Genomic DNA, 60,948 nt, shown 5'->3' on the forward strand with positions numbered 1-60,948 from the left:
AAACCTGTGTTGGGGTTTCTGGAGAGTCTTGAGTAATGACCAGTGTAGGTTTCTCATGGAAGACTCATTTATCTGGGTGCCACTGGGTGAGCCTGGCTTCCCAAGCTTGAAAATTTAGATTTATTGGGTGCCAGAAATTCGACTGGACACCATTTAATAGGCCCATGCACCATAAAGGTGAGGGTCGGGGGAGAAGAGTCAAAAGGGCAGAATGGATGGGGAAGGGACATGGTGTGGAGAAAAACAGCAAAATCTGATTAGGGCCATAAAATTCTAGCCACGGCAGATGCGAAGTACAAAACTCTGGAGAAGCTGGGGGCTTAGGAGCACAGCCGAGGTCAGAGAAATCTGCGGGAAGGGAGAGAGGGAGGGTAGTAAACAATTAGAGTCTCTGAACTTAAGGAAGGGCCTTGCCAGAGAGAGGGTCCAAGAGGTGGGGCGAGAGACAGAGAGACAGAGAGACAGGGAGAGAGGTACCACAGAGTCCTGAAGTCTGTACAAAGACAAACCTGCTGTTAGAAGAAGAGGCAAATCGATAAAAAAGCCATTTGTTGGTTACAAAAAAAAAAAAAAAAAAAAAAAAACATATATCTTGTTCGGCCTCTTGCTCTGAAACAGAAGACAAGCTTTGGGATTTATGGAATGTGGATTTACATAGAGAGACCCCGTAATATATATACTCGGCCAACTTCTAATGTGAAGAGAAAGGCCGAGGGAGGCACATTTGCAGGAGGGAAAGAGCAGAGGAAAGTGAAATCCAAGCCGTGGGGTTCTGGGCTTCATTCCCCCAGTGAACGCGGGGAATTCGTACTCCTCCTGGCGCTGCAAGTTCTTCATTATTTTTATCTATTTTCTCCCTTGGGCTAGAGGAGCAGGGTAAAAATGACCCTGCAGGCTTTGAGATGCTTAAACAAAAATCTGTGTAATGCAACACAACTGATGTGAATCTCTCTGCCCAGGAACAGAGACGCTCATTCAATATTTGTCTCCTCTCCGCAAGGCACTGCATTGGATGTACAAGTGGAGAAGTGCACGGTAGGCACTTCATTCATTCATTCATTCATTCATTCAACAAATGTCTGGGAGTAAAAAAGATGAATAAGATTCATCACTTTCCTCAAAGTGCTCCCATTCCTGTGGGGAGAGATAGACAAGTGAACTCACATGTAGGGCACTCTGGAAACATGAAGCAGAGAGCTGAATTACACAGAAGAATCACAGCCTCTTCTCAGAAGGGGGGACTTAAACACAGGTTGTGGGTCCCTGGAACTCAGTGGTCTGCAGAAAATCACATTTCTCAGTCCACAACCCAGATGTTTGGGCTGCACGTCAACACACATGTGGCCGTTTTGGAAATGCCTGGATTTCTGGTGATTATATCCAAATGCCCAGCAGCATTTGGAGAAAGGAGAGGATGCATGTACCTTGTAAATAATGTAAGCATGTATCATGTAATAATTATTTTGATGAGCGTTTCTTCCACAAGGACAGAATTCATCAAAATTCTTTGCTATTTATTATACATTAGTTTATTACTTTCCCTCAATTACATGGTAAAATTTATACCTTTGCATGTGGCCAAGGTGGTAGGCCCTGTGGCCCAAGGCAATTAGATAAAGAAATCGGACTGAACAAGGCCGAAGTTTAATAAAATTTGAAACCCACAGCTGTCAGGCTACATGAAGCCTCATGCTCACAAACATCGGGCATACATCACAACAGAGTTGTTTAATTTAAGAAGGGCTGGCAGAAACTTTGCATGCCATTTTGGTGACAGGTTTAAACACGATGCTGGTGCATGTGTGTGTGCATACATAGACTTACACACACACACATATATATGCATGTATATATATATATATATATATGGTGCGTTTATGTTGATGTAGGGATGTGCTAGTGGGAGGAAGGCAAAATTGCAAAGGCAGTGCTTCCTTTAAATAATCCTTGATCTCTTCTTATTTCCCTCTCCCTCATCGCCTTCTTGTCCCACACAAACCCCTAGATGGCTCAGAGTCCTCAAGCTCCCACCTCTGTATTCCCTGTCACTTGCATGTAAGCTTACTCTCTTATCCCTTATTCACAGAACAGTCTTTCCCATGGAATCATTTAATCAAAACAGTAATATAGCCTAAAGCTGAAAGATAAAGTCCTGAAGATGATAGAATGAGTCAAGGGTAGATGTGCGGATGAGAAAAACAGGAGAGAAACTTCCCTGATCAGGGGAGAGGGAAAACAAAGGAAGGATAGGTCTGAACACCGGGATGGTAGTTTTATTGCTACTTCTTCCTACATTGGGCAGGACCCTTTGGCCAGTCTCTCTCATTTCTGTCTTCCAGAGCCTTCTGTGATCACCTCAAATAGAATACGTATCAGACCATATAATCACTTCCGGCCACCTCGCTCTCTGGATGGTGAGCTCCTCAAGCAAGGGGACTGTGTCTTCCCAGGGTCTAGCACGGTTGCCTGGCATGTAATAAGTGCCCCATGTTGAATGCTTCACCAATAACTTAACTATTCTGAATGAGCTTCTCACCTGCAAAATGCAAGTCTGTCCACTCATCCACCCATTTCTTCACTTGCCATTTACTGGGCAACCTGCTAGGTTAAGTGCTGTGGGAAACATACAGATGCATAATCTAGTAGTTTACCTAAAATCACATTCCCTGCCTACCTCCCAGAACCACAAGGATGAACAAAGAGAGCGTGCGTATGAATGAGCTTTGGAACCTGTACCTGCTACCTGAGGTAAGGGATGCTTTTTATTCTGACTCATTACCTGCGCCATCCTGATGCTGGGTGCTTGCCCGGCTCGGCAAGGGTTATTTTCACAGATTCTCCCAGTCTCCCTTCTCTGTAGCTCCCAGCAGATGTATTAAGTGTAATCTTGGAACTGTTCCAGGTTCCCTCTTTAAGACTCAGAATGTTCAATATTTCCTGCACGCAGCAGGCCGCCCTAGCCTGGTATGACGTCAAGGACTCGGAAGAGTTCACTCCCCAAGCATCCCTGGTGTCTGGGCCCCAGTCCCAACTTGTCCAGGCTCCATGGAGCTCACTTGGAAAGAAAGCAGGGGAAAAGCCCCAGCACAGGCTGTACTGCAGCCCCGACAGCTTGTATCCAAGATTACCGGCTCTCGGACTCCCTCCAAAGCACCCGCTAAAGGAGGGAAATCCCATTGCCAACGGGCCCCTGCTTCTTGGAGCATCTGAACCCATAGGAGGCAGGTGGAGCATCTGGGCTGACCTCACGGCTCAGGCATGGTTGATGGTGGAATTAGTACCTTTGAGGGGTGTCCACGGGAAAGTGAGCCAACAGTGGCCAATGGAGTCTCCTGAATGCTTGCTGAGCTAATATCATGGGAGATGGGAGCTGACCCCCCCCCACCACCACCACTGCACTGTAGGGGTGATAAGACCCCGCCTGGTTCTGCAGTGAGAACTGCCTCCCTGTGATTACACAGAGCTAATGCCTCCTTTTTCCTGCAGCAACAGCACAAACAGGATCCATACCCTCCTCCCCACACCGAGGTGGGGAAGGAAGCCGCTCTAAGGGATCTTTGGGAGCATTGCAATGTGGACTCATCTCCCTGTCCCCTCTTCTTTCCTTCCTCTTTTCAATTAATTTGCATAACCACTTGCGCAGGATGAAGGCATGTGACACACCCTGGATTCATGTCTGCATTTAAACAGGAACCAGTTTTGTGCTTTTAAATGTGATCTTTTCCTGACTTTTCCCCATCCTTTGTCTTTCTTTTCCTTTACTCTCCCATCCCCTCCTTACATTTCTTTTCTCTCCAACCCCCTCCTACTTGGTGGATTACAAAGTCACTGACAACCTCCCTCCATCACATATCCACCCTCTTCCCCAACCGTATCAGTTCAATTGAACGAGTATATTCCACAGTAGAAAGGAAGGTAACTAAGATACATTGAGTTCTGATGAGGCATCAGGCATAGTGCAAAAACACAGAATATAGACAGATAAGCTCCCTGTACTCATAATGCTCACCTGTAGCCTGGGGACCTGAGCTGGTGCTAAAGCCCCTACCTAAGGCACAGCCTACTAAGGCAGTGAAGGTGAAGGTCTAGCAGAAAAGTAGAGGGTAGCAGGTAGAGGGGCCCTTAAAGAGCATGAGATCCAAAGACCAGCCCATGAGGAGATTCTCCCACAGATGGTCACTGAGAGGTTATCACCTTCCCTGTGGGAAGAATTGCAGTCCCAGGTATGAGTTCAATGCTGTAACTCGAGTTCGAAGCTGTAACCTCTTCTGACCTCAACTTTCTTGTTTATAAAAGGGGACAATTCAACCAAATAACCATGTATGTTTTCCAGCTCAGAAATACTTTGTGAATCCTTCCCTGAGCTTTGTTTTGTGACCCACGTTGTAGTAAAAATGTATTAAATGGACTGTGGATATAGGTAAATGTCCGCTGTGGTCTCCTGTGGTTTCAGGAGACCAGATCCCTGAATTCTTGTCATAATGGTCTGCATTTGGGGCCATAATAGTTTATAATTATTCTTGGTGTATATTCCATGTCCAACTACTAAAATGTGGTCTGCTCTAAGCATTTGAGTCCATGGTATTTGGAAAGACAGACCGTTATTCAGTCTGTAGCCATTCTTACTGGAATCCTGTTCAGACAGAGCTTGAGCTGCATGAGCTAATGAGAGACCTTTTATCAAACCCTGGAGGTCAGCAGATGTGGGCTTTATGGGAAAAGTGAAAGAATGGGAGAAATTCTATCACCGTCATGAAAAGGCACTTACAGTAAACTCTGTTATCCATCAAGGGAGAGTAATAGGTTGTTCTGGTAGGTGGTGAATAGAGAGTCTTTATAGATGCTGCATGGATTATCAATTTTCAAAGATTTAAAGAGACATGGAAATACACCAAAAAGCTGTAAATAAATTAGTCCTCTTTGAGGAATCCAAAACCCTTTGCACAAACAAGCAAGTGAGAACAATCAGATCTGAAGTATCATTTTTGCTATTGTCACAAAAACAGGGCTTTTGTTTCCCAATCCTGTTACTTTTGAAAAAAATATTATTACTAACCATGATTTGGGTTGTCCTCCATCCCAAATGCCAGCTACTCCCCTGTTTCTGCTCCATGCTTTAGTCACGTCTGGCCATCACCATTTCTAGAAAAAGTCCCAGAGTCTCCCATTGCACACCTGTCCTCAAGTCCCTCTTTCCTCTGTGTGGAGGCGCTCCTGGCTTTCATTGCCCCGCTTCCCTACCTGCCAAGCTCAGCAGTGCTCGTTCTCATGAAGCCGTCCATAATATCCCCCAAGAGATGTGACTGTTCCCTTTTCAGATCACCCACAACACTTTGTTTTCATCTCCCTTGCGGCGTTTATCGATGCTGTGCTCTTTGGACCACATGAATCTATCTGGTCCTGGCATTTCCCTTTAGAGGAAGTTTGACATGTAATCTGCCTGCGGACATTAATGTTCTCATTGGACTTCAACCTCCTGATGGGAACAGAAACCTGGTACTATATTTTAAGGTTTTGTGTTTTTTTTTAAAGATTGTATTTATTTGTTTGAGAGAGAGAGAGAGAACATGAGCAGGGGGAAGGGCAGAGGGACAAGCAGACTCCCTGCTGAGCAGGGAGCCAACAGAAATATGAGATCATGACCTGAGCTGAAGTCAGATGCTTCACCGAATGGGCCACCCAGGTGCCCCCCAAAACCTGGTACTATTTATCAAAATTTTTAAATTTTGAAAAAGTGAATGGTAGTCTGTATTCTGTGTCCCTAGACAGCTGTGAGCATCTTGAGGGCAGGATCCTACCTAAGCAATCTGTATTTCTGTCTCCCACAGAGCCTGGGATGTGGTGGGGAACAATCAATGTTTGTTGAATTAAACTGAACATAATCAAAGGACACCTTGGCCCATTAACCCGTTCGCAGAATGCTAGAGACCGAAATGTTCACCAAACTTAAAACTCTCATTTTCAACTAAAAAAAAAAAAAAAAAATTACATTTTACACTGGAAAGAAACAGTGGCATGTGCAATCTCATTTTGAAGGTCAAATAAAAAAGCATCAATAACCTAAAATCTTCCAGGAAATTATTGACAAAGCCTGCTTTATCATGTTGGCTCTTGGTAGTTGCAGGCATAGATTCATTCCTTCTCTCCACAAATATTACTGAGCACCAACTGTGGGCTAGAAGTTGTTATAGGGTTAGGGTTGTAGCAGTGGGACAAGGCTTCTTAAACTCAGGGAGTTTACATTCTCGAGGAGGAACAGGATAAGAAAGTAAACAGATAGCAAACATGATTCAGTGATATAGAGGAAATAAATGAGCATGGTGAGGGGGATAGTATTTTAGATAGGATGGGTGGTTAGGGAAGGCCGTTTGGAGGAAATGACTGTTTGGCTTGATGAAGGTAGGTGAGCCGTGCAAATATCTAAGGGGAAAGTATTCCAGACAAAAGGAACAGCATGTGCAAAGGCTTTGAAGCAGGAGAATCCTGGTGTTTGAATAAGAGAATAACAAGGAACACAGTGTAGCAGGATAGGATGAAACAGGGATAAGGTTGGGACAAGTGGCAAGAGGTGAGCTCAGAGCAACAGCAGTGGGTCAGATGAAGGAACTTAGGCAGCAGTAAGATTTGGATGTTACTCTAAGATGGATGCTTTTGGAGAATGGGCAGCTGAACCGCCATGTGAGTTAGCAGCTATGCTAAAAACAGACGGGAGAAGGCAGGAGTGGTGGACAAGTCTGTAGGCACTAGAGCCCATTCGGAGGCACTACACTAATCCAGGATGCTGGTGGCTTGAACTAAGGCAGCGAGTGGTGAGGGTAGGAAGATGTCATTGGGTCTAGGATGTATATCTGAAGGCAGAGCTAGAGGTTTTGCTGAAGGATTGGATATGAAGTCTGAGAGAAAGAACTCCAAGTTTCTTAGCCCAATCGACCAGAAAAATAGAGTTGTCATTCACTGAGGTGGAGTAGATTGTAGTAGTAGGTTTTGGAGTGAGGGAGTTCCTTTTGAGGTATGCTAATTTGGGATACTGATTAGTCATCCAAGCAGAGATGTTGAGTGGGCAATTAGGCAGCTGAGACTGGCATTCTGGAAAGATATGCAGGCTCGATACAGAAATCCATGAGTTGCCAGCAATTAGTATTTTTATTAGTCTGTTTGGGCTGCCATGATAAAATACCATAGACTGGTGGCTTAAACAACAGGAATTTATTTCCTACAGTTCTGGAGGCTGGGAAGTCCAAGATCAAGGTGCCAGCCAACTCAGTTCCATGGTGAGGGCTCTCTTCTCAGCTTGGAGACAGTCGCCTTATTTCTCTGTCCTCACGTGGCAGAGGGAGAGAGAAGAAACCAGCTCTCTGGTGTCTGTTCTTAGAAAGGCACTAATTCCATCAAGAGAATCTCACCCTCATGACCTCATCGTAACCTAATCACCTCCCAAATGCCTCATCTCCAAATACGTTCTCATTGGGGGTTAGAGTTCAATATATGAAGTTTGGGGGTACTCAAGTCAATCTATAGCCATATTTAATGCCACTAGACTAGTGTATAAAAGAGAGAAGAGGAGGCAGGACCAGCAATAATCACTAGAAGGAACTGCCTTGGGAGGGGGTGAGGAGGGAGCCAGGGGAGTATGGTGTCCTCGGAGCCAAGAGAAGAAAGCAGTTCAAAGAAGACAGATGGTCACCTGGGTCAAATGTTGCTGATAGATCAAGTGGGGTGGGGATGCAAATTGACCATGCATTTAGTAACTGGCAGGTCATGGTGACCTTGACAAGAACAATTTTCTGTCAAGTGATGGGGGTAAAATCCTGAGTGTGGTGTGCTCAAGAGAAAGTGAGACAGATGGAATTGGAACACCTCATTTCAGTCACTATTTCAAGGCATTTCACTGTGAGGGAGAGCAGAGCAGACACATTCTGCTGTAGCTAAAGAACCACCTGGAGAAAGGTCACTGCCTTCCAAGGGGAAGAGCTCCAAAGGCCGCTTTGCACTCCCAGAGGATGCGCCCATGGTCTAGAACCTCTGGAAACTGTTCTGCTGTCTACCCACTAATTGCAGAAGAGGGGCGCCTGGACGGCTCAGTCCTTAGGCGTCTGCCTTTGACTCAGGTCATGATCCCAGCGTCCTGGGGTCAAGCCTCGCATCAGGCTCCTTGCTCGGCAGGAAGCCTGCTTCTCCCTCTCCCACTCCCCCTGCTTGTGTTCCCTCTCTCGCTGTCTCTCTCTCTGTCAAAAAATAAATAAAATCTTTAAAAATAAAATAAAATCACGGAAGATACAGGCCCCCTGGAACACCCCAAGTCAGCAGCCCCCTACTGGCTAGAACCAGTGACTGAAACCACCTAACACCTCCCTAGCTCTTCCTCCCTGTGTCTGCAAGCACAATTTGGTCTGGTCACCAGCACATTGACAATTCCCTCTAGGTTTGTCAGAGACCCTGCAAAAAACCTGCAATATGAAAAGGTCGAGAACCCAAAACCGACTAGAGAATTATATTGTGAGCACATCTCTAGCTAAAGAGGACGGAGGAAAGGGGGGAGGGTGGGTAATAACAATGAACAGACAGGTATAAATAAATCCCCAGCTCCCTAAATTTCAGAGTGCTTGGGTACCCTATGGCAATCTAAGATAGTTTCAATTACTTCTAAATCCATATCAAGTGATGCTGTGAACATACATTCATTGCTGATAAGTGTTTCCCCATTGACCTTGGACTGCTTAACACCATAACATGCTTCATCTGCTTTTCAGTGTGGCCTCTTTAACTGAGGCTGAAAAATTGGCAGGAGGTGGCTCTCATCCCCAAGTGAAACTTTGCTACTTCTTTCAGTTTGAAATTTGGTCGACTACTTTTTATTGAGCACTTACTAGGGCTGGATACTATGTCACTTGGTGCAAGGATAAAACTTATAAAAATATAATAAAGAATAGGGGCTCCTGGGTGGCTCAGTCAGTTAAGTGTCTGACTCTTGATTTTGGCTCAGGTCATGATCTCAGGATCATGGGATTGAGCCTCACATCAGGCTCCGTGCTCATCACAGAGTCTGCTTGACACTCTCCCTCTGCTCCCCTCTCCCAATCTCTTTCTCTCTCTCTCTCTCAAATAAATAAATAAAATCTTTTAAAAAAAATCATAAAACTCGTTGCCATGGATCTCACAGTCTAACTCAGTGGTTCTCAGCCCAGAGTGATTTTTGCCCCCCAGGGTACATTTGGCAATGTCTGGAGACATTTCTGATTGTCCCACTAGGGATAGATGCTGCTGGGTCCTAGTGGGTAGAGGCCAGGGATGTGCTAAACATCCTACAGTGCATGGGACAGTCTCTAACTACAAAGAATTATCTGATCTAAAGTGTCAACAGTGCCAAGATCGAGAAACTCTCTAAGGGACAGGACGGCACGTGTGTGAAGAAGTCTAATGCAAGAGAGGCTGTGAAGAGCACTAATTCATGTTTCCAGGGATCCTTCAGGTTTTGTAGAGTGACATCTTGGGTTCAGTAGCTAGACACACTAGCGGTCTTGGGTATTACACTCCAGGAGAAACAGAGCCCCAGCGGGTTCCTGCATAAGGATTTGTACACATTCATATGACTCTCAGAGGTAAGAAGTCTCTTTTGTATACACTATCATATTCAGTCCTTGCAACAATCCTAGTTAGGGGTCTTCTATCTGTCCCCATAACTGTGACCCAAGAACAGTCCTCTTCTGTTTGGAAAAGCCATTCTCTCCAACGGAGCCAGAAAGGGGTAGAGACCTCCAGACCTCCGTCTAGCCAACCAAACAGCCAAATCAACCCTTGGTGGTCATTGATGACTGATGCCCCAGGCAGATGTCCATCCCTCCTCAACAACTGTCTTGAGCAAACAGAATCGGTATATCTCCACTTAAATTTGGAAACTAAGATCTCTCTGCTCCTATCTTGCACCGATTTGGCTCCAGCCTAGGCCTTCTGACTCTAGATGCAGAAATCTTTCTGCTACGAGACGCTGCCTGTCTCCATAGTAACAGCAGACATGAGCACCCTTATGGATGGAGCCTGGCAACTGGCTAAGTGATTTTCATGTACATTCTTTTTCTCTTCAGGGGTTTCTTTGAACAAAGTCATGGAAAAGAGCGGGAAATACCTTTTGGGTTTAGGTTGAAGGAGAGAGTCATTGCCTGTATTTTTCTCAGTCATATTGCATCTTTTTATGTTCACACATAAATCATGGAGGAAGGACAGCTACAGAACCACCTTGCATCAAAATGGAATCAGACTAACGGCTTCCTCCAGCAGCACCATACACATTTATGTGCCCTTAAAAAAAAAACAAAACAAAACACTTGGAGGAATTCATCCAAGTATGGTATGGCTTAAAATGACCAAGTTAAAACTGAGCCACATGCTTTTGTTTAAATACAGATGGTTAGGTTCTGTTTATACATACAGAGCCAACTGCTGATACAAAGTGGTGGCCCATACATATAAACCAGCAAAGCCATTTTAGAACCCAGAGTTTGAAAGAGTCTATATAAATGTAAATTCCTGACCAAAGGGAGCATAAAATCTATGGATGTGAAAATGAGACTACTATCATTCTTCATCCAGCTCCAATTGGCCAGTGTGGGCTCACATGGCTTTTTCTCATCTGGGGAGTCTCTGGAGCATGGATGTAGCCTAGCTTCCGTGTGCCCACATTTCAGCGGGCAGTGACTGGGTGACCTGTGTTTCTTCTGTGGTTGTTTGTCAAAGCTGGGGGCAGGGTTCAGATCTTGCGGAGACCCTGAGTCTTCATGCATCTGACTTGTCACGGCTAGCACTATTTTGATCCCTTGGATTCTCCAGCAGAAGTCTTCCAAGCAAATGCTGGGAGGGGCTTGGCCCCATAATTCAGCCTCGTGGCCAGTAGGCCAGCTTTCTCCGGGGCCAAAACCGAGCTCTGGTTGGCAATGAAATGCTCTGCAAGCTGCATTAACTCGTTTACATCACTGATGTTGTGCTGCCTCAGGGGGGCCCTGCAGTAGCCATTCCTTAAATGGGACTCTGGAGCATGAAAAAACTTAAAGTGAGCTTCTCCAAGGCCACATCCTTCCCAGCAAGGGAGGATGTGGCTCACAGGGGTAGAGGATTTACGGAATAAAAAAGAATGTCTGCAAACTGCTTGGAGTTCCATGCAGGAAGAACCCAGGGAAGAACGATCTAGCTAAATGAAATTGTTTCCTTCCTTTCCAACCACCGTATATTAATTGGGTACAAATCAGTCCACTTAATGCCAATTGACATTAAGCAATTTACCATTTGATGGCAATTGAAAACCCATGCTTACTGCTCTAAACCCTCTTGATTGTTCCAAACAAATTTCCTATCCTAAAGTGGAAGTGGATTTAATTTGATCTCTTCAGTCTGTTCACCATTATGTGTAAAACAGTGACATTGGTACCAGGAAATCAGCAACTACCTGAGCAGTGTTCAAAATGAAGGCACTCCACCAAATGCGAAAAATCCGAAAGGAATCATCGTTGTACAGGTGTGGTTATGGCCACAGACCTGGGGCAGCGTTGTTGTTCTTTGTGTTGTTGCTGACTGATTGTGTTGATCTTTTTTTTTCCTTTTCTTTTCCTTAACACCAGAGAAGCTTAGAGTCAAGAAAAGTCCTGCAAATGGGGCGCCTGGGTGGCTCAGTCGTTAAGCGTCTGCCTTCGGCTCAAGTCATGGTCCCAGGGTCCTGGGGTCGAGCCCCGCATCGGGCTCCCGGCTCCGTGGGAAGCCTGCTTCTCCCTCTCCCACTCCCCCTGCTTGTGTTCCCTCTCTCACTGTGTCTCTCTCTGTCAAATAAATAAATAAAACCTTTAAAAAAAAAAAAAAGTCCTGCAAAGAATCAAGTTCTGTTACTTCTCCAATGAGAAAGCCAAGGCCTAAGGAAGTTACATGACTTGCCCAGATAATTAAGCACACTAATCTGTTCTCTGCTCATTCCTGTGTCTTCCTTTTTTCTCTTAGATTCCCATTCCCACTCCCCCAGAATCCCAGCTCAGAGCTTTGTGGGCAGAAAGATAATAGGAAGAACGTGCGGTCTTATAACCCAACAGTTCACGTTATGCATCTCTGTCACTTAACTTCTCGGGGTTTCAGTCTTTTTATCAGTGAAAGGGGAAGAAAGATCCACATCTCCCAGTGTTTTGACAAGGACTGGATGAAATAATTTACACAAAAGCACGTTAAAAACTGCAAAGGGTCATGACATTTAAGACATTGTCTGACTGCAGCCCAGCCTAGACAGGAGATGGGCTGAACGGGTCACAGGTTGAAAGCCAGGCAAGGAACAAACTTTGAGCAATTGACGATATTGACAATAAAAGCTGTAACACCCGGTACTCTCTGCTCATACTTGAAACCGAAAAAAGATTACGGGATTCGAAGGCTAAAAATACTTGCAGATGTTTGGCATGGCTGTGATTAGCTTTTTGACTTTTGGAGCAAGTAACATCTAATGATGTTTGTTCCACTTGTTTTTCTTTTAACTAAGTTTTAACTAAGCATGTTATTTGAAAACTTTTTTAAATTCTGAAGATCCATTTTGCAGAAATAGGTCTAATCATGTATCTGAACAAATTTGTAAACATGGCCTTATGGGCCTGCCCTATCATTACACTTTCCAGGGAAATGCACAGAGCCCTACCCTATATCCTGCTGGCAGCGTACCCAAGACCTTTATGAAAGCGTTTACAGAAATCCATACCGACCGCACTCTCGCAAGTACAGGCATAAATGGAACAACACACTGTCAGGTTATAGAAAAAGCCCTGGACTAGGAGACCCCAAGGGGTCCTTTCTATTAGCTTTGTGACTTGGAGCAAGTCACTTTACCTCTCTGAGCTTCTAAGAGGCCAAATGGGGATAAGTCATAATATCAAGCCCAGGATTAAATGGGATCGCATCATCCAGTCCCAGCTTAAATGTCACAGGCACAGAGGGGCAATAGTGGGTGCTATGATGTGTCACTCCATCCCCCCCTTTCGGGACTAAGGCATCGTTCCCGTTCCTGTAGCTGCTGGGAGCGTTGGCAGCCGACAACTCACAGCTGGGGCCTCTCACAGATTGCCCTCATCCGCGACCCCCCCACCCAAGGCAGCCATGTACAATTCTGGCCACTAAGAGGGTCTAAAGGCCAGCCCTCTAGCTCCAGCTCAGGGTACTCAGCAGAGCTACCCCCGCTCCAAAGTTCCCCGTGGCTTTGGAGGCTGAGGCTTTGCTGCGACTATGTAACAGCAAACTTCTCCCTCTTCCAAATCCTGTTGCCTATACTCCCCCATGGGTGCTGATCCAAAAAGAGCTCCACGATAAACTCCCTATATGGTAATCCCCATCTCAGAGTTGTCTTCCCAAGGAACCAGCCTGTGCCAGGCACCCTACCCAGCCACTGCAGACGATGTAAAACCGCTCCTCCTCCGGTCACTCTCTATCCCTTTGCTCTTGTCACTGTCTGAAAAAAACACCATTTACCTGCACATGTATTGTCTACCTCCCTGCTGTTGTAAGATATGCTCCCTGAGGGCAGGGACCTCGTGTGTCTTGCCCACTGCTATATCCCTGGGACCAAGCATGCAGCTGGCACTCCCTAAATATTGTCAAATAAAAGAATATCAGATGTTAAGAGCTTCTATTCTAGTAAATACAATGAGGTGTACACATGTTAGCTTATGTTTTTAAGAACTCAATTTGTGCTTCAGGAAGGATGAATTAAGGATTGTTAATAAATAGGCCAGAGGACTCATCCAGTGAATCACTTATCAACAAATTAATGGATCCTGCCTCGGTTAACATTTCTGTTTGCAAACTAATGGCATAGTTATTTAACTGTCTCCATTATGGGCCCTCTATATATCCAAAGAATACATTTAGACATAAAACAAAAAAAAATTGAATGCAATACAGTGTGTTTGTAGGCAAATCCCATTTGGATAAACTAACAGCTCATAACTTAGGAAACAGCTATCAATAAAACGAACGGATTATTAGTTCAAACACAGAGTGCTGTCACAGGCAAGAGCGATTCTGTGTTGATCTTTGTAAGGTTCTGGGTCATGAAGGCTACAAGTCAGGAGATCTGGGCTCTTGTCCAAGCTTTGCCTCTAACTCCCCAAGTGACCCAGGTCAAGTCACTGCACCTCTCTGGTCCTGAGTGTTCTCATCTGTGAAATGAGAAAAATGCTTCCTATCATCCCTTGTAACATTGAAACTCTACATGCCTGTCTTTGCTGATGTACATCAATGATACATTGATGTCAAAGAACTATAGACTATACCACCAACTATATCGAGGACAAGGCTAAAAGATCTCATAACCTATAGGATACTTGTGGCAAAAAAGTAAATAAACTATGTTCTGAATTCAAGGTCGTACTTAAACTGATTTTTCATGAAATTGGATTAATAACTGAAAAGGTAAATAAGCTGGAAGCCAGTAGATGATGGAATATATATGACTATCTTTGATCTATGGGATGGGATCTGTTTTTCTAGGCCATGAGGGGCAGGATTTTTAAGAATGGTTCCTCCAGGGGCACCTGGGTGGCTCAGTCAGTTAAGCGCCTGCCTTCAGCTCAGGTCATGATCCCGGGGTCCTGGGATCGAGCCCCAAGTTGGGATCCCTGCTCAGCGTGGAGTCTGCTTCTCCCTCTCCCTCTGCCCTACGCCCTGCTCATGCTCCCCCCGCCTCTCTCTCAAATAAATAAATAAATAAAATCTTTAAAAAAATGGTTCCTCCAAAAATCTTTTGAGAAATGCAATGGTCTCCTTTTCTCAGTTGTGTGAACTAAATGAGGAGGTATCAGACCCCATCTGCTCTCATGTTTTATTTTGACCCCAGCTCAGAAAATTATGACCTTTGCTTCCTTCTTTGCTCTTTCCTCCACAGCTTCTCTCTCTCCCTCCCCCCCCCCCACCATCCTCTCATTGTGGGCACCCTTCAAGGTTCCATCCTCTGCTCCCTTCCCTGTGTACTCATCCCAGATGATGATCTCATCCACCTACACAGTTCAGATATTGCAAATGACTCCCATGGCTGTATGTCTAGCCATGACATTGCAATTTCTATATCAAATTCCTAATTGCGTACTGGACAGTTTCACTGGCTATCTCAACATCTCAAACTCATATCTTTACACAAACTTAACTTTTTTATCATTCATACTTACTTTACACAGTTCCCAATCCTCACTTTCTTCACTTAGTTTGTGGTGGGACTCTTGTTCAGGTTCTTGCTTCCTGACTCTAAATCCTTGCCTTTTTCCTTTTCACTGTCTTCTGCTTATGCCCCATTTCCACTGCTCCCACCCTAACAGAGGTCTTGAAGAGGATGACCCATCCAATAATCAACTCTCATGTTATTATTCTAAAAGTTGAAATAAGCAACAGTCTGAAAAAAAGTATAGGCCTAATTCACTTACAAACATAGATAAGGCAACATGAAAGAAATTATTAGCCAACCAAATCAAACAATGAATAAAAAGGATATTATGATCAAATTGGGGGTATGCCAGGAATTCATATATGGCTTAACATTAGAAGTTTGATTAATATAAGTCATTACATTAACAGATTAAAGGAGAAAAAACATATGCTAATACCCATAGGTCCATAGACACAAAAAAATGATTAAAAATTGATGAAATTCAATACCTATTTGTAATTTAAAAAGAAAAAAAGTTAGCAAACAAAGAATACAAGGGATTTTTTTACATCCACCAAAAACTTCTCTCAGACATCATTTTTAATGACCAAATGTTAACAGTTTTATAGGAAAGTTGCAGAAATTCCCGCCATCAACACATCTGTCTTTATAATAGAAGTCCTAAGCACGGGAGTAAGAAAAGTCAAAGAAATAGCAGGTACAAGGATTGAAAAGAAAAACAAAATTGTTAGTACTTGCAGTTGACATGATTTCCTACATGAAACAATAAAACAAAAGAATCTATAGGAAGAAAAACCGGTAGATTTGATATTGTTGTATATAGCATAAATATACAAAAATTAATTGCCTTCCCTTATAAATTAAACAAAAAAACTTTAATGTAATTTTACAAATACTATCTACAACACCCAATATAAAGTAACCAAATAATTAATCCCACAGAAAATGTATACTATCCTTAAGGATAAAATGATATAACATTATTGAAAAAATATTTAAAAGACCTAAACAAATAGAAAGATGTACCAAGTTCATGGAAAAGAATACTCAATATCTTACATATGTCCAGTATTCCCAAATTAATCTATGCATTCAAAAAAATTCCAGTCAAAGTCCTAATAGAATATTTCATGGAACTTAAGAAGCCAAATGCTATAATTGCATGAAAGAGCAAAAGGCCAAGAAAAGGCCAAGTCAATCTTAAAAAACATCTGCCCTAAATGATTTCAAGACTAATGCTGTGTAGTTGGAAAAGGGATGGACAAATAAACACACACACACACACACACACACAGGCTATAGAGCTCAAAAACAGATCCGTATATATGAAGAAACTTCACATATAATAGAGGAGACATGACCAATTAGGAGGAAAGGATGGGCGATTCAATAAATGGCACTAGAGTAACTAATACCTTTGAGAAAAGAGAAAGATTTCTGCCTTATTCCACACCCATTAAAAGCCATTGACAAGAGAAACAAAAATATAAACATTAAAAGTTTTGAAAGACTTGGAAGAGAATATATTTACGTCTTTGTGATGCAGAAGAATTCCTTAAGGACTCGAAGCATAATCTGACTATATTGAAATCAAAATATTCTGCACTTCAAAAGACATCATTGGAGGGGCTTTCGATTATGGCAGGATGAAGAAGTAGTTCTTCCAAAACGCATATAATGCTGGACAAATTGTCAAAACCAATCATTTCAAGGCCCTAGAAATCAACCAATGGTAGATAATAAATTGGAAAACTACTCTTGAAAAGCTGCTAGAACTTTGGGCGAGAACAAGAGGGGTCTGTGGTCTTCTTGCCTGGGGCTGCTCCTAGCCCTTGCCCCAGTTTGTTAGGTAAGCGTTGTAGTTTTGCCAGTGCTGGGTCAGCTGCAAAACCAGGAGCTCGTGGCCAGAGAGAGCTAGCTTAATTCATAATGGTGGCTGGAGGGGTGACATGGGGAGCAAACACCCAGGGCTTTTCCAGCTAAAAGTGGTGAATTCTGCCATAGCAGCTTGCTAGTCCCAGATTGCAACCTTAGTTGTGGTGAGTGGTAGACCAGTAAGAAATGTAATGGAGTGATCCAGGAAATAAGAAAGCCATCGGAGAGCTGGAATAAACTTCCCACACACACCTTGTGGACTGCAAAACTACACCCATGTGCAAGGGAGACTCAAGAAATTCTGCATATAAATCCAAGGGAGACTTGAGAACTGGTTGCAAGTCTAAATGATTTCCTGGTTTGCCCATAGATCATTTAGCTCTGGGTAAAAGCCTTACAGAACCAAGCACAACCTCTGCCCAAATCATTGGCTGACCACTAGCTATGCAGACACAGGGGTGACCTTTAGGAAGCCAAGATAAAAATTAAAATAAGAATAAAAAATTTCAGCTGATACCTTAGTGGCAACACACCTTAAGGGAAACCGTTTCTCCACACCCCCACCAACCCTTGGTATTGCTAATCGTCATAATTATAGCCATTCTAGTGGGTACTTAGTGTTATCTCATCGTGCTTTTAATTTACATTTCCTTATTGACTAATAATGCTGGGCATCTTTCCATATTCTTATTAACCATTCACATATCTTCTTCAGTGAAGTGTCTATTCAAATCATGTGCCCTCTTTTAAAAAGTACATACACTTCTGGTGGGGATGAAAAATGGTAAGATTTTGTAAAATATTTCAACCCAGTTTCTTAAAGAGTGTTAAACACAGAATTGACATACAACTCGCACTTCCACTCTGAATATCCACTGAAAGACATCAAAATATATATTTACCGAGAAATGTGTACACAAATGTGCATAGCAAATTATTCACAATAGTTAAAAGCTGGAAACGATACAAATATTGAAGTGGATAAACACAATGGTAGCCATACAATGGAATACTAATCACTAATAAAAAAAAGGAACAAACAACAGAAGTTATATGCAACATCATGGATGAACTTCTAAAATATTATATTAGATGAAAGAAGCCAGGCACAAAAGACTGTATATTGTATACTCCCAGTTATATGATATTTTTGGAAAAAGCAAAACCAGAGACTCAAAGCAGATCAGTAGTTGGCTGGGGCTGGGAGGTGATATTCACTGAAAATGGCCAAAAGGAAACTTTGGAGGGTGATGAAAATGCCCCAAAATTGTAGCGATGGTTGTCCAACCATGAACTTATTAAAATACATCAATCTGTGCATTACAATGAGTAAATTCTGTGGTCTACAAATTAGAGATCTATAAAGCTTGCTTTAAAAAATAAGCCATCGCTGAAAAAGTAAGAAGTCAAGTTATGGATTGGAAAAAGATTTAAAATTTATATAATCAAGGAAGGATTAGAATTCTGAATATATATATGTGTGTGTGTGTGTGTGTGTGCACACGCGTGCACGCACATATATATATGAACTCTTATAAATCCACTAGGAATAAAATACACAATACTAAATGCTAAAGAGGAGGTGGCAAAATGACGAACAAGCATTTCACAAAGAAAACCTGACCGGGCAATAATAACATCGAAAAGACAATCAATCTCATTGTAATCAAGTAAAATATAATTAAAACCACAATGAAGTAGCAAGTGGTGCCAGAAAAAAAATTAAAAATCTTGATCACACCAAATGTTGGCAAGGATATGGAGCAATAAGAATTCTTAAACACTGTTGGGGAGACTATAAATAAGCACCATCACTATGGAGAGCAATTTGGCAAAGTCTCTCAATGTGGAAGCTGCACACTCCTCATGACTGAGCTATTCCACTTCTACACACACACACACACACACACACACCATGAAATTCTCACACATATTCCACGAGATACAAGACCGTTCATAATAGTAGCTGGGTTTGGTGTCAGAGACCTGGATTAAATCTTGTGTAAATCATTTATTCTGAGTAGTCTTAGGCAAAAATTTCTCAAATTTCGCTCAGCTTTAATTTGTCCATTATTAAAAGGGAGATAACCATACCTGCCCACCAGAGATACCGCGCAGATTGGAAGAGAAACATGTTTATGAAGAATGTGGCACAGTGTCTGGTACTTACTATACCTTCAAAGAACATAATTTCCCTCCTGTCCGTGTCCTAAATGAATGTTCATATCCTTACTTGACTGGAGGCAATGCCTCCTCTGTACGCAAGGCTGGAACCCTACAGGGAAGCAAGTGGACTCTTTCAAAATGTTTAAACTCCATTTCCTCTCTGCTGGTGCCTTCCAAAAAGTGCACCATGCCATGCCTCCCAAAGAATTTAGAACCTGAAGCAAACGGTATTTCTTAGAAAGAGGGAGGCAGGGACCCTGAGACAGTCACAAGCTTAGGAAGAAGCCATTGATTACAGGCTTTGCTCCACCTGGATCTCAGTATGAATTAAATATAATTACGCTTGGCTTAGAGTAGCATTTGTGCTACATTCAAATGGGTCTCGATAGCTTTAAAGGGTAAATGTGCTTTTGTATGTTCAGAGGGACCCACTGATTCCTGACCCTTAAAAACTTACAAGACCATTTTAGTTTGTCTTATAGAAAAGAAGACCAATTGTGTTAAGGAGGTCAAAGTAAATATGTTGGCCCTTTCTTATTTAATTTTACAGGGACGCTCACAGCAAATGAGGTTAAAATGTGGTTGGCTTCACAAGTGTGATGATGCATTCTCTTATTACAAATGAATGTCAGGCTCGAAGTCTGGTTGGTCTGAATGAGCCCTAACTAACAGGAATTGTCTATATGAACATGAAGACCCAGGTCAGAACTGGGAGCCACACAGAGCCAGCAGGAACAGAGTAGGGCAGAATGCACTGGATGAGGAGCAAAGAGTCTCAGGCTCCAAGCCTGGCATGGTCACTGACTGGCTAAGCCGCCCCGAGAAAGTCCCTCACAGCCTTCAAATCTCCAAGCCCCAGTAATCTGCCTGCTCTGGTTCTAGGTTCTGATGTGGCTCATCACCTCTTTCTCGAACCCCGGTTGTAGAAGTCATATCCCAGGGCGTCTATTAAGACGTCCTGAGAACAGAAAGACCTGTACTGGATATAGAAACAGGCACAAATGAGGAATGGAAGACAGGGAACGACAAGAGGAATTTAGAAGATGTATAAACATTCGAAATGCATAAAAATAGACATGCAGTTTTTAAATGGCATTTAAGTAGAGTGGACACATTTCATCAAAATAATGCCTCTGTAAATTCAAGGAGTGCCAGGTGGGATACCGACTTTACAGTCTGAACTCTTCTGAACAGGCTAGATGGGTGACTTTGGGTCTATCACTTCCCTTCTCTGGATCCTCATTGTCTTCTCTGTAAAACGAGGGTTTGGGGCCAGATGGTTTCCAGGCAGAACAATCTGATGAATCTAAGTTTAAGGTAAATAGCATGTCACGTATGTCTAAGCCTTGAGGGGTCCAGGAGAAACCGAGGCATGGCTGGAAGTGGGCAGGGTTTCCATCTTAGAGCCTTCCTGCCCTCCAGAGTGTGCCCCTTCCTGTCAGACTTCCCAGACCATGCTGGCGTCGCCAGAGGGCTGCTGGGAATTTCTCTGCACAGCCCTGTTCCTAAATGAACTCCCAGGAGATTGGGGGATGGAGGAGGGTGCCAGTTTAAAGCAGGTCTGATATGATCCAGGACCTGATAGGGTTTCAGCTGCCTGCTTTCTGGCAATTTGCAGAGAAATTAAAGAGATTCTTGTAGAGGTTAAATGGCTATAGTCCTAGGGAGGGGAGCAGTTGCTCAGAAAGAAACACAAAGACGAGATTCATCTTGCTCAAGAATTATAAATAGAACAGTCAGATTAGATTCGGCAGAGGAATGGGGGCACCACGAAGGAGCCAAGTTCTCTCCGAATAAAGAGGCAAGGCTCCAAAGACTCCCAAAGCAGGCTTTCAAAAGGGAAAAAAAAAGGAAAGATGGGAAAGAAGAAGACTTAAAAAAAAAAAAATAGGCCTTTTCTTTTAACCCACAACTTCTATCGGGCAAGAAGGCAAAATCATCAGTTCCTGAAAGAGAGATTAAAAGTAAATTATCACCCCATAAGGAGCCGTTCCCCGTAAAAGGAATGAAGATAGTTTACTGCTCTACGGAAAATGCAAACCGCTTCCAAACTTTAGGTTAAAAACTTGGCAAAGGGAGTTTGGCCTCCCTGTGCGTCTGTCTTAGAGATGTTTATCCAGCGGATGGAGATACTGAGATGGGTCTGGTTTTCAGGTTTGTTTTTTGTTCCACATAAGGTTTCCATCAGATCCAGTCCGCAGACTGGTGCAGGCCAGGAGGCTGCTGGAGGAGAGGCCCAGATTTCACTGCAGCAAGCTCTGTCTACACCTTGGTCCGAACAAAACGACAGGGCAGAGACAAGACTGGAGGCAGCGCTGGGGGCTGGGGGCGTGCCTACCGGTTCCTGCCCGACTCGAAAAGACCTTTTTTCCAGATCTGCTTCCAGCATCAAATGCCATATGGTCTTAGACAAGTCACTCGACCTCTCTGAGCTACAGATTCCCCATCTGTGCATCAGTGAGTCTGGCTTACACCTACATCTCAAAGTTGTTTCAGGAAGTCATATAAAATACAAGTTCTATGGAAATGCCATTGGTGGCCTAGGCCAAACCAGCTCCCTGCACGGGGGCCTAGTGCTTTCTGCAGAACACAGATAATGGGGACTGCTCGGTCACAGTGGACATTTCCTGTTCTCCAGGATCCTCTTGTTAAAAGGAAGTCCACAGAGGCCATGATACAGAGATTTCAGGTTTTTGATCAAGGCAGGCTAAAGTTTGGGGGCGCCTACGTGGCTCAGTCAGTTAAGCATCTGCCTTCGGCTCAGGTCATGATCCCAGAGTCCTGGGATCAAGTCCCGCATTGGGCTCCCGGCTCCGCGGGAAGCCTGCTTCTCCCTCTCCCTCTGCAGCTCCCCCTGCTTGTGCTCACTCTCTCTCTCTCTCAAATAAGTAAATAAAAGTTTTGTGTTTTTTTTTTTTTTAAAAAAAGCTCCCTCCTGTCTCATTCATTAGATATATAACATTGGAAAAAAGTTTCTTAGACTGTCTGTATCTCAGTTTACTTCACTGTAAAATGGGAATAATGCTGGCCTCACAGGTTTGCTGGGAGGATTCACAAAAATGGGAGAAAGTACACAAAAGTGCTCAATAAAGTATGGTTACTGTTGTTTCCCATCACCCACCACCATGGTCACCAATTTTATTCTTTCTGGATTAAATCACACAAGAACTTCTTGACTGATTCATAACCCTCCAGCTGCAGTATAAGTCTTTTTGTTTTGTTAAAAAATATTTATTTTTTTTCTCATCATAAAAATGATACATGGGTGTATTCCCACCTCCAGGAAGATAGAGTAGACATACATTTCTCTATTCCTTCCACAAACTACAACTCAAAAGCCTGGACATTATACACAACACAAACACAAGACTCCGAAATGTGCAGAGAAGGCAGAAGACTGGCTAGGGGCCGCAGGACCCAAAGAACAAGGCAGTGTTGCATTCCCTGGGTTTTCTTTTTGCTTCATGTATGCCAGGCTTGGAGCTGAAGAAACTAAAAACTTAGAAATGGCCACAGGCACTGATTAAAAATAACCTCAACAACAGCCTATGCACCCTAGTCGAAAGACCAGGAAAGAGGCAGTCTAGCAGGAGAGAAAGCTTTTAGACAATAATCGCTCTACTCCTGCCAAAAAGCACAGAGAACACGGTGGCCTTACCCCCTGCCCCCATGCCAGCAAAGGCCAGCAAGGAGCTTAGATTTCTATCTTAATCGGGCTGTAATGAGGCCCCCACCACCCCCATCAGGTGTTGTCAGAAAAGACCAAGTAAGAAGCTGCACCTTTCATCCCAGCCAGGCAGTCACCCCACCTCCCCACAGAGTCACAGGAGACCACACAGGGGGCCTGGACCTCTACTCCCACCCAGAATGTTGAGGCACCCCTCCCAATCCCCCCGGGATAGTATCAGAGGACGACTAGTGGGGAGTCAGAACTTTCACCACTGCCCATCTGTAATGAGGACACCATCCCCATGGTGTCAGTGCGGCCAGATGGGAAGCAGTAACAAGGCACATCTACCCCACTCAGCCAGCTGGGAGGTATCAGTGGAGGCCTAGAGGGTAGCCAGAATGCCATTTCCATCCAGCTATGACAAGGATCACCCCATTGGATGTCAATGAAGACTCAGTTGAGAACCTGACCATTTCCCTCCACCCGGCAATATCAGAAGAGGCTCATCTTTTCCCCTCTTGAAGTAGTGTCAGAGGAAGCCAGCTAAAATAGAATGCTTAAACAAGATCCAGAATATCATAACATATACAAAAATGACCAGGTTTTAATAGAAAATTGCTCATCATAACAACAACTAGAAAGATTGCAAAGTGAATGAAGTAAAAGACATCAATAGGTGTCAACACCAACACCAAGATGACAGAGATCTTAGAACTCTAAAGAGGCTATGATAAGAATGTTTTGGTAAACAGTTACAAGCATGCTTAAAAAGAATGAAAAAGAAAGAAAGCCTCAGCAAAGAAATAGAAACCCTCAAACAGATGATAAAAAGAAGAATTAAATAGAAATTTCAGAACCAAAAGTAAAATAAGTAAAATAAAAACTCATGAAATATAAAGGGATGAAACTCTAATTAAAACAGAGATTGGCAGAATGGATAAAAACACATGACCCAACTACATGCTGTCTACAAGAGACTCACTTTAGATCCAGAAATACAAATACGCTGAAATTGAAAGGGTAGGGAAAGATATTCCATGCAAACGGTAACCAAAAGAAAGTAGCAGTAGCTATCCTGATATCAAATACAACAGATTTGAAATCCAAAAAAGGTTACAAGGACAAAGAATGGCATTATATATTTTTTTTTTTAATTTTTATTGTTATGTTAATCACCATACATTACATCATTAGTTTTTGATGTAGTGTTCCGTGATTCATTGTTTGTGCACAACACCCAGTGCTCCATGCAGAACATGCCCCCCCAATACCCATCACCAGGCTAACCCATTCTCCCACCCCCCCTCCCCTCTAGAACCCTCAGTTTGTTTTTCAGAGTCCATCGTCTCTCATGGTTCGCCCCCCCTCCTATTCCCCCCCTTCATTCTTCCCCTAAGAATGGCATTATATATTAATAAAAGTTTCAATACAGCAAGAAGATATAACAACTATAAATATATAAGCACTAGTAACAGACCAGAAAAATATATAAAGCAAAAATTGACAGAACTGAAATGAGAAATAGTTCTACAGTAATAATTGGAGACTTCAATAGGCTACTGTCAGTAATGGATGAGTAAGGAAATACAGGACTCAAACACCACAATAAACTAACAAGATCTAAAGACATGAACAAACACTCTACCCAACAAGAATAGAATATACATTTTTCTCAAGTGCACAGGGACATTTTTCCAGGATAAGCCATGTTAGCCCCCAAATTAATTGCCAATACATTTTTAGAGGCAAATGCCATACAATGTATCTTCTCTAACCACAATAGGATGAAGTTAGAAATCAAAAGAAGAAAAACTGGAAAATTCACAAATTTGTTGAGATTAAGCAATACAATTTTGAACAACCAATGGGTCAAAGAAGATATAAAAATGGAAATTAGAACATATCTTGAGATAAATGAAAATGAAAAACACAATGTGTCAAAATTTATGGGACGCAGTGAAAGCAGTGCTAATGGGAAAATTTATAGCTAAAAATGCTCACATTAAAAAAGAAGAAAGACTTCAAATCAAAAACCTAATTTTAAAACTTAAGGAACTAGAAAAAGACCAAACTAAACCCAAAGCAAGCAGAAGGAAAGAAATAATAAAAATTAGAGCAGAGATTAATGAAAGAGAGAATAGAAAAATAACAGAGGAAATAGACAAAACCAAAAGTTTGTTCTTTGAAAAGACCAACAAAATTGACAAACCTTTTAGCTAACCTGACTAAAAAAGAGACAAGATTTAAATTACTAAAATTAAAAGTGAAAGTGGGGACATTACTACTAAAGCTACAAAATAAAAAGGATTTTAAAACAGTAAGAGACTCTTAATCTCAGGAAACAAACTGAGGGTTGCTGGAGTGGAGGGGGTTGGAAGGGATAGGGTGGCTGGGTGATGGACATTGGGGAGGGTATGTGCTATGGTGGGCGCTGTGAATTGTGTAAGACTGATGAATCACAGACCTGTACCCCTGAAGCAAATAGTGCATCATATGTTAATAAAAAAAAATGAAAAAAAAATTTTTTTAAAAATTAAAAGTAAAAAAAATAAAAGACAATCATATGCCAACAAATTGGATAACATAGATGAAATGGACAAATTCCAAGAAATACAAAATCTACCAAGACTAAATCATGAAATAAAATCCTCAATAGACCTATAACTAGTAGGGAAATCAAATAAGAAATCAAAAATCTCCCAACAACAGCAACAAAAAGCCCAGATCTGATGGCTTCACTAGTGAATTATACCAAATGTTTAAAGAACACCAATTCTTCTAAAAAAAAATTGAAAATGAAGGAACATTTCCTAACTCATTATATGAAGCTAGAATTGCCCTGATGTCACAGCCAAAGACAATACAAAATTGCAGACCAATATCCTTTCTGAACATTGATACAAAAATCCTCAACAAAGTACTAATAAACCAAATTCACCAGCATATTAAAAGGATTATACACTATGACCAATTTGGATTTATTTCTGGAATATAAGGATGGTTCAACATACAAAAATCAATCATGTAATATACCACATTAATAGAATGAAGAAAAAAACCAACACACTGTCATTTTAATTGCTGCAGAAAAAGCATTTGGTAAAGTTCAATAAATTCAATACCCTTTCATGATAAAAACACTCAACACCCGAGGAACAGAAGGAAACTACTTCCACAAGATAAAGTTATATGAAAAACCCACAACAAATATCATAATTATGAAAGACTGCAAACTTTTCTTCTATGATCAGAAACAAGGCAAGGATGCTCACTCTACCACTTCTATCCAACATAGTACTGGAAGTTCTAGCCAGAGTATTTAGGCAAGAAAACAAAATAAAAGGCATCCAAATTGGAAAGAAAAAAGTAAATATATCTATTCACAGATGATACAATTTTATATGTAGAAAATCCTAAAGATTTTCAGAATAAAATCTGTCAGAACTAATAAATGAATTCAGCTAATTAGCAGGATACAAAATCAATACACAAAAGTAACTTACATTTCTATACACTAATAATGAATAATCTGAAAAAGAAATTAATAAAACAGTTATATTACAATAGCATCAAAAATATTTAGGAATTAACTTAAAGAAGAAGGTAAAAGACTTATACAATGAAAACTACAAAATATTGCAGAAAGAAATTAGAGATAAATAAATGGAAATATATCCCATGTTCATGGATTGAGAAACTTAATATTGTTAAGATGTCACTATTACTCAAAGTGATCTACAAATTCAATGCAATCTTTACCAAATCCCAACAATATTCTTTTCAGAAATAGAAACACCGATCCTAAAATTCATATAGATTCTTAAGAGACCCCCAAATAGTCAAAACAATCTTGAAAAAGAAGAGCAAAGTTGGAGGACTCACATTTTCTGATTTCAGAACTTACTACACACATAAATTTGATAACTTTTAGATGAAATGGATCAATTCCTTGAGAAACAGAAACTACCACAACTCATCAAATATGAAATGGCTAATTTGAATATCCCTATAATTATTAAAGAAATTGAATTCATAACTAAGAAATTCCCCCAAAATAAATCTCTGGCCCCAGTTAATTTCAATGGGGAATTTTATCAAACATTTAAATAAAGATTGACACCAATTTTACATAATTTCTTCCAGAAAACAGAAGAGGAAAGCACACCTTACAATTTATTTTATAGTTAATATTACTCTATCAGTCAACGACAGTACAAAATCAAAGACAATACAAAAAAAGAAAATTACAGTCCAATATCCTTCAAGAGTATGAATATAAAAATTATTAACAAAATATCATCAAATAGAATTCAGCAATTATAAAAAGAACTAGTCATCACAACCAAGTGGAGTTTATTCCAGAGATGCAAGGCTGGCTCAATATTCAACTATCAATCAGTGTGTTTCATCATATTAATGGGGTAGAGGAGTAAAATCACATAATCATATCAATCAATGCAGAAAAAGCACTTGATAAGATTTAATATCCATTCATGATTCTTTAAAAAAAACTCTCAGGAAAAAAAAAATAGAAATAGGGGAAATTCCTAAACTTGATAGAGACCATCTACAACAAGCCAATGGCTAACATTTAGTAGTGAAAGACTAAATGTTTTCCTCCTAAGATCAGGAATAAAATAAGGACACCTGCTCCCTAGTTTTATTCAACTTAGTGTGGGAGGTTCTAAATACAGTAATGCAGGGGCACCTGGGTGGCTCGATCAGTTAAGCATCTGCCTTCAGCTGAGGTCATGATCTCAGGGTCCTGGGATCAAGCCCCACATCAGGTTTTCCATTCAGCAGGGAGTCTGCTTCTCCCTCTGTGTGTGCATGCTCTCTCTTTTTCTCTCTCAAATAAATAAATAAATAAAATCTTTAAAAGAATTAAATAAAATAAATAAAAATAAATATAGGAATGCAGTAGACAAGAAAAGGAAATAAAAAACATACAAATTGGAAACGAAGAAATAAAATTGTTTCTAACTGCAGATAGAATGCTGTCGATATAGAAAATCCCAAGACTCTACTTTAAAGACTTCTAAACTAGTAAGTAAGTCAGCAACATTGCAAGGTACAAGATGAACATAAATTTTTATATTCATAAATATATTTTATGCAGTTATATATTTATATAAATATAAATATGTTTTTCTATTTCTACATATTACCAATGAATACATGACACTGAAATTATAATACCATTTACAATCACTAAAAAAAAATCAAATAGTTATGCGTAAATCTAACAAAACATGTACAGGTCTTATATGCTGACAACTGCAGAACAATGATGAAAGAAATCGAAGAACATCTAAATAAATGAGTGACACATTGTATTCACGGATTGGAAAACTTAACATAGTAAAAGATGTCATTTCTTCCCCAAATTTATATACAGGTTTAATATAATTCCTATCAAAATTAGAGAAAGGTTTTTTTTATAGCCACAGGCAAGATTATTCTAAAATTTATATGGAAAGGCAAACTAAATAGCTAAAATGATTTTAAAAGGGGGGAGTGAACTAGGAAGGCTCAGTTTACCTGATCTCAAGACTTTTCATATTGCTACCAGGGAATCAAGATTGGTACTGGCAGAGGGGTAGATACATAGATCAATGGAATAGAATAAAGAATACAAAAATAGACTGACATGAATATGCCCAGCTGATTTCTGACAAAGATGCAAAAGCAATTCAGTGGAGAAAAGACAAGCTTTCAACAAATGGTGCTGGAGCAATTCGACATCTCTAAGCAGGAAGGAGAAGGGGAGGAAGAGGAGGAGGGGGAGGGTCAGGGAGAAGGAAGGAGGAGGAGAACCTAGACTTAAGTCTCCCTCTTTAAACAAAAATTAATTTGGGGCACCTGGGTGTCTCAGTGGTTAAGCGTCTGACTTGATTTCACCTCGGGTCATGATCTCAGGGTTGTGAGATTGAGCCCCGCATCAGGCTCCGTGCTCAGTAGGGAAGGTGCTTGAGATTCTCTCCCTCTCCCTCTGCCGTTCACTCCTCTCTCTCTCTCTCTCTCTCAAATAAATAAATAAATAAATCTTTTTTAAAAAATTAAGTCAAAATGGATCATAGGGCTTAAACATAAAAAAACTATAAAACTTTTTTTTAAAAAATAGGACAAAATCTTTGGAACATAGGCTAGGCAAAAGATTCTACACTGGACACCAGAAGCACAATCCATAAAAGGAAAAATTGATATATTGGACTTTATCAAAATTACAAACCTTTTCTTAGTGGAAGATCCTGATAAAAGGATAAAAAGACAAGCTAGATATTGGGACGAAATATTTGAAAACTTCATATCCAACAAATAACTAATATCTAGACTATATAAAAATCTCTCAAATCTCCACAGCAAAAACCACCAAACACTCCAATTAGGAAATGCACAAAAACCATGAAGAGACATTTCACTAAAGAGAAGATCTAGGTGGCAAATAAGCACATGAAAATATATTTGCCATTAGGGAAATGCAAGTTAAAAGCACAATGAGATAACATTATATACCTCACCAAATGCTGATGAGAGTCCAGAGCAACTGGATCACTCATACATTGCCAGTGGGGGATGTTAAGTCGTATAGCCACTCTGGGAAAGAGTTTGGTTGTTTCTTTCACAACCAAACACACAACTACCATATGACCCAGAAACTACAATACTGGGCATGTACCCCAGAGAAATTAAAACTTAGATTCACACAAAAACCTGGACACAAATGTTTATTGCAGTTTTATGCATAACAATGTATTCATAAGTGAAAAAACTGGAAAGATGTCCTTCTACAGGTGAATGGTTAAACAGCCTGTGGTATATCCACACCATGGAATACTACCCAACAATAAAAAAAGAATGAATTGTCAATACACACAATAATACGGATGAATCTCCAGAGCATTGCATGCTGTATGATTCCATGCTTAATATGACAAAATTACAGAAATGGAGAAGAGATCAGTGGTTGGCAGAGGTTAAGGAGAGGGAGAAGCTCGAGGGAAGTGAGTATGGCTCTAAAAGGACAGCACGAGAGATTCTTGGGATGATGGAACCTTGACTGTATCAATGTCAGTATCCTGGTTGTGATATTGTGCTATAGCTTCGTAAGATGTTACCATTGGAGAAAAATGGACCAAGGGTACATGGTATCGCTCTGTGCTATCTCACAACTACATGTGAATCTATAATTATCTCAAGATTAAAAGTTCAATTTAAAAAAAAAAATCATCTATAGTAATTTTAGGAAATCTGGAAAATACATATACAGAAGCATATACAGAAAAATAACAATCATGTGTATCGCCACCACTCAGAGACAACCACTTTTTAATACCCAGGCATATTTAATGGAAGTTTTAAAAATCTTTCTGAGCATGAATAATTTCAAAGAAAGGTAACTCTTGTTCAATGGAAGAGATCCTATGTCCCAACTTTTCAGCATGAAAATTATTTTACTTCGGAAACTCCTTCTCCCTACAGTGGCCTCCTATATATATGATGGGAGATATGACATATCTCCTATTGCTTCTGTTTGTATTTTATATGTAATATATTTTATTAATATATATAGTTATTTTAAACATACACTATATATTAAAATACCTATAAATTTAGTAAGAAATTGGGTCACACAATTATGGAGGCTGAGAAGTCCCAAGATGCACAGTTGCAAGCTGGAGATCCAGGAGAGCTAATTAGTTTTGGTCCAAAAGCCAGCCGGCTCAAGACCCAAGAAGAGCCAGTGTGTTAGTTCAAGTCCAAAGGCAGAAAAAGACCAATACCTCAGCTCAAGGCAGTCAGGCAGGAGTTTCCTCTAACTCATGAGAGGATCAGCCTTTTGTTCTGTCCAGGCCTTCAACTGATTGCATGAGGTCCACCCACATTAGGCAATCCGATTTACTCAGTCTACTGATTCAAATGTTAATCTCATCCAGAAACCTCACAGACACCCAGAATAACGTCTGACCAGCTATCTGGGCGACCTGTAGCCCGGTTAAGTCGACACACAAAATTAACCATCACATGGCCTGATGTCATTCTCTGCCCCACCAGTGAATCACCAACCCTCCTCTGCCGACGCTTCGGCTGATTTCCTGAAAGATTTCTCATCTAAATGCAGAGAAGACCAACTTCTGCTTTGCTAACCAGAACCAGTGAGATCATAGTGGGCATGCTGTGGAACTTAGCTGTAGTATTTTTCTGCCAAATATCCTACATCTGGAGTGTATCCCAATGGAGTTACTAAGTGATAGTACCAGGGTGAAAGTACCCCAGAGGGGATGGAGTGTTAGTTTTGTGATGCAGGAGAGGAATGATATGATTCAACAGAAAAACTATGGCACACACACACACACACACACACACACCAGGATCTTGGGACCTGTCATGCCAGGTACTCACCTGTCCTGTAGTGAACATCTCAGTCTGGGGTGCAGACTCCTATCAGGACATTTTCGATGGGTCTGTTCTGCAGAAGAATTATGGCTGTCCCTGCTGCCACTCTGTGCCTCAACTTCTCTAAACAGAAAGTGGGCATCTTTCATCCGTTTTTGGTTCACAGAGGTCTTAAGAAGTGTAGTCATGCCTCTGCAGCATTACAACCCCTTAAAGAAAACCTGCATAAATAAGTCAAAGGCCATTCTGCAAGAAACAATTCCAAGTTCATAAATCACCCAGATCCTTAAGAGATTCTCTGCAAATATTTAATAAAAGTAGACAAATGGTTGGCAATATGAGGATTCAGCTTGCAACAGAATTCAAAAAGAAAACAACTCACAGAAACTAAGCCCCACATGGAGCACCCGATGAAGTGATTCTATTTGACCATACGGTTCTCTTGCTCTATGGACCAACCTCCCAACGGAATAGTTTTCACCATACATTAATCTACTCTATGAGCCAGCAATTCTACTCCTGGTATTCACCCAAAATAAATAAAACACGTGTACACAAAGAAAGACTTGCACAAACATATTCATAGCAGTCTTACTCATAATAGTGAAAATCTAGAAACAACCCAAGTGTCAATTACCAAGTGAGTGGAGAAACAGATTGCAATTCACACAATAGGATACTTCTGCGAAATAAAACAGAGCTACACAATAATACAACACAATACAAAATAAAAAGGAATACACAAACCACTGATATAGGCAACCACATGGATGAATCTCAAAATCATTCTGTGGAGCTAGAGAAGCCAGAGTACATAAGAGTACCAAAGAGTACATACTGCATTCACGGGAAGTTTGGAACAGGGAAAATTAGCCTATTATGAGAGAAATTACCACTGGGGTTGTGTCTGAAAGCAGGATGGCCTTAGACGTGGTGGGAAGTAAATATCTGGGAAGAGGAATGAAGGTATTTTCTGAGGAAATGGAAATGTCCTGTATCTTGTGTGGATGAGGTGGTTTCAGAGGTGTATGGGATTATTGAACTCATCAAACTGAACACTTAAGATCCGTGCATACCATTGTATGTAAATTATATCTTAATAAGTAATTTTTTTAATAGTCAGACCCACCCACCTCCAGGGGCAGAAAAACTATCCCGACTGAATAAACTTTGAGAGGGCAGTGGGAAACAAAATTGAATTATGTTTTGATCACATCCTTCGATTGTGCTTGTTAAAGATATCAGCGAAATGCATGACTTATTTTGTCCAAGAAATGCAGAAAGGAAGGAAGAAAGGGGATGTCTGACACCCTCCCTGACTTTTCCTGTTTAATACACTTACTTCCCTCCCTCTCAACCCCATTGTTCTATCCATTTAACATTTCCCCATCTTCCTCCATGCCCGGTGCTTGGAGCTCTCATGGATACCACACGGTAAAGTGGTTGGCTAAGTGTGGATGAAGGTGCTTGGGCAAGTAAAGGATGCCCCAAGACGGTATACAATTGAGCAGTGATTTGCAGGGACCTGTTCTACGTGCCAAAATTAGAGAAAAACCCCTTCCAGGGGAGCCGGGGTTAGGTGGGGAGGGAGGGGACCCCTGAAGCAGTGGGGTGAATGTACATCGAAGAACTGGGAGTATTTTAATCAGTGTAGACAAGGAAGGAAGAGGGAAATTCCACAAGGAGGGGATCATAACCAAAGGCACAGTATCAGAAATTCACCAAGAATATTGGGGAAATAAGAAGGACTAATTATAGCTGCTACTTGTTGAAGAGCTTCGCTTTACCACCAAGAGATATAAGCATCTATTTCCCTAATTAACCTTCAGGATATCTCCTCATTATGCGGATATGGAAAGGAAGTCAGGGGGGAAATAAGGGACCTTGTAAGCTCTCCCAACTAACGAAAGCAGAGCTGGACTTGGAATCCAGGTCCATAGCTCATGAACTTGCAAACTACACCATAATGCCATTGCCCTGGGTTCATGCAGATGGGGTTGCAACAGGGGTCTTAAAGGCCTTTTCAGCAAAAGGCAGGATATCAACTAATCAAGTAATTAACTAATTAAAACAGAGCTAAGGGGCTGTTTAGAAATACTTATTTCTAAACAGGTGATATAGAATGAAAAGTTGGGGGACCAGAACACAGAGAACTTGAGTAATAAGGGGTATCAATTTACTGCAAGTAGAGAAGTCATTAGAATTCTTAAAAGGACAACTTCGTGAATGTGGAACAAACGTTGTTAGAAGACTATTCTGGCCATGACAAACAGGATGAGTTAAGTGCGAACCAACAGCAAAATAGCAAGTAAGAGATTATTAGGATAGTGTGTTCGTTCTAACAGGGGACCCTTTAAATGTCCCTATTAAGAGACAGTAGGGAGGACAGAATTTTTAAAATATTCAAGAGACATTACAGAAGAAATATGCTTAAGCCTAGAGTCTAATAGGATGAAGATTTGAGCAAGGTGAGCAAGAGAAAGAAGAAAGGTTGTAGGGGTCACGCCTTGGTCCTGGGAAAATGGTTCTGTGGCAGTCTGGAAGGAGGGGAGGGTGGTCAGCTAATCAGTACAGTACCTTTGCGTTTGCGATCAGGTGGGATATGCAGACATGGTGACATTTGCAGGGCAATGACAGAGGAACAGGGATTCAGAGCAGAGACCCAAACCTTGGGCATTAGAGCCACCCAGTTAAGAGCTTGGACTCAATCAGACAAAGCAGACCAGGATTTGACACCTACACCTATCTTAGCCTTGGCTCTGCCTCTAAAAATGAAATAATCAACGTTCCTTGTTTACAGGGATGATTGGAGCATTCAAATGCACAGTAACTACTCAGTGTCAGCTCTGGTTTTTGAGGCATGTGCGTATTTGGGGAGAAAGAAGAGGAAAGGTGGCAGAGAGGACACAGATGAGGGAAAAAAATCAGAGAAATTTACAAAGACTTAGAAAAGTGCTACTTGATATAGGCCTGGAGGGTCTTTAGGAGAGATTGATAAACAAAGGAGGGTGGGGTCAGAAAGGACCACTGGCAGTTGCAATGGGCAAGGCAGACTAAAGAAGGCGAAGTCAGATTTCAGGGGGTCATAATGTCACAATGCAGACAGTGGTGTGGACAATAAGACAGGAGTAAAAGGAATGAGAGACCTAGAAAAGATATTTATTTGCGATATCTAGAAGACTGGACTGTGACTGAAAGCAGAAGTAAGCCAAGTAAGGTTCCGGTGAAAAAGGAAATACGACATATACTTGGGAGAAAAATGGTAATTAAGGGACAAAACCCGAGATGGAGGCAGAGAGTCCTGTAGTCCAGGAGAAATGTGGATGAATTAGCCTGAGAGACGAGAGAAATCTCTTATCTGGAGAGGACGAAGAAGAAACAGGGAGAGAATTGGTATATAAGGAAAAAGATGTGTTCTGAGGCTCTGTGGGTGGTGGAGAAAAATGTGTCCGCGAGGCAAAGTCACCCCAGTCCTTCGGATTCATCAGTGAGAAGCGGAACCAGTGACCTCAGGCCACAAGGAAGGGAGCCCATCACACTCCTCATTGCCACTCAGCCCCAACTTAAATATATACACATGGTCCCACTGTCAAGGGGAGAGTATTTTTGCTCCATGCAAATAAATGGAACACACAGGGTGTTCTAGTAGCTTCTCTCAGTGGCCACTTCTGCGAAGTATTGTTCCAGGTGCCCGATGACAAAGATCGCCAAATATTCCCATGATACTCAAGTAGAAGTTGAAAAGTTTAGACTGTAGATTTGGTGAGGGGTGTGCCCTCACCGGGTTCCCTTGGTGAAATCAATGATTTCTGCAGACACTGTAAATGCCCCAATTCTCTAATGTATGTGGCTTTGAAGGCTTGGTCTCAGAGGGGCCTAATTCAACATTTGGCAATCCATTGGAGTATGTGGTACTTGGCATTTTCATTGCTTCATTATTTAAAGGGCAATTCATTATGTGCAATGGAAACAAATAAAACTCTATTTCTGACATTTCTAAATCTGAACCCTGAACTCTCAATAAACCTTCCAGTTTCAAAATAATTATTTAAGCAAAGCCCTGGTGTATTCACTCTAAACCATTGAGGAGTGCTCCTAATGGTTGGTGACACAATCGCTGGTGCTCAGACTTGCGCATTGGAACTTCCCCGAAGAATATTAAATAGTCCCCCTCCGCTACAACCCATTAAAGGCAATCTTGTCCTCACAGGCCTCAATCAAATTTGCACAGCAATTAGTCCTGCACAGGGTTTGATACATTTCTTAATTATAAAACAACTTTGTACTCTATTGGCCCTTTCAGATGGGTTAAGAGAACATTAATTACCTCCTCCTGAGACATCAAAGAGTTTGGTGTTTTTTGTTTTTTTGTTTTTTTTTTTAATCCTCATCTTAGGGCTGAATAAAGCAAGACGTATGGAGGAACTAACATCTCTTGAGCACCCACTACGCGTTAAAGTTCTGTTTGGGGTGATGTACGCGTGCGGCAATAAGCTTATGGGTAAATCATTAATCCTGTTTTGCAGATGAGAAGAACACATTTGGAAAAGTGAGGTCACCTGTGGTTGGTCACTTTGCTAGGAAGTCTGCCTGCCTGCCTGCCAGTCAAGTTTGGTGTCATAGTTGAGGGGGACTGAGGGGGATTCCCCTTACTTTTAAAAAAACATGACTATTATTACCCATCACGCATTTTTGAGCACCATCTGTATGCCCGTGTGCTAGGTGCGGTGAAGCATATAATGACTGGGTCCCTGTTCCCGGGGCAGACATCAAACAAGTCCTGTGTCCTGCGTCCATCAAGCCAGCCCGGGGGCCTGGGGAGTACACAGCAGGGAGCAGCCGGCTCTGGCCCGGTGGGTGCCGCCCGAGAGTTCCCACAATCCAAGGTGGCGCTCCCCGGGATCCAAATCCGTGGAGATCGCCACCTCTCCCTTTCACCCCGGCCGTAGGCATCGCGCGGGGGAAGGAAGCCAAAACGTGGCCGCAGCCGTCCCCGCCAGGAAGAGCACCGAGGCATTCCCGAGTCAGAAGACGCCAACCGCTTTCTTTCGTGCGCTGGACTCCGGCAGCGCAGCTCCGCGCCCTGCGCAGCATCCCTCCCCCACCTCCAGCCAGACGAGATTTGTTTTCACTGCAATCTTCCTAAATTGCGCATTTCGTAAGACCTTCAGGAAAAAGAGTCAGGAAATGAGGTTTGGAGGAAGACGAGGAGGAGAGTAGGGGGCCGGGAGGGGAGGCTGGCGGGGGGAAGCCAACTATGGGAGAGCAAGTCTTTCATTATCGCGACCTGTTAGGCGCACATCCTCTCGCTCTCGGCGCGCCACCCTCTCGCTGGATGCGAGCCATCCTCCGGGCTAATGAGCAGAGCGCGGGAGATCACTAATCCTAATGCAATTACCGCTCGCCATTACGCTGGGAGGTTGGAGGCGCTCCCCGTGTGCCCCCCAGCCGGAGACGGGCTCGTGCAGATGTGCCTGCGCCTCCCGTCCTAGACGTTTTGACAGCTGTGCACAGTGCCGGGCCCCCTCCCCCTGCCGGCATCCCGGGGGAGTGATCTTGGAACCGCCAGTGCCCCCAGCAGCCCGTCGGAGGCGAAATGCAGTCGCAGCAGCTGGAGGGGCGCGGGGAGCCCGGCGGCGCGCTGGCTGCGGGGCGCGGCGCGGTGCCCGCAGCTCCCCCCTCGACCTCGCGCCCCGCCCCCCCCGCCCCCCCCCGGCTCCCCCCCCCGCCGCCGCCGCGCCCCCGCCTCGCCGCTTCCGGAGAGCCCCGCGCCGCGGCAACTGCAGGGCGAAATTACCGCCCGCCGGCCGGGCCCTCTCCTGGCCGCGCTCGCGCTCCCGTGATAGGGGGACGGTTTGCAGTACACATGTTCCTTTGTTTGGCCCGACCACGTGCTCTGTTTGCACAGCCGCATGTGGTACCACTGGAGGAAATCGAACCAACACTGAAAGTTCAAGGAACAGCCAAGCTCTGCTGGGAAGCGGCTGGGCCAGGGGCCGGGTGAAGGGATGGAGCGGGAGGCAGGCCCGGCTCCCTCCCTGAGAGGCCCGCGGCGGGGAGGGGGGGGGGGGGGACGCGGGGCAGGACTGTTCTGGGTGAAGGGGACTGCAGGTCCCCGCAGAGCACACGCTCGGTGGGTGGGAGGGAGGGCTTTCTGCAGTCGCCAGCCAGCCCTGCCTGCCTTGGGAAGTGGACTTGGATTGTGATAATCATCGCTTGTATTTGAAAGAGCTTTATAGCTGGTAAAGGCTTCTCACTACCTTCATCTCATTTAATCCTTAAAAAACATAGGATGCCAAAGTGCCTCTCCTTCTTGGGGTAGAGAGGGAGAGGGGAAAGGCCGGAGCCCCTGAACCCTTGACCGAGTGGTCTGACCTTCCAGGCGGCCAGTGGGTCGGGCTCCAACTATGATGGCAAAATGCAGGAGACAGGGATCATTTGTCTCCCTCGCTCTCCCTCCTTTTGCCTCCCTCTCCCTCTTTCTCCTTCCCTCTCCCTTCCTCCCCATCCTTCTCTCTCTCTAATTACAGAACAATACACATTTGTGGTTAAAAAAATTCAAACAATTCAGAAATGTACGAAACATAAATGTACAATATAAAAAGGGAAAGTTTTCCAAATCCACTTTCCCAAATATAGTCATGGTAAGATGTTCAGTCGTTTTCTTATTTTTCCATGCATGGCTGAACATATTTATGCAATTTATAAATACTTGCATCTTAAAAAAAAAAAAAGGAGGGGGGATCTTGCTACACATGCCATTCAGTTAAATCTGTTCAATTTAACAATGTATCAAAGACTATATCTTTCCCAAACAGAATATATAAATCTAGACCACTTTTTAACAGCTGCATAGTATTTCTTTGTATGAATGTATCATTATTTAATTGCATAATCAGATGGTTTTCAGTTTTTATTTAAAAAAAGCCAAACTAAACATATATGACATATATGAATATACATCATATATGGATATATATCAATATATATGAATATACATCATATATGAATATATACCAATATATATGAATATATATCTGTATATAAATATACACTGTACATTGTGAAAGTATTATTTTAGGATGAGTTCCTAAAATTTCTAATCCGAAACAGCACTGGGTCAAAGGTAAGGCACATTTTAAATTTCAATAGACACGGCCAAATCGTTCAATAAAAGTGTTGCACTAATTTACAATGCATGTAAGAAAGTTAACTGTTACTGTATGACATTACTGTGTGAAACCTAACTGCCTTCCACTCATACCTGACCTGAGCATTTGTAAATCTTTTCAATTCTTGTTCATGCAACAAGATAAAAATCTGATATTTTAAAAAGTGAACTTGAGAATATTTCTAATAATATTTTTACTGGCTAATTGCTATTTTTCTTCTATAAATTGTATCTTCTGCCCATTCTCTTTTGGTTTACTTCTCTTTTCTTATTGATTTGAAGAAATTCCTTTGAATACTTTGCAAAGATTTTTCCCAGTTCATTTTCTACCTTTCGATTCTGTAATACAGAAATGTGAAATGCTTAAAATAGTCAAATTGGCCAATCTTTATCTTTATGGTTGATAGGTTTCATGCCATGCTTAGAAAAACTTTTTCAAACCTCCAGAAAATTAAAATATTCTGCTGTATTTCCTCTTAACATTTTTATGATTGTTTCCTTATTTTATTTAGCAGATTTTTTAAAAGATTGATTTATTTATTTTAGAGAGAGAGAGCACAAGCAGGAGGAACGGAGGGAGAGGGAAAGAGAATCTCAAGCACACTCCATGCTGAATGTGGAGCCTGACGAGGGGCTCGATCCCACAACCATGAGATCATGACCTGAGCCAAAACCAAGAGTTGGATTCCCAGCTGACTGGGCCACAAAGGTACCCCTTATTTAGCAGATTTTTCCTGAGCAAGTAATATATGCCAGACCCTCTTTTAGAAGCCAGATATGTATACATAGTTCCTAAATTCATGGAATTATTTTCTAGAGAGGGAGATAGACAACAAACAAACAAATGAATGAGTAAGCAATTACAAAATTCAAAGTACTATGACAAATTAATGGAGAATAACAGAGAAAATAATTATAGAAGGCGAAATTTAAATTAAGCTCTGAAAGATGACGGCCAGATATTGAGGTGAAGATCATTCCAGGCAGAAGGAACAGTATATGCAAAGGCCCTGAGGAGGAAAATAATTTGGAGTATATGAGGAACTTAAAGAAGATCAGTGTGACTTTAATACTGTGAGCAATGTAGTGAATCAGAAAATAAAGAGACAGTGAGCCTGGGTGGCTCAGTCAGTTAAGCGTCTGCCTTCGGCTCAGGTCATGATCCCAGGGTCCTGGTATCAAGCCCTGTGTCAGGCTCCCTGCTCAGGGGAGGGCCTGCTTCTCCTTCTTCCTCTGCCTGTTCCCCCCCCCCCCCCCTTGCTTGTGCTGTCTCTCATGCTCTGTCTCTGTCAAATGAATAAATAAAATCTTTAGAAAAAAAAAAAGAAAATAAAGAGCCTTATAGACCAAGATGAGGAAGAAATTAATGGGAGACCCAGGTAAGGAATCAATTTTATTCTAAATGCAGTGGGATGCCACTGAATAGTGTAAGGGGGGAAAAAGTATCTGATTTATGTTTGGAGTTATCTAAAAGAAAGTTCTGCTTCCTGGAGAATGATGTAAAGAGGGTAAGAGATGAAGCAGGGATCCAGGAAGGATTGTGAGGGAAAAGGATGGTGGCTTGCTGGATAGTGATCAGGGTGGATAGGGAGATGGGAAGATTCAAGAACCATTTGAGAGGACATTGACATGACTTGCTGATGGAGCAGATGCAGGCGATGAGAGAGAAGCAGGAATTAGCATGACTTCTAGGTTCCAGTTTGAGTAATTGGGTGGAGGGTGGTACCATTTTTGAGAAGTGGAGATTGGAGACCGATGGAGGGAAGTCTAGGAATCATTTTCTACATGTTGAGTTTGAGATTATCATGAGATACTCAAGTGGATCTATCAAGTAGGTGGTCAATGACACAAAATCGGAGTGGGAGAGAGGATTAAGTAAGAGGTCATAATTTGAACATTGCTGGCCATTATGCATTTCAGTCCAGGAAAAGAGTATACAGAGAGGAGCAGAGGTCCTGGCCACAAGCCCTGACGAACTTCCCTATCTGGCGTCGAACTGAGGAGAAACCAGCAATGTAGAGGGAAGAGTGGTCAAGGAGGTAAGGCAGAGACCCAGGAGAGGTTAGCTCTCAGAGAGGAAGAAAGGAGGAATAGTCAACACCATCAAATGTTGAGGAGAGGCACCATAATATATGAAGACCGAAAAGAATCCATTACAGTTGACAACAAAGAGCTTACTGATAATATCGGCAAGACCAGTGTGAGTAGAAGAAGGAGGTAGAAGTTGTAATTTGAGAACCACGGCAACCTCCCGGAGAGAAAACTTGGAATTTAATAGGAGACTTCTGTAGATATAATGCCTTCATCTGGTGTTTCTCAAACTCTGCTGGGCATTAGACTCCTCTAGTGAAACGTGCAGTTGCCTGAGCCCCAACCCCAGAATCTGACCCAGTGGTCCCAGGGTCAGTATTTTAAATAAGTTCTTCAGGCGATTCTGATAAATAGCAAAGTTTGAGAATCACTGCTTTGACCCAAGGATCAATTTCTCAGAATGGAATTTCAGATTCTATGTCTGTTGGAAAGAAGAAAGATTTAAGGACAGAAGGCCTTTCAGTATCTTTCAGATCATATCACATAAGCAGCTGCCTACTCTTTTATGAAAATAGTGACTGCACAGAAAAATACATCACTTGGCATTGTACTGAGGTGTTTTAACCTGAACATAAAGTGGACTCACTGAACACAAGTTGAACTCCCTACTTCCCCTGCCTGTTGGGATATAACTATGGGTTGACTCAAATAGCATTCACAGGTGAAATTCCTTTTTTTTTTCTTTTTTTAGTAAAGGTCTGCCCAGAATTCAAAAATGTTTCTTATTCCATTGTTCCTCTAACCGACTAGATGGTCTAAGACTGAAACCACCTCCTTAAAGGCAAAACAACTCCTGGTTTGGGAACTCAGTCAACTCCCTTTGATTTAGCAACTCAACTCCAGGCAAGCACTTTTATATACATTAATGAATCCTCAAATGAACCTTTTGAGGCAATTACTTTTATTTCTATTTTATGGATGAAAAGCTGTAACTAGAATAAATGGAACTGAAATCAGTTATTAAAGACATCTCAAAAATAGCATTCCTTGGCTATGAGTAGATTTGACTCTGTTATCCCAATTATGGAAGGCAAAATGGGTGGCTCCTTGCCCATGAGATTCTGGTATTTGCCTATCCTTACCCTCTTGGCTCTGCTGTGTAGATCAGATTGTTAACAGTCTAGACTCCATCATCAGCTGGATTTTTATTCTTTCCCAACTTGGACATGGAACATGATATCATGGAATGCATAAGCATGAGCTCTAGGGGTCAAATTCAGGCTCTGTCCCTTAGTGATCCTGTTGCCTTGGACAAGTCTCTTAGCCTTTCTAGGCTTCATTTTCCTCATGTGTAAATCAAGGAGCTCTCAAAAAAAGAACCCCAGTTCTGCCCAAATGTCCCATAGGATGTATTCCTAAAATCCGTTTTGGGGGAGGTACTGCTGTCTCTTCTTCCTCTCTAACCCCTGATGGTGTTATTTCAACCATGTTCTGCCCCTCTCCTGAGTTCCTCAGAGCCACCTCTCTTCATAAGATCTTAGTTTGGATCCTGAAAGAGAAGGTGTGTTCAACCCCATTTCTTTCTAAATCTGGGATTAATACAGACACAGTTACCCTGGAAAATTGAGGAAAGAGAAGGGCCTTGCCAAAATTAACCAACTTCATAATTAATTCATATTCAAGTCTCTAGGATCTAAAAATACAATATTTTTCACAACATCCCTAGTACCTGGTCATGTAAATAATGGCTGGGTACTTCTAAAGTTGGACAACTCCAGAACAGCCCAATCATTCCATAGCTCTACTAGAAACGTCTTCCTAATGTCCATTAAATTCTGTCTCCTACCGCTTTCACCCTACCCTTAAGGACTGTAAAGAACTTAGCCTAAGTTAACTTTAGCAAAAGCTGGCAGCGACTTCTTGAGTTTTCTCTCTCCCAGCTACATATCCTCAGATCCTTCAGTTAGTCCTTACATAATACAGTTTTTGGTTTCTTCGTCATCGTGTCTATCATTCCCAAATACATTATTTCTTTCCCTTTTAAAGTGGGCTACCCAAAATGAATGCGAAGGTGGGCTATCACCAGCACAGAGAGCAAACTTACCCCACCCCTGTTCCAAACACGGCTTCTTTTACCCAATTAACATGATATGCATTTAGATACACCCACAAGGTTTGTAAGGTGGAAGGGAGGTGAAGTCCATTTCCCTCCATTCTGCTATTGCCAGTGGCAAGTACAGCTGTAGGGACTTTGGGATTTTTGTGCAGCAAAATGAAGTTTCCCAATCACCAGATTTATGAGTGATAAAGACAGTTGTGAAGACATCTGAAGCGGCTTCCTGATTCCAGCTTTAAAGTCAATAGCTCCAGTGGGAGCCTCCTGATTCTCTGATTATGGCAGAAGTAGAAGCTCCCCGGGCCAGCCAGATCCACAGTATTGTTCCTGGAGGCCCACCCTAGAGCTTGCTCCTCCAGCACCTCCAATAATTCCGGAGGTACCTAATTCCTTGTATGAAATCTCTTACTGCTTAAATGGATACAGTGCCTTCTGTTCCCTGCAACTGTATGCTACCAGATTTGGCCAATGAGGAGGATTTCACAAGACGGAAAACATTATAAAAATTTAAAGTGTTGATTTGTATTCACATGTATGTGGTATCCTTGGGACTGGAACTGGATGGACAGATGGTGGGACCCGTGGATGGATGGACTTAAGATACACTATCTATATGTTTATCCCATAAAGTCGCAGGGTACCAACCCTGGCTGGCATCTATATTACTGATCAAGATATGTAGTTTGTCCACAATTCTAAATCCTACTGTTTTGATCAGGACTTATGATTACGAGGGACAGAAACACAACTCAAAACAATGTAAGCAATAGCTTAAGAGGTGGATTCATAATAATCCAACAGCAGAAGGGGTAAAAGTTGGACATGGCCTCAGGGACAACTAAGCCAAGGATCAAATGTTCTAAAAAGTCTGTCTCTTCATCTCTCATCTCTTTCTCTCCGAATACTAAATTTATTCTCTCAAAATATTTTACCTAACAGGGTAGGGTACCTGGCTGCCAGTTACTCTAAATCTGTATCCCAAATGCTCCAAAACCAGAGGTATAAATAAAGGCCCTCTTCTCCCCAGTGAAAGTGGAAAAATCCCCAGATAAAAGTTCTGAACATGGTTTGGATCCTCTGCCCATCCCAGGGACCAGTCACTGTGGTCTGGGAGTGAGGTACTAGGAAGAGCCCCACCTGGATCATGTGATCAACACAATCACCTCTGTGGCCAGGGGAGTGGAGTCTATTAGCAGGGGGAAAGCAAGAGAATAGACACTGAGCAGACAGCAATACTCACCCCCAGACCTGAAATGATCTGAATGATTTACCAACTGCAGCTGTTAGGCTTTCAGATGTTAACTCTTCTCAGAGGATTTAAAACCACCTACATGACCACTACATTGAGAAATCTGTCTCTGTGTTACTACTCTGATGAACATGTTTCTGAAAGATTTCATCCATGGAGGATTTTGAAAATAAGGCATTTATCTCAAGGTCAGTTACTTGGGCACATCAAACATTTAGAATCTAGAAATAAGGAAAAAAATCACCTTTGAATAGGTAGAAGAGGGAGTTTAAAAATCAGGGTGTAGGGATGATGAAAAAATTCTGGAAATAAGACACTGGTCACGGTTATACAACATTGTGAATGTATTTAATGCCACCAAATTATACACTTAAAAATGGCTAAAATGTTAAATCTTATGCATATTTCACCACAATAAAAAAATTAAGCTAGGTATCTAATTCATTTACCTATTCATGAACTCCCTTATTCACCATTTACTTTGGTCTCCAAGGAAAATCTAGAGTGTAGGGACATGCCTATGGAGTAATGGGGTCAAAAATGGTAGGGTTTTGAATGATCCTCAATGCACTCAGCTCTCCAAGAGGAAATCCTTAGAATGCCATAGCATTCTTGAGCTAAGAGTGTTAGTACAGATCATCTAGTTAATCCTCCTCTTGTCACTAAAGAGCATTTCACTCCATCCATCCAGGACACCTAATTCATCCCAGACACAGATGCTTCAACTGGTTTAGAAATGCCACTGACATTAATTGCCCTCCCTAGGCTTCATAAGCAAAACTTAGGTGTGGTCCAGACTGGGAAAAAAATGCTCATGTGAAGGATGTTAGTACAATGCCCCCACCCCCTGCCACGTCATCATGAGCCAATAGGCGTTTTCTTCCCAACTCATAAAAACTCATTTAGAACGAAAATGAAGGCCGTCCATACTCTTAACCTTAAGAACCCGAGACTATTCTGTAAGAAGAAAAATAAGGCATAATGTTTTTTTCTTCCCTAAATAACAGGGAATGATGAGCTCAGAGGAGGCTAAGATGAACCAGTGGAAGTTGTCTGTAATCATTTGAAATTTTAGAAACAGAGTGCATCTATTTCCCTCTGTCCTGGCATTAGGCTTTCAGATAACTATTCATTGCTCTGTGAGACAGAGGCTGTCATGGAGAAGCCACTCTGCCAGAAAGAATTTAGGACATTTCTACAGAATTGGGTCAAATCAGAGATAGTCTCTGGTCAGCTGGCCATAATCTACCATTTTCAGATCTCCTGGAACTTTTTTTATTTAAAAAAAAAGATTTTGTTGTTTATTATTTATACACATTACAAAGAAATCAGAAAGTGGGGTAAAAAAGAAAGTAAAAAAACCTCCCACTATGCATTCCTTTAATAGATAGGTATTAAAGACTCAATACATGCCAGGCTGATGTTACAGTTATCTATTACTATGTAACAAGCTATCTAAAAACTTAGTTGCTTAAACAACCATTTAATTTTGCTCATGATTTTTGTGGGTCAAGAATTTGGGAATGGGGGCGCCTGGGTGGCTCAGTTGGTTAAACGACTGCCTTCGGCTCAGGTCATGATCCTGGAGTCCCGGGATCGAGTTCCACATCGGGCTCCCTGCTCAGCGGGGGGTCTGCTTTCCCCTCTGCCCTCTTCCCTCTCATGCTGTCTCTCATTCTCTCTCTCTCAAATAAATAAATAAAATCTTTAAAAAAAAAAAAAGAATTTGGGAATGGTTCAGCTGGATGCACTTGGCATATGCTGGGCTGATGAGCTGGAGGGTTTACTTCCAAGATGGCAACTTCACTCACATGTCTAGAAGCCCCTTGGCCATTCTCTGTTTCTCTGTCTCTCTGTCTCTCTATGTCTGTTTCTTTGTCTTGCTCTCTCCCTCCCCCTCCCACCTTTCCCCCCACAGAATGTCTTTCTCTGGGTCTTCTCCACTTTCCTTGGATTTCTCACAGCATGGCTGTCTCACAGTACTCAGATCCCTTATGGGATGACTAACTTCACCATGGCAAGTATTCCAAGAAACCCAAGTGGAAGCTTTAGAAGTCTCTGAACATCATTTCCACATTTTCTTAACCAAAGTGAGTCATGAAAGCCCACCCAGATTCAAAGTGAGGGAAGAGAGAGACTTCACTTTTCTGTGGGGGTGTGGCAATGCAGATACAGGGAGGGAAGGACTTGATGGTGCCATCTTGAAGAGAAGCTGCCACACAAAGATAAGAATCTAGATACACTTTCTGTTCTCACAGAAAGAAGGGATGATACAAACAAATAAACAGGTCATCACAATGATATAAAAGGTATACTATGGAACAGGAGCACATTGAAGAAAAACCCAACTCAGACTTGAGAGGTCAAGAAAGAGTGGAAAATATTTAACATGAGACCTGAGCCGAGCTTGAGGTGGTTGTGGGAAAGGGAGGACAGAAGAGATGTGTTCTAAAAGTTGAGAACAATATTCTAGAAGTCCCAGGAGAAAAAGAGAGAAAGAACATTTACACCAAAAAAAGAAAAAAAAAAAAAAAACCCAACCCTGAGATAACCCCAATATGTCAGAACAGCAGGGTGAAAAGATATGAATGTTGAAAGATGAAACTGAAGAGAAAAGAAAAACCCAGAACATAAATCCCCACTCTTTTCTGTGTAAAGGTAGATAGGCATTAAAAATATGCTTTTACAAAAATGGGTCCATGCTGTTCATAAGGTTTTGTGGTACATATTTCATCACTTCATGTTGTGAATATCTTTTCCTTCCCAATAAATAGATTTCTAAAACACTGCTTTAAATAATTACATAGTATTTTTTTATTATCCCTATGTTACTTTATTTAGCCAATCTCTTAGTGCAGGATATTTAGGGTACTTCCAATTTCTTTGTACATTTCTCCTTATAGCTAAATCTTAATCGTTTTTAATAATAATTTTCTAGGGCGCCTGGGTGGCTCAGTTGGTTAAGCAACTGCCTTCGGCTCAGGTCATGATCGTGGAGTCCCGGGATCGAGTCCCACATCGGGCTCCCTGCTCGGCAGGGAGTCTGCTTCTCCCTCTGACCCTCCTCCCTCTCATGCTCTCTGTCTCTCATTCTCTCTCTCTCAAATAAATAAATAAAATCTTTAAAAATAATAATAATAATAATAATAATAATTTTCTAGAGACAGAAATTCTGGCTCAAAATATATGAATAATTTTTTAAGGCTTTTGATACATAGTACCAAATCATTTTCCAGAAATTTCTATTAAGGTTTAACATCCCACAGCAATGTACGAGAGTGCCTATTTCCCTACATACTTTCCAACAATAGGAAAAATCATTCATTTCTAGTTTTTATCAATCTGATGTTTCATTTACATTTCTGTCATTCCTGGGGAGATGGAACTTTTTGACACTGGTATTTCTTTTCTTATGTAGACTTCTGAAGATGATAAACTTACCAAAAATAGATGTGAATAGACCTCAAATTTTAAAATGCTATAAGATGTAATAGACAACATGTAATCCACTGGTAAATTTAAATGTAGTTTGACGATACCTCTGTCTGTCTGTCTTTCCTCTTAAATGCTTCTGTGTTCGAGCTGTTCTGAAATAGTCATGGTGAAGGAAGTCAAGGGTTGTGCCATATCAGAGACCCTGACTAAGTTCAATGCCAGTTATATAGGTGAAGTGGGTTGAGTGGGGGCCTTATTTCATTCATGATAGCTCACTGCCTCCCTCCTTTAATGCATTTAATGATCCTGTGAACTTAATGACTGTTGCAATTAAAGTCGCCCTGCTTAAGCACTGTGAATTACATTATGCTTGTTAGTGGCTGCCTTTGATAAAACATAATAGCAAGTCATCTCTTTTACATCATAACTCATTTTAAATATTGCTTTTCTGTATCTGTCCTTGCCCCGCTGATTTATTACCTGGTACTCCTCTAAGAAGTGTAATAAAAAGAAAGTTAGGTCTTGAGTAATTCTTCCAGTGTCTGGATAAAGAGGCAACTAAGGGGGACACGGCCTTCTGAGTGGTTAGCCAAAATATGAAGATGGACGTGAGGGTGGCACTCAGGAATTAAATTAGACAAGTTATACAAAAGGAAAATATTAGTTTTTTGTGGCCTGTTTGCTCTTCCCTTTGGACGGAAAATCAACAAAGATCAGGTCTCCACCAGGAACACTTGAGATATATACTTATCCAGATAAACCAGGGGAGTGAATCAGAGAGCCAGGAATGGGGACAGGGGACAGAAATGGGCTAGAAATATGGCATGTCTGCTTTTGTCTACTTAACTTTACCAAGGAACATTTTGACATAGATGTGTTACCAAAACTGACAAGAATTGGTTGAAATTGATCAATGTTGATTATTGAGGCCCAAACAAAAAACAAACAAACAAACAAAAACTACCTCAAAAAGCCCTCATGCTGATTTTTTGTTAAGTACCCTCCACCCTCAACCCTAAATCATAAGAACTGTTGTTTTCATTGTCTTCTTCATTTCGCTCCAGGAAACCAAGTCTCAGGCTTTTGGCCATTCAGTCAAGATACTTTCCTGGAGACAAGCCCACAAATGCCTAATGTTCATGTGAATCCATAACCCTTTTATCCAAAATCATAACATTCACATTGTATGCAGTTAAAGTCAGTAAGGTATTAGTTGTATTACATATAACAAAGCTCAATGATTCAGAGTGATTTCACTCTGATTAGCCTCCAATGACAACACAGAATTATAGGTGACTAAATGTCTCTTGGGGTACACCTTCAGGATCATGGGGACCCGTGGAGGATTCTCACCCTGTATATTGTTCTGGTGCTTCCTCAATCAATTGCAAATGGGTCCTCTGTGACATCTCCACACATAATAGAATAAAGGGCGCTCCATTTCACACACCCAGCAAAAGTTCTTGAATTAACAAATATAAAGAGGAGCTCTGTGCAATACCCTCTGCTAACAAAATTACTTGCTGAGAGACAAAGAGGTTTAGTAGAAAATGTACGACCCATGAAACAAGGAGACTGGGGTTTGAGACCCATTTCTGGCACCACCCTGTTATCTCTCTTTAGATGAATTATTTTAACTTCAACAGACCTCAGTTTCTCATCTAGAAAAAGAAGGGTTAGACTATACTATCTCTAATCCCTTTGAGCTCTTACCGTGATTCTACTTGGCTGTTCTGATCACTTCCAATGGGTTTTATGATATAAATTCAGTAATTTTTTTTTCCTTTCAAGATATTTTTTTTTTTCCATGAAGATGTCCATGTTCATTCTGAAGGCATTTCCCCCCTTATGACCTGGAGAAAAGATGACAATAATGACACAAAAGCTTTAGAAGAAATTCAAGTAAAAATAATCATAATCATAAATGGATACAGACACACATAATAGTATATATGTATACACACACACACATACCTTCAGTTGTGAGTCTCTAATTCACTTCAGGCAAAAACATTACTAATATAGTTACACAATGGGCTTAAATCTCCTCTTTCATTTTTAATAAGTGCTTGATTTATTCTTCAATTTTAATATACTTCCTTACATTACTGTGTCTACTAAAGACTGTTTCCTTATAAATTGCTGTAGTAGATATCTTAGATGTGTCAGTTGCCTGAATTCTATTGTTTCTTGGGAAATTCTACTAATAACCACCACAACAATAACTCATACATACTTGCATACCACTTTATGGTTCGTATTATTTAGAGTTAATGTCATATTCATCAGGATTATATTAGTGGCACTAGATCATCAATTCAGAAGATGACATCTATAATTTCACCAAAACAACCTTCTAGAGACAAATGATTAACATTAAATAAGTATCATGTGTTTAAAGCAAGGTTGATCCAAAACACCCTTGAAAAACAAAGCCAGTCAAACAGTTGAAGTAATAAAATATGAACACAATGAAATGGACACTCTAATACCCATTAATGAAAATATATATAATTGTTTCAGTCTTTCTCGAAATAAATTTGGGAAAATGTACCCAGAGGCTTAAAAAGAGTTTGTGCCTTAAATGATTTTTCTTCTATTGTATAACCTAAGGAAAAATGTGAAGCACAAAGATTTTTTAAATAGAGAGATTCATGTACGAATCATTTATAATAAATGAAAATTGTATCTAATCTAAATGAGCAATACAAGGTAATGGTTTACTAAATTATGGTCTCTCTATATGATGGAACATTATGTAGTCACTAAAAATAGATTTAGAATTTTTAATGGCACAGAAAATGCCTCTGATGTTCTATTAAGTGGAAAATGTCATAAAATTATATATTAAAATTTAATCTCAAAAATTTCATACCAGGGCGGAGCAAGATGGTGGAGGAGTAGGAGACCTGGATTTCGTCTGGTCTCAGGAATTCAGCTGGATGGGGATCAAACCATTCTGAACACCTACAAACTCAACAGGAGATCGAAGAAAAGAAGAGCATCAACTCTCTCATCAGAAAAGCGACCACTTTCTGGAAGGTAGGACGTGCGGAGAAGTGAATTCCGGGCGATATTCGGGAGGATAGACGGCGGGGGAGGGGCCTCCGTCGGCCGCTTCTGGCAAGTGATAGAGCCGCGGAGCACAAAATTGGAACTTTTAAAAGTCTGCTCCGCTGAGGGACGTCACTCTGGTGGCTAAGCGGGGGGTGGAACCCTCCGGGACAGTGTGGTCTCAGGACCCTCGGGGTCACAGAAAGACCGGGGGTGCCTGAGGGCGGCAGAGCTCCCAGGGATCGGAGCGGGGAAGCCGGCTGCAGAGGCGGAGCCCAGGCGCGGGCTCTCAGCTCGGGGTGGCCATAAACAGTGATCCTCGGCCCAGTCGGGCCCCTGCTCCTCCAGCAGGGACCCAACAAGCGGCAGATCCGGGGAGACTCACCTTCCTCCCCCAGGAGGAGCTACATGGGAGCGCACCGCAGGGATGTGCTGAGTTGGGAGACTCCACCCGGGGTCGGGTGCCGGAGATAGAAACGCGCGGTCACAGGCCGGGTGAGCACGGAGTGCGGCCGGAGACCGGGGAGACGGGAGTGACTGGCGGCTTTTCTCTGGGGGCTCACTGAGGAGCGGGGCCCCGAGTTCTCGGCTCCTCCGGGGCGGAGATTGGGAGGCCGCCATTTTCACTCTCCGCCTCCAAAGCTGGACGGAAAGCTCGCAGGGAACAAAAGCCCCGGAGAGCAAACGCGAGCAGATGACTTAGCCGGGAGGGGGCAAGGGCGGGGCAATTCCGCCCCCGGCAGAGACATTTGGAAACCACGGCAACAGGCCCCTCCCCAAAAGATCAGCGAGAACAGCCAGCCAAGACCAAGTTCACCGCTCAATGAGAATGGCAGAACTCCAGCGCTAGGGGACTACTGCTCATAGAATTCACGGCTTTTTTACCATGATTCTTTAGTCTTTCAAAGTTAATTTTTTTTTTTTCTTTTTGAATTTTTCTTTTTCCCTTTTTCAACCGACATCTTATCATCCCCTTTTTAAAAAAACATTTTTATTTTTCATTTTTAGAGTCATATTCTATCCCTTCATAGTAGTTACTTATTTTTGGCATATATATATAAGTTGTTCTCTCTTTAAAATTTTGAGATACAGTTTCTTGTAACAGATCAAAATATACCCTAAATCTCTAGTGTATGGCTTTCTTCTAGTCGCCTGCCTGATCACATTCTCTCCCTTTTTTTTCTTTTTTTAAAAATCCTCTTCTTTCTTTTTTCAAATAACTTCTTATCTTATCAATTCCTTCTATAAAATTTTTTATAATTTTCATCTTTACAGTCATATTGCATCCCTTCATCGTATTAACCCTTATTTTTGTACATATATAAGTTTTTCCTTCGTTAAAATTTTGGGAGGCACTTTCTTCTAACAGACCAAAATACACCCAAAATCTAGTGTGTGGCACTGATCTATGCACCAGCCTGATCATATTTGATCATATTCTGTTTTTTTTTTGTTTTGTTCTGTTTTTGTTTGTTTTTATCTTTTTCTTTTTCTTTTCTTTTTTCTTTCTTTCCCTTTCTTTTCCCCCGGTTTCAGGTCTTTTCTGATTTGTTTAGAGTATATTTTCTGGGGACATTGTTACCCTGTTAGCATTTTGTTCTCTCATTCATCTATTCTCCTCTGGACAAAATGGCAAGACAGAAAAAATCACCTCAACAAAAAGAACAAGAGGCAGTACCGACTGCCAGGGACCTACTCAATACAGACATTAGTATGATGACAGAACTAGAGTTCAGAATGATGATTTTAAAGATACTAGCTGGGCTTGAAAAAAGCATGGAAGTTATTAGAGAAACCCCTTCTGGAGAAATAAAAGAACTAAAATCTAACCAAGTTGAAATAAAAAAGGCTATTAATGAGGTGCAATCAAAAATGGGGGAGCTAACTGCCAGGATAAATGAGGCAGAAGAAAGAATCAGTGATATAGAAGACCAAATGATGGAAAATAAAGAAGCTGAGAAAAAGAGAGATAAACAACTACTGGATCACGAGGGCAAAATTCGAGAGATAAGCGATACCATAAGATGAAACAACATTAGAATAATTGGGATCCCAGAAGAAGAAGAAAGAGAGAGAGGGGCAGAAGGTATATTGGAGCAAATTATAGCAGAGAACTTCCCTAATTTGGGGAAGGAAACAGGCATCAAAATCCAGGAGGCACAGAGAACCCCTCTCAAAATCAATAAAAATAGGTCAACACCCTGACATCTAATAGTAAAACTTACGAGTCTCAGAGACAAAGAGAAAATCCTGAAAGCAGCTCAGGAGAAAAGATCTGTAACCTACAATGGTAGAAACATTAGACTGGCAACAGACCTATCCACAGAGACCTGGCAGGCCAGAAAGGACAGGCATGATATCTTCAGAGCACTAAATGAGAAAAATATGCAGCCAAGAATACTATATCCAGCTTGGCTGTCACTGAAAATAGAAGGAGAGATAAAAAGCTTCCAGGACAAACAAAAACTAAAGGAATTTGCAAACAAGAAACCAGCCCTACAAGAAATCTTGAAAGGGGTCCTCTAAGCAAACAGAGAGCCTAAAAGCAACATAGGCCAGAAAGCAGGAACACAGACAATATACAGTAACAGTCACCTTACAGGCAATACAATGGCACTAAATTCCTATCTTTCAATAGTTACCCTGAATGTAAATGAGCTAAATGCCCCAATCAAAAGACACAGGCTATCAGATTGGATTAAAAAACAAGACCCATCGATATGCTGTCTGCAAGAGACTCATTTTAGACCCAAAGACATCCCCAGATTGAAAGTGAGGGGGTAGAAAACCATTTACCATGCTAATGGACACCAAAAGAAAGCTGGGGTGGCAATCCTTATATCAGACAAATTAGATTTTAAACCAGACTGTAATAAGAGATGAGGAAGGACACTATATCCTACGTAAAGGATCTATCCAACAAGAAGATCTAACAATTGTAAATATCTATGCCCCTAACATGGGAGCAGCCAATTATATAAGGCAATTAATAACAAAAGCAAAGAAACACATCGACAACAATACAATAATAGTGGGGGACTTTAACACCCCCCTCACTGAAATGGACAGATCATCTAAACAAAAGATCAACAAGGAAATAAAGACTTTAAATGACACACTGGACCAAATGGACTTCACAGATATATTCAGAACATTCCATCCCATAGCAACAGAATACACATTCTTCTCTAGTGCCCATGGAACATTCTCCAGAATTGATCACATCCTAAGGTCACAAATCAGGTCTCAACCGGTACCAAAAGATTGGGATCATTCCCTGCCTATTTTCAGACCACAATGCTTTGAAACTAGAACTCAATCACAAGAGGAAAGTCGGAAAGAACTCAAATACATGGAGGCTAAAGAGCATCCTACTAAAGAATGAATGGGTCAACCAGGAAATTAAAGAAGAATTTTAAAAATTCATGGAAACCAATGAAAATGAAAACACGACTATTCAAAATCTTTGGGATGCAGCAAAGGCAGTCCTAAGAGGAAAGTATATAGCAATACAAGTCTTTCTCAAGAAACAAGAAAGGTCTCAAATACACAACCTAACCCTACACATAAAGGAGCTGGAGAAAGAACAGCAAATAAAGCCTATCTCAGCAGGAGAAGAGAAATAATAAAGATCAGAGCAGAAATCAATGAAATAGAAACCAAAAGAACAGTAGAACCGATCAATGAAACTAGGAGCTGGTTCTTTGAAAGAATTAACAAGATTGATAAAGCCCTGGCCAGACTGATCAAAAAGAAAAGAGAAATGACCCAAATCAACAAAATCATGAATGAAAGAGGAGAGATCACAACCAACACCAAAGAAATACAAACAATTATAAGAACATATTATGAGCAACTCTATGCCAGCAAATTAGATAACCTGGAAGAAATGGATGCATTTCTAGAGATGTGTCAATTACGAAAACTGAACCAGGAAGAAATAGAAAAACTGAACAGACCTATAACCACTAAGGAAATTGAAGAAGTCATTAAAAATCTCCCAACAGGGATGCCTGGGTGGCTCAGTCGTTAAGTGTCTGCCTTCAGCTCAGGTCATGATCCCAGGGTCCTGGGATCGAGTCCCACATCGGGCTCCTTGCTCAGTGAGGAGCCTGCTTCTCCGTCTCCCTCTGCTGCTCCCCCTGCTTGTGCTCTCTCTCTCTCTCTGACAAATAAATAAATAAAAATCTTTATAAATAAATAAATAAATAAATAAATAAATAAATAAATAAATATCTCCCAACAAACAAAAGCCCAGGGCCAGATGGCTTCCCAGGGGAATTCCACCAAACATTTCAAGAAGAATTAATACCTATTCTTCTGAAACTGTTCCAAAAAATAGAAATGGAAGGAAAACTTCCAAACTCATTTTATGAGGCCACCATTACCTTGATCCCAAAACCAGACAAAGACCCCATCCAAAAGGAGAATTACAGACCAATATCCTTGATGAACATGGATGCAAAAATTCTCACCAAAATACTAGCCAATAGGATCCAACAGTACATTAAAAGGATTATTCTCCACGACCAAGTGGGATTTATCCCTGGGCTTCAAGGTTGGTTCAACATCCACAAATCAATCAACGTGGTACAATACATTAACAAAAGAAAGTAAAAGAATCATATGATCCTCTCAATAGATGCAGAAAAAGCATTTGACAAAGTACAGCATCCTTTCTTGATCAAAACTCTTCAGAGTATAGGGATAAAGGATACATACCTCAATATCATAAAAGCCATCTATGAAAAACCCACAGCGAATATCATTCTCAATGGGGAAAAACTGAGAGCTTCCCCCCTAAGGTCAGGAATGCGGCAGGGATGTCCACTATCACCACTGCTATTCAACATAGTATTAGAAGTCCTAACCACAGCAATCAGACAACAAAAAGAAATAAAAGGCATCCAAGTCAGCAAAGAAGAAGTCAATCTCTCACTCTTTGCAGATGATACTTTATGTGGAAAACCCAAAAGACTCCACCCCAAAACTGCTAGAACTCATACAGGAATTCAGTCAAGTGGCAGGATATAAAATCAATGCACAGAAGTCAGTGGCATTCCTATACACCAACAACAAGACAGAAGAAAGAGAAATTAAGGAGTCGATCCCATTTACAATTGCACCCAAAACCATAAGATACCTGGGAATAAATCTAACCAAAGAGGCAAAGTATCTGTACTCAGAAAACTATAAAATACTCATGAAAGAAATTGAGGAAGACACAAAGAAATGGAAAAACGTTCCATGCTCATGGTTTGGAAGAACAAATATTGTGAAGATGTCAAGGCTACCTAAAGCAATCTACACATTCATTGCAATCCCCATCAAAATAGTATCTACTTTTTTCAAAGAAATGGAACAAATAATCCTAAAATTTGTATGGAACCAGAAAAGACCCCGCATAGCCAGAGGAATGTTGAAAAAGAAAAGCAAAGCCGGCGGCATCACAATTCCGGACTTCCAGCTCTATTACAAAGCTATCATCATCAAGACAGTATGGTACTGGCACAAAAACAGACACATAGATCAATGGAACAGAATAGAGAGCCCAGAAATGGACCCTCAACTCTGTGGTCAACTAATCTTCGACAAAGCAGGAAAGAATGTCCAATGGAAAAAAGACAGTCTCTTCAACAATGGTGTTGAGAAAATTGGACAGCCACATGCAGAAGAATGAAACTGGACCATTTCCTTATACCACACACAAAATAGACTCCAAATGGTTGAAAGACCTCAATGTGAGACAGGAGTCCATCAAAATCCTAAAGGAGAACACAGGCAGCAACGTCTTCAACCTCAGCCACAGCAACGTCTTCCTAGAAACATCACCAAAGGCAAGGGAAGCAAGGGCAAAAATGAACTATTGGGACTTCATCAAGATAAAAAGCTTCTGCACAGCAAAGGAAACAGTCAACAAAACCAAAAGACAACCGACAGAATGGGAGAAGATATTTGCAAATGACATATCAGATAAAGGGCTAGTATCCAAAATCTATAAAGAACTTCTTAAACTCAACACCCAAAGAACAAATGATCCAATCAAGAAATGGGCAGAAGACATGAACAGACATTTTTCCAAAGAAGACATCCAAATGGCCAACAGACACATGAAAAAGTGCTCAACATCACTCAGCATCAGGGAAATCCAAATCAAAACCTCAATGAGATATCACCTCACTCCAGTCAGAATGGCTAAAATTAACAAGTCAGGAAACGACAGATGTTGGCGGGGATGCGGAGAAAGGGGAACCCTCCTACACTGTTGGTGGGAATGCAAGCTGGTGCAGCCACTCTGGAAAACAGTATGGAGGTTCCTCAAAAAGTTGAAAATAGAGCTACCATACGATCCAGCAATTGCACTACTGGGTATTAACCCCAAAGATACGAATGTAGGGATCCGAAGAGGTACGTGCACCCCGATGTTTATAGCAGCAATGTCCACAGTAGCCAAATGGTGGAAAGAGCCAAGATGTCCATCGACAGATGAATGGATAAAGAAGAAGTGGTATATATATGCAATGGAATATTATGCAGCCATCAAAAGGAATGAGATCTTGTCATTTGCAATGATGTGGATGGAACTGGAGGGTGTTATGCTGAGCGAAATAAGTCAATCAGAGAAAGACATGTATCACATGACCTCACTAATATGAGGAATTCTTAATCTGAGGACACAAACTGAGGGTTGCTGGAATGGTGGGGGGTGGGAGGGATGGGGTAGCTGGATGATAGGCACTGGGGAGAGTATGTGCTATGGTGAGCGCTGTGAATTGTGCAAGACTGTTGAATCTCAGATCTGTACCTCTGAAACAAATAATATAATATATGTTTAAAAAAAAAGAAGAAGATAGCAGGAGCGGAAGAATGAAGGGGGGGAAATCGGAGGGGGAGATGAACCATGAGAGACAATGGACTCTGAAAAACAAACTGAGGGTTCTAGAGGGGAGGGGGGTGGGAGGATGGGTTAGCCTGTTGATGGGTATTAAAGAGGGCACATTCTGCATGGAGCACTGGGTGTTATACACAAACAATGAGTCATGGAACACTACATCAAAAACTAATGATGTTATGTATGATGATTAACATAACAATAAAAAATAAATAAATATTTTCATACCAAATAAAAATAGAATAAAGTATCTCAGTATTGTATTAATATTATTATTATTATTATTATTATTATTATCTTCTTCTTTAAGTTTTTTGTAGGCTCCAAATTTGCCAAGTTGGGCATCTGCTACTTTTAAAATCAGAAACAAAATGCCCAGAGACATAAAAAACTAAAATTAAAGATGGTATGTATTGAGAGACCTGGAGTAGCCAGAATGCTCAGAGGAATGAAATGTTTTGGTAGATTTCATGTTGTGACAAACTACAAATTAATTAAGAATCCCTTTCTGATTCTCTTTGGTGAGACTCATTAGCCAACAATTGTTTTCTGAATACCTACTGCATCCTTGATTCGGGGCACTGAACACTATTGTCTGGCCCAGACCAGGTACCTTGCAGAGATTCTGAATCACTACCATTTGATGAATGCAAATATGTATCAGGCAGTCTGGCGCTGGGCAGTGGGGACGCCAAGTGAAATAACACCGAGCACCCTGCCCTGGCAGGACTCACAATACTATGGAAGAGATCCATGCAAATTCACTCTGAAATACAGGTGCAAATGTTATACTAACAAAGGAAATGAGGTTCTGCAGAACAACTATGAAAGAAGTAATTTCTCCTGGAGAACTCAAGACAAGTCTTCACAGAAGACAAAAGGGAGCCTTGCAGAATGGACAGGATTGTAGCAGACCACAGAAGGAGAACCTTCCTACCCCACCTCTGGCTGAAGAACTGGATGGACAAGAGCACAGAGGCAGGAGGAAAGCCAGGGCATGTCTGGGTTCAAGAAATCAAGAAGCGATCCTCCTAGAAAGAGCGAGGGGTCTTTTGCGGGGAGTGCCGGGGGCATGGTTTCTCAAAGGGCATCAGTTCACTTTCTAAAACAGTAACCAGTGGTCATAACCGAGTCTTTGCTTAATTACTGTAGAGATTTGGGTGCCTGGACCATCCATGGGGATTAAAACCACAATATACTTCATAAACGCACGTGTCAAACACATAAGATACTGTTCTAAATAACAACTGTAATCCCTTACCTTTGTATAGCACCTTTCCATTTACAAAGCTTTTCCCTGAGGTTTATTTCATCTGCTCTTCACAGACACCCTATGAGACAAGCATTTTTATCACCACTTCGACGATAAGAAAACACACTCACAGACATCCGATGGATCATCCCCATTACACCGCGTGTAAGTGACAGTTAGTTTCAAATATTCTAACTCCATTGCATTTCCCTCCGCACCGCAGCTGCCTTTGACCCAGGGACACACCCTCGCAGCCCACTCCTCTTGTCCCTCCTTCCAAATTTCCTTTTAATCATTGTCATGGTCTTCTTTCCTCTTGGATTATAAAGTCCAGAGGGTTCTGTTTAGACTGGGTCTGGATTCTTCAAAGCAATTTCCCACTTTCAAAGTGCTTTCACACCTCATTTATCCTTACAACTTCTCAGGTAATTCCGACAAATTGAAAACTTTACTTTCGTCTAAATACAGGGAGGACAGAATGGGATGCGGAGGGGGTGGGAGCAGGGAGCGGGGCAGGAGGGAGCAGCTGATTTACTTGACGCTCTCTCGCCTTCACTCTGTGCTGCCCGACTCGGGCAGAAAGGGCCCAAGGTTCGAGAAAGTCCTTGCACTTTGGTCCTTCCCAGGTTGACAGACTCCTGGAAATGTACATGGTATAAAATCTCTCTTTACACATTCCATTTTTGTCACACCACTTTTACTACCAAAGGCTCTCTCAACATTTGGTTCCATAAGAAAAACTGTTCTGTCATATAGTTTCAAGTAATCCTCACACTTCTAAAATCGAATATGGCTGCCAACTAATATTGCAAGAACTAAATAGATGACATCTGGAAAGAAGAATTTTAAAACCCACTGTTTCATTACCCCCACCTGTGTCTTTCCAGGCAGCAGTGAAAAGGAGAGGTGAAGCAGCAAAGCAATTCTCAGAGACTCCGTTTGGAGGAAAAGAGGGAGGAAGGGGACATGTTAAAAATTGGATTTATCATCTGTCTCTGTTGTCCTGATTCACCAGATGCATTTCAAACACTTAGGGTAAGGCAGAAGGTTGCATATTCAGCCAGTGAGGGCAGGATGCCTTTATAGCCAATTGTCTCCCCAAAATACAAAACCTATTGCCTAAAACATCAGGCTGGCTGTGGAATTGAGCTCGGGTTTAATGAACAGAGAAATCAATGATACTTACTGAGCATCTCCGATGTCCCTGCTCTGGAGAAAACAGGGCACAGGGTAACTTTGTGCAAAACATTTAATACTTCCGACTCCAGGCTACCCTGTCTGAGAAATTAGGATACTAATAATACTGGCTCTTCCAAACTGACAGGCTTATTGTAAAGCTCAAATAAGGTAATAGATGTGGAAGGGATTTGTAAGCTCTAAAGTGCCAGGGAAATGCAAAGTAACATTATTACACAATGAACCAGTAGGTCTGACCCCTGCTCAGAAGGAGCTTGCAACCTATCTGGAGGAACAAAGCATCAACATATCAAATGTAAGTACCAGCATAAGGATTACATTATAGGAAAGACAACATGACAAGTGGTTTGGCAAGATAATATGCAATTATTTGCAAGGGAGAGGTACAGACAATGAGATTTATGAATTTAAAATAGGTAGCAATCTCAGTGAGCTGGAGTGATGTGGACAGGCTTTGTGGCAGAAGCAACTCTGGATCTGGCCTTGGACGGTGAGTAGGTTGAGCAAAGAGCATTCGGTATCATTCCTGCGGCATGCCCGAGCTCCTTGCCCAGATCCAGGTAAAGACATGCTGAGATAGAATACACACCACTCCTGCATGTGGTCTACTGTCTGAGGCCCACTGAGGTAAGACAAAGTGAGCTTCAAAAGAAGTCCCTGAAAAAAGGAAGGAAGGAAGGAAGGAAGGAAGGAAGGAAGGAAGGAAGGAAGGGAGGGAGGGAGGATGGATGGAAGGAAGGAAGAGGGAGGGAGGAAGAGAAAGAAAGAAAGAAAGAAAGAAAGAAAGAAAGAAAGAAAGAAAGAAAGAAAGAAAGAAAGAAAGAAAAGAGGGAGGGAGGGAGGAAGGGAGGAAGGAAAGAAGGAAGGAAGAAAGAAAGAAGAAAAGAAAGAAGAGAGAGGGAGGGAGGGAGGGAGGAAAAGGAAAGAAAGAAAGAGAAAGAAAGAAAGAAAGAAAGAAAGAAAGAAAGAAAGAAAGAAAGAAGAAAGAAAGAAAGAAAGAAAGAAAGAAAGAAAGAAAGGAAGGAAGGAAGGAAGGATGGAAGGAAGGAAGAGGGAGGGAGGAAGAGAAAGAAAGAAAGAAAGAAAGAAAGAAAGAAAGAAAGAAAGAAAGAAAGAAAGAAAGAAAGAAAAGAGGGAGGGAGGGAGGAAGGGAGGAAGGAAAGAAGGAAGGAAGAAAGAAAGAAGAAAAGAAAGAAAGAAAGAAAGAAAGAAGAGAGAGGGAGGGAGGGAGGGAGGAAAAGGAAAGAAAGAGAAAGAAAGAAAGAAAGAAA

General features: G+C 41.5%; 1 long non-coding RNA gene across 1 annotated transcript; it reads left to right on the top strand.

The window, feature by feature from the left end:
- The first annotated feature begins 37,480 nt into the window (after window positions 1-37,480).
- Window positions 37,481-60,343, top strand: LOC135362264 (uncharacterized). The gene is made up of 4 exons (XR_010406733.1): window positions 37,481-39,160; window positions 50,161-50,324; window positions 58,555-58,645; window positions 59,368-60,343. It is a non-coding gene; the product is annotated as an uncharacterized LOC135362264 (long non-coding RNA).
- Window positions 60,344-60,948: the final 605 nt, after the last annotated feature.

The sequence above is a fragment of the Mirounga angustirostris genome, unplaced genomic scaffold (assembly GCF_029215605.1).
Source record: "Mirounga angustirostris isolate CCGP_5_RB_7025 unplaced genomic scaffold, mMirAng1.0.hap1 SCAF_13, whole genome shotgun sequence".
Taxonomy (NCBI): Eukaryota; Metazoa; Chordata; class Mammalia; order Carnivora; family Phocidae; genus Mirounga; species Mirounga angustirostris.